This window comes from Peromyscus leucopus, chromosome 9, assembly GCF_004664715.2.
Source record: "Peromyscus leucopus breed LL Stock chromosome 9, UCI_PerLeu_2.1, whole genome shotgun sequence".
Taxonomy (NCBI): domain Eukaryota; kingdom Metazoa; phylum Chordata; class Mammalia; order Rodentia; family Cricetidae; genus Peromyscus; species Peromyscus leucopus.
The window spans coordinates 65,285,449-65,357,537 of record NC_051070.1 but is presented as its reverse complement, the minus strand read 5'-3'; the positions used below and the strand labels follow the sequence as shown (position 1 = coordinate 65,357,537).

General features: G+C 44.0%; 1 protein-coding gene across 1 annotated transcript; it reads left to right on the top strand.

Annotated features, from left to right (window-relative positions):
• The first annotated feature begins 21,099 nt into the window (after window positions 1-21,099).
• Fgf9 (fibroblast growth factor 9) lies at window positions 21,100-60,672 on the top strand. The gene is made up of 3 exons (XM_028870395.2): window positions 21,100-22,212; window positions 32,155-32,258; window positions 59,811-60,672. Exons 1-3 carry the CDS (start codon window positions 21,936-21,938, stop codon window positions 60,054-60,056), a joined length of 627 nt encoding a protein of 208 aa, XP_028726228.1. The 5' UTR covers window positions 21,100-21,935; the 3' UTR covers window positions 60,057-60,672.
• The last annotated feature ends 11,417 nt before the right edge of the window (window positions 60,673-72,089 follow it).

Sequence of the window (72,089 nt, the reverse complement as noted above, 5' to 3'; positions counted from 1 at the left end):
AATTAAAATGTCAATCTTATCCAGAAACACCCTTAAAACATATGCAGGAAAAGTGTCTGATCAACTATCTAGGCACTTCACGGCTCAGTCAAATTAATACATAAAATTCATCTTCATAGTTATGGAGAGTATCTTTAAAACTGGAAGCAGCCATAAATGTATTTAGCATAAGTAAATAGTAAGTCATTGTCTTAGTGAGATACGTGTAGACTAGCACATAGCCTTGGGTATCTAGGAAACAGATGCATGTCTCTGACTTGTAGGTTGATGAGGGGCTTAAATAGAAGAAAGTTTTTGTTGTCTGATGTTGATTTAACATTCATTGGTGATGCTGGTTCATAACTTCTAGGTATGTTGCACATGTGCACACACAAAATGTGTGTGTACTTACAATATTTTCCAGATATATAGCCAATGTGTTTTTCCAGAAGAAATGCTCTTGACTGTCCTAGTGTTATCTTTTAAAAGTTAGGCAGGTCTTGAGAGAGCAGCCACGTTGGTTAGGGAGGCACCTGGGGAGACCAGAAGCATAGGCTCACAGCACGGCTTAGAGAGGCGTTCCACCCACCTGAATCCACACTTGTCACTTTCCCCGATGATCGATACTCGCCATCCAATCTTAGAGTGAGCCAGCTGAGGGCTGCAACTCTACCCCAGGCAGCACTGAGTTCCTCTGGCAGAGCACGGAATAGCAACTCAACTGTGGGTTTATCTTTCCGTCTGAACTGAGTAGTATAAATAGGTAAGAAACGTCTCCTCATGCAGAATGAGGCCATGATCAGCCTTCATTGTCCAGGTGGCTGATTTAGAATCATCACAGACATAGACGTCTGGGTGTGTCTCCGGGGGTGTTTCCGGAAGGGTCCAGTTGAGTAGGGAAGACCTTCCTTGAATGTGAGCATCACCGTTCCATAGTATGGGTCCTAGAACGAATAACAAGGAGAATGCGAGCCAAGCAACAGCATTCCTCTTCCTTGTCCCCCGATTGTGGTCTCGGTGTGACCAGCTTCCTGTTCTCTGCCTTCCCTGTCATGAAGGACCACATCCTCAGACTGTGAGCCCAAGCAAACCCTTCTTTACTCGACTTGTTTCGCCAGGTCTTTGGTCACCAACTAGCAGTCAGGATCATAACTAACACAAATGGTAAAAACCGTAGCTTCATGCAAAGTACGATAACCCACCCCCACCCCCAGCCCCAGCCCCTTCAGCTCAGTTCCAGGCTGTACTGTTGCCTTCTCTGTGGCCTGCTACCTGCAGCCATGCAAAGGGTACTGCCTAGCGGAGGGGACAGAGCTCAGTGGAAGGTTGTTCTTTGTGGCGTCGTTCACAACAGTGAAAAGCAGTTGGTGATTGAGGAGAAAAACTGAGAAAGTATGGTGCATTTGTACCATGGGCAACAAAGTGGTCTTAACAAAGAGTGAGGCATGGCATCTTGGACAGAGAAGAGTCTTCGGGATGAAGTGCTGATTTTTTTTTTTTTTTTAAAAAAATGCTGCTTTTACTTTCTGTACTTCCGATTGCTGGAGTGTTGTACAATAAGATTGCATTGCTTTTAAAAAATATTGTGTGTGTGTTTTTGTGCATATTAATTAAAAAAAAGGGGGAGTCCCTTTCCATTATAAGAACTGTTCTGCTTCAAGTAGTCAACAGTAAAATGGTAACTATAAAGAAAAGAGCATCTCAGACATTCTTTGTGGTTTAAATATTAAATGTACCACTGTGATGAGCCTGGCCATGTTGCTCATGGGCCTTTGGACTGATTTTGCCAGCTGAATGCCGAAGAGTTTGGGGCTGCATGCTTGAGAAGTTCTAGAATAATATAAGCAGAAGCTATGAAGTTATGGGAGTTTGGAAGACTATAATGCTCAGTGAAATATGGACAGTAGTTTCAGTAAGGAAAAGAACTCTTTTTGGGAACTGGATTGGAGGCCATTTATGTTATATTCTGGCAGAAAGTCTGATTTCATTCTGCCTGTGTCCTGAGAACTTGTTTGAAGCCAAGCTAAAAGTAATAGACAAATTTGCTTGGCAGAGGATATTTCAGTATAGGATAGTGTTAATTCTGTGGCATGCTTCCTGCTCTTATCCAATGAGAGATTCTAACAGAGCAGAAATTGAGAAATATGTATCTTGGTGAAGAAAAAAACATGAACATGTTTAAAAGATTTGCAGTTGTTACAGACTAACACTTTTTAAAAAGAAATGTCTTGCTCTGATTGAAACAATGGGAAAGGTTCTTTGAAGGTAAGACCCCACCCTTGACAAATTAAGCTTGTGAAATGCATATTCACTGGAAGGGGAGAGAGCCTGAGCTGAGAATGCCACTGAAGGGGCTCTTCCTTGAAAAACACCTAGGGAAGTATTTCCCTAGGATCAAACTCAGAGGCGCACAGGGCCCTTTGCATCTGTTCCTCAGGGCTCAGGAGAACTTGTCAATGTTGGTATAGGGTACTGGTTTTTCAGTCATGAAAGCTGCAAGAGCGAATGGATCATGGAGATTTGCACCAAGGTTCTAGAGAGCTGTGAAGGACAGGCAGTGTGGCAGGGCTGGATTTTCTGAAAGGAGGGCTTGACCGGTCATTGCATGAAGAAGGGAAAGTGATGCTTAAGTTGCCATGTAGGCCCCAGAATGCTGGAAATGCCTGGACCACTAGGCATTTACTGAGGAAAGCTGCAGGCGGCAGAGAAGAGCTTTCCAAGAGAAAGTCTACTTGTGTTGCAACTGGAAGAGGCAGAGGAGTGGGGCCATGCAAGGCTGGACACAGAGCTATAGGGGTTGGTATTTGCCCTATTGGGTTCTAGTCTTGCTTGGCCCAGGGTTTCCCTGCTGTGCCTCCATTCTCCCCTTTTGGAATAGAAGAAGTGTTTACTCTGCAGCATTGTATGCTGCAAGCTTATAACTGGGGTTTTCTCCTTATTTATTTATTATTTATTTTACTTTATCAGGGACTTATGGTTGAGATATCACCTTGATCTTCAGAAAAGACTTTGGATTTAAATAGTGCTGGAACTGGTAAAAACCATCTGAAGTTGGAATGAATACAATTTGCATTATAAGGTGGCTGTGACCTTATGGGGGCCAGAAGTGGGAATGTTGTGGTTGGAGTGTGAAATCCCTCTATAGACTCATGTGTTTTAACACTTGTTTCCTACAGCCTGGTGCTACTTCTTGTCCACTTTCTGCTTCCTGACTGTACCCACAATGTGACCCGCTACCTCATACCTCTGTCACCATGTCTTTCCTCCCATGATGGACTGTATTCACTCCTAAACAGGGAGTCCAAACAAACCCTTTCTTAAAGGCATTTCTGTCACACCTGAAGAAAAGTAACAAGTACATTTATTAAATATTTAGTACCTATAAATGTATTTACTATTTATGTAGTGTTGGCTTACTAAAGCAAAGCATTTCTCATGAGTTAATTAACCCCCCCACCCCCCCGCCTTAGCAGGAAAATCACTGAAAAGTGACTGAAAGCCCATCATCGCATTCAGCTTGTATTATTCTTTGGGGGATTGTCTTAGTTAGGGTTTTATTGCTATGAATAGATGTCATGACCACGACGACTCCTATAAAGGAAAGCATTTAACTGAGGCTGGCTTGCAGTTCAGAAGTTTAGTCCGTTATTGCCATGTTGGGAAACATGGCGGCATGTAGGCAGGCATGGTACTGGAGAGGTAGTTGAGAGTTCTGCATCTGGATCCTCAGGCAGCAGGAAGTGGCAGCGACAAACTGGGCCAGACTTGAGCTCCTGAGACCTCAAAGCCCATCCCCTAGTGACACACCTCCTTCAACAAAGCCACACCTCCTCCAACAAGGCCACACCTCCTCCAACAAAGCCACACCTCCTCCAACAAGGCCACCCCTACTCCAACAAGGCCACACCTACTCCAACAAGGCCACACCTACTCCAACAAAGCCACACCTGCTCCAACAAGGCCACCCCTACTCCAACAAGGCCACACCTCCTCCAACAAAGCCACACCTACTCCAACAAGGCCACACCTACTCCAACAAAGCCACACCTGCTCCAACAAGGCCACACCTACTCCAACAAGGCCACACCTCCTCCAACAAAGCCACACCTACTCCAACAAGGCCACACCTACTCCAACAAGGCCACACCTCCTCCAACAAGGCCACACCTCCTAACAGGACCACTCCCTATGGGCTTATGGGGGCCATTTTTATTCAAACCACCATAGGGGGTAAGGCACAGTTTTCCCAAAGAGCTTCTCTGAGATCATGCACAGGATGTGGAGGCTTCAGTTCAGGACTTCCTCTGGTTAGCACTAAAGTTCTTTATCTCTATGACCTCCTTGTCCTCTGGAGTTGGAAATCTGGCCATGGGTTCCAAAGGCGGTAGTGAAGTAGCCGAGTGGGTGGGAGGCCACCTACAGTTGACTTAAACCAGTGGTCACCTGGGAAGGCGGGTTGGCCCCCAACCGGTCTACACAGTATCTTTGAGAATGGTATCTGGTTACCAGATAACTCAAGCTCGACGAAATTTGAAATCCCCTGGGCTAAGAAGAGAAGACCAACCCTGATAAGACAGCGAAACAATGAGGTAATTAGTAAAAATGTCGCCTCACACATCATTTGTGTCGGGGGCCTTCAAATTCTTCTAGTTCTTTATAAAATGTACAAGTTATTCTGAACTGGAGTCTCCCCGCGGCACTGGCAAATGTGTATTTTAATTTTTTGAGACTTTTGTTTATTTTTATTTTATGTCTATGGATATTTTCCCTTCATATATGTCTGCACCATGTGTGTGCCTGGTACCCACAGAGGCCAGAAGAGGGTGTTGGGTTCCCCAGAACTGGAGTTTCAGATAGTTGTGAGCCACCATGTGGGTGCTGGGAATTGAACCGGGGTCCTCTGGGAGAGCAGCCAGTGCTCTTATCCATGGAGCTTTTCTCTGGCCCTAGAATGTGCATTTTAAATAAAGATTCTAGGTGGGCGCCCAGAGAGCTCAGTGAGGTTCCAGAATTTCTTGCCAATGGGTAAGTGGTCCAGTAGCAGCCGCAGCACATTTACCTGGTAGTTAGTTATGGAGGCTTTTTTTTTTTTTTTGTGGTAGGAAGGGTGGTCCTTGTTCAATAATTTTAGGTTGAAGAAGAATGAATTCATTCACTTGACCCCAGAGACATGTCTTTTGGTAACTGGGTTTGCAAAACTAAACAAACAGTGATTTGTACCAGTGGTGCTGACCTCTTCCAGCTGTGGCAACACAGCGTCTTCAGGTTTTTTGGTTTGTGTTTGGTTTCTTTCTTTTTTTGTGTGTGGTGGTGGGTTGAGCCAGGGTCTCACTATTTATCCCACGATGGTCTTGAACTCTTGGTGTTTCTCCTGCCTCAAGCCCCTAAGTGCTGGGATTACCAGCGGTTTCTTTTGCCTAGGAATTTTAACCTACTTTGCAGGTGCTCCTCCTACGGCGGCTCTGTTGGAGTTTGTACTGGCCTCAGTCTTCAGACTAGAACAGGGACAGCTTCACAGTCAAAGCTCAGATGTAGCTGAATTTTCCTGTGTCCTGCCTGGTCCACAGCCGCTCAAACCCAAGTAAACACACAGAGACTTATATTAAATATAACTGCTCGGCCATTAGCTCAGGCTTATTATTGACTAGCTCTTACACTTAAACTCAGTCCATTTCTGTTAATCTATATGTCGCCATGTGTTCCTTGGCTTTACTTGTGTGCCATTACATGTTGCTCCCTGGATGGCAGGCTGGCATCTCCTGACTCAGCCTTCCTTTCCCCAGAATTCTCCTTGTCTGCTTATCCCACCTATACTTCTTTCCTACCTGGCTACTGGTCAATCAGCATTTTATTAAACCAGTGTAAAAAAGCATTATTCCACAGCACTCAAATACTGAAAATATTTAGTATTTCTTTAGACTTTGTAGCAGGTCACACATTACATGTGATACATATATGTTAAAGTATATAATGACAAAAATGCCATAAATATCAGAGAGCTAAGCTCCAATGAACCAGCACTTAAGAATGTATGTATCATTAGCAGATAGATGGATTGTAAATGCATAACCAAATTCTGAAAATTTTCTCCTAGACACTGATCAAATTAAAATTATTACTACATATTTTTGCTTGATGATTACCTTGAAAAATAACATTAGTATAAGACTTTGTTTGATCCAAAAACTTTATTTTAAAGTAAAATAAAGTTCAGAGAAAGTAGTTTTGGAAACATTGCCTCTGAAATTGTAGCATTATTATTATTATTAATTAACCATACTTTACATGTCTAGTACTTTTTTTTTTTTTTACTGTTTACTTTGGGACTGTTTAAATAAAGCAAGCCAACAGTTTGAATAAAAGTCTAGGTCAGCATTTTAACTTATTGTTTGAGAGTCTTATACACGTGCTTTGGTCAAAGCCAGCCTCTATTCCTTCTCTTCCAACTCTTCTTGTATTCTCTACCATTTCTCCTTCTCAACTCATTGCACTCTTTTCCTGACCCACTGAGTCCTTTGAGTGCTGCCAGCATGTTTATGGGGGTAAGGCCGTTCACCAGAGCGTGGGCAACCTGCCAGAGGCTGCATCCCTGAAGAAAATTGATTTCCCCTCTACTAGTAGACACCAGCTTCCAACAGCTAATCACATATGGATGGGACTTCATGATCTCTTCCCCTACTCATGCTGTAATTTTTGCGGGCTTGATTGCGCGCAGGTCTTGTGCAGTCAACCTTAGTGGAATAAGTTCATGTGCAATGGTGCTGTTACATCTGGAACACACTGTTTTGAGGTAGTCTTCTGTAAACTGGCTCTTACATTTTCTTTTATCCTCTCTTCTGGGATAATCCCTGCACCTCGAGAGGAAATAGTTAAGGAAATGAATAGTTACCCTCATTGGGAGGAAAGGATAACCAATCACTCTGATTGAATTTAAGGTCTGCTCTATAAGGCAGAACTCATGCCCAGTACTGTTAACTGGGTCAAGAGTCCATGGATGGGTAGGTAACATGCCCTTGAGGTAAACCTACTATTATTTTCTAATCAGACATGATAGCAAACTGCCCTCTAAATACTTATCTTTACACTCATAGATTAATACAGCTCTCAACTCCCATCGGAGAAGCTCTTTTCATAGTAGGTGGAGAATAATTAATTCAGAGATTCATAACTGGCCAGAGGACAGAGAATATAAGACTGTGAAGTGCTTAGCCCTAGATGAGACAGCTGGATTAGCATTTTTAACCAAAAGAGAAGGAAATTCTGGTAATAACTCTTGAGATGTAATCCCAAGCAACTCTATTATGTCAGTCAACATATAATTCTCAAGTACAGCCAGGACCAATCCCTCTTCTGAGAGCTCCATTTGATAGTGACAATAAGAACATCAATCAATCAGTCTTTCCTAAGCACTCTTGACTTTCAGTAAAAACAGCAGAAGTGGACCATCATTTCACTACCATAGGCTTGGTCTCTCTCCATTCCTTTTAGTGGTTGACGTGAAATCCTAGTTTTCTGTTTAGTTGCTCAATATTTTGAGTGTCTGAATAAAATGAAGATTTCTTCAATAAGTTGAGACAAATCTAAATCACTGTCATGTTTTTTCCTAGAGGATATATAGTTTATGATTGTGGATTTCACAAGTTGGTCCTCCCCCAACTCCATGGCCTCAAACCCATGGGCTCACGCATGTTAGGCAAACACTCTGCCACCGAGCTCCATATCCAGCCCTGTCTAAATTTTCATCTTAGGGTCTTTAGTTGTTATGGTCATGACGGTTACTTTCAAACACTTGAATTAGCTTCATGATTCTGGCAAAGAAGGGTCTAAGTGCCCTAAGTGGTTGCATATGATCTTAGAACCTTGGCCAGAAATCTTCTGTAGCATTAACTGATCTTCCAGTATAAAAATAATAATTGATGCTATGTTAGTGTGTTATCAGTCTTTTGATTCCTTACTTACTAAACATTTAGGAGAGTTGAGGCAGGTCATGCTGTACAGTCCTGGCTGACCTGGACTTGCTATGTAGCTCAGGCAGGCTCTCATCAAACGTAACCTCCTAGCTTTTTGATGTTTCCTACTGTCCTCAGGTGTGTGATGCTTAATTTTATGTTCAATTCGACCGTTCCATGAGGTGCCCAGATATTTGGTCAAATACTACTCTGGGTATTTCTGAGAGAATGTTTTGGATGAAATTAACATTTAAAACTACAGATTGAGAACAACAGATTGTTTTCTTGAATGTGAGTGAGCTTTATCCAATCAATTGAAGAGAATGAAAGGCAGCCTATCTTACAGGATCCCACCATTGTCTAATGACTTCTTACCATGGGTTCCCTTGTTTAAAAAAAAAAGATAATAAAAAGCTGACTTGAGGTATGAGAAAATTTTCCTGTCTGGTGACCTTTGCACCTGCCTGGTGACCTTTGCACCTACCTGATGATCTTTGGAGTGGGACTCGGACTCTTCCTGGCTCTACAATTGCTTCTTGCCTTACTCTTGAACTGAGACCCTGGTTCTGTAGATTTTGAATTTATCAACCTCTGTGATTTTAGGCCTGTTCCTTGTAGTAAATCTCTCTCTCTCCTCATAGTTTTGCATATATATCTAATATATATTTAATATGTATTATATATCTTATTGATTCTGTTCATGTAAAAAAAACCAATGAGTAATAAGTAAAAACCCCCATGATGCCCATTATATTTCCTCCTTTCTTCTTCTTCTCCTTCTCCTTCTCCTCCTCCTCCTTCTTCTTCTTTTTCTTTCCTTCAGAGATATAGATTTTAAGAAAGTAGATTGAAATTTGTGACAGATGTCACAGTAGCATGATCTATATCAGAGTGTCTCAGGATCAGCACTACAGACATTTTAGGGAACAGTGGCCTGTCCTGTGCACTGGGGGATGTTTGGTGTCACCGCTGGCCTCTAGCCTCGTGATGCCCCCAGTTGTATTGACCAAATGTGCCTTCTAGGCAGTGGCTGGATTTTCTTGGGGGGCAAATAACCCTGGTTAAGAACACTGGCACACAGCCTGTTGTTAGGATTCTGCCACTCCAGCTATGTGACCACACATGTACAGCTCAGTACCTAAGCAAGGGGTCTTACGTATCACGTTGTCAGTGCAAATGCATGCAGTATGGTCACGTAATCAGTGCATGCGTGGTGTAGCTCCGTAAGCCCACCTGCGCATGTGCAGGGGAATCCTTAAAAAGCCGGACACTGACTCCCTCCCGCTCGTGCCTCTTCCCAGGGCTGACCACACTCTTTGCTCTTTTCTGTCCCCCGCTCCAATAAAGCTCTGATACTGGATTTTGTTGTGACTCATGACCTTTCCTCGCACGGTAACCAGCGCCACTCACCAGCACCACTAACCAGCGTCATTAACTACACTGCTTATTTAAAACCAACACCTATGGCACAAATAAGGTCAGTTATGTAAATTAGGATGGGTTGTAGTTAAAATAACTTTAAATAAGAGATTGATTAATTGCAAGCAAGGGTTGACAAAGGGCATCAATCACAAAGGGTTTGGAATCCACAGTGTGAAAATCAAGGCCACTCTCCACACTTTACCTCCTCCCACTTGAGGTACAGTCAAGAGGATGCAAAGTTTGTCTCCATCCTCATCTTTCCTGGCATCTCTTCATTATGGATTCTATCTTTCTGAAACCAGGATTAAAGCAAAGGCCTGCTCAAATAAGAAATACTTCCCTCATTTAACGTGTTCTCTGCCAGCAGAGATTTGTGTGGTGGTGGCTGTTGTGGTTGATTTTTTTTTTTTTTTTTTAATGATAGAGCATTGTGTCAGGCTGACCCTGCGAAGGAAGAAAAGGGTGAGTAAGCATGGCATATTTCCTGAGAGGACTGTACTCAGTGTGGTCCAAAATGAGGTGAGACATCAGTGGCTTTCATTGATGTTTTCTGATCTTTCGAGTTAGGGTCTTGCTGTGCAGCCCTGGCTGAGCCCCAGTTCACCATATTCTTGCCTCAGCCTCCTGAGTACTAAGCTTAGAGGTTTATGCTACCATTTCTGACTTCAGATAAACCAGGAAACAGGAGAAAATAATGAAGAGACATTAACTATGAGGATCTATTTGATGTGTCTTCCAGCAAAATGATAGTCCCAGTGATCCAATCAAACTCATGCTTAAGTGGTTGCTATTAACATGGGTAACCAATTGGCTTTAAGTAAGGTGGATCATTCTGGATCAGTGGTTCTCAACACTCCTAAAACTTTGACCCTTTAATACAGGTCTTCATGTTGTGGTGGTCCCTGACCATAAAATTATTTTCATTACTACTTTATAACGATAATTTTGCTACTATTATGAATTGTAATACAAATATCTGTTTTTCTGATGGTCTTCGGTGACCCCTGGGAAAGGGTCATTTACCCTCCCCACAGGGCTCAAGACCCACACAGGTTGAGAACCACTGTTCTAGATAAGCTTTTGGGCATATCCACTCAGTTGAAAGATATTCTGGTTAGTTTTCTTTCATGGACATAAAACACCTAAGAAAATCAGCTCCAAGTAACAAATATTTATGACTGGCTCATGGCTTCAGACTTTTCAGTTCATGGTCATTGGGCTAACTTGTATCTGAGCCTATAGTGAGGCAGAACATGGTGGGAGAGAGCAAGCAGTCTGGTTATCTCAGGGTCAGGGAAAGGATGGGGCTTGGAATCCTGATAGCCTGCTACTCCCTTTCAAGGTCACTCAGTGACCCACTTCTTTCATCTATCCTTCTGTGGTGTTTTAGGTAAGAATGTCCCTCCACGGGCTCAGGTAGTTTGAATGCATGGCCCCTAGCTTTTGGTGGGAGGCTTAGGTGGTATGGCCTTGCTGGAGGAGTTATGTCATGGGGGGTGGTCTTCGAGAGTTAAAACCTGGGGACAACTTTCAGTTCTTTCTGTTTACTACCCTTGGTCGAGCTCTGAGCTCCTGGCATCCTGCTCTGGTTGCTATGACTCCTGCTGACTGCCATGCTTCCCTTCCATGCTGGACTCCTGACCCTCTGGACCCTTATGCTGAAAATAAACTGCCTTTTCTATATGTCCTTGCTTGTAAGTTGTCTTGGTCATGGTTTTTTATTTCAGCAACAGAAAAACAACAAATACAATTTTCATCACCTGTAATTGCGTCCCCAGCTGAGGAGCAAGACTTTAATTGATAAGTTTTTGGGGGGGTCGGGGGAGTAGTCTGCATTCAAATGGTAACAAAAAGGCTTTAAAAAGAGAGTAGAAAATTTTCTGAGGAAGGAGAGATTCCACTTGTGGCTGGTAGGATAGGTTCCTGTCTCCAGCTGCCAACCCACAGGCTGACCCCATGGATATCAGACTTACCTAGCCAGGCCTTCAGCAAATCTCTCTCACTTGCCCTCCCCTTGCCCTCTGTCCCTGCTACCCTGGTAGAAGTCCCAGTACAGTCACCCTAAATATTCAAAGGGGCTTACAATGGGAGCGCTTCTGCCATGGTTATTGTCCCAGGACATAATGAGGGCAGGACCCTCTCATTTATTTTGTTTTCCTCCTGGAGGCTGGCACATGGCTCTCCACAAACGATGAGTTGAATAAAATCATTGTTTGTGATCATTACAAGGAGCTCTAGAGGATATGAAACAGTATCTTTCCGCTAGGAAGTGGGTAAATTATTATGAAAAAAGGCACCGTTCAGCTTCAGAAAAAGCATTATCGCCCTGTTGGAAATCTAAGAGGTAGGGGACAAGTGCATCAATAAATTCATGATCCTGGTGTGTGCACGCTGATGTCCCCTTTGGGTTTGCCTCCTGAACTGTACCCCAGGCTTCAGTGGAGTCTGTGTAGTGTTATTCATGCTGCATTTAAATTATTTCTCTACTTTCTTTCTTGTTATTATTTAATCTTCATAAATATCATTCTCTCTTTTTTCTATTAAAAATAGTTTACTGTTTTGGTAAAATTAATATATGCATGTTAATAAGCTGTATCTTCACAAAGTTCTTTTTTGGAAAAAAATTGGGGCTATCCATTTTATTTTATATATATATTTTTTAAATCCTGGAAACGGCCCATTAAACTGGTGGGGAAATGGTCTGGGGACTATTTTCATTTACTTATATTTTTTTCAGTGCTGGGATGGAGGTCAGGGTTTGAGTGCATCTCTACTCTAGCCCTGGTTTCCGCATTCCTAAGGAGCTAGCTCAGTCTGCCTGATGGGAGGCTTTCTGAAGACTAGATTCTAGTTTGCTCTTCTCTTTTTACTGATTTCTCTCCCTTCCCTCCGTTATCTTCCTCTTCTTCTCCTTCTTTCTCTTCCTCCTCTTCTTCCTCCTGTACTCTTTCTTTGCGTGCTTTTCTTTTGAGACAGGATTCCACTCTGAAGCCTAGGCTATCTCAAACTGCCCTGCTTCAGCCCCGCAAGGGTTAGAGTCACAGGTGTGTCCCACCACCCCTGGCTCCAGGCTCTTTCCTTTCTTGGTGAAAGACTGTGGAAGCCATTCTATTTTATCTTGTTTTGTTGCCAGTGTTTTTCAGCTCAGCACAGTGAAGCCTGTCTTTTTTTTTTTTCCTCCTTAGGTACACCTCAATTGACATTTCACGCATGTTTAACGCCTTTTCATTGATTTCAGATGACAACAATTTTTGTTGAGGAAAAGGTCATGGAGTTCAAGGCTTTGGTCTGGCCATTGGCTACTGTACCATTTGAAATCTGCAGCTGAGCCATCATTAGGGAAATATTTAAGGACTAAGAACGCATGGAGGGTAGTCACGTTTTAGATCTCTTCTCATGGCTGACCACCATAATAAAGACCAAGTGGAACAGATAGCAACTGCCTTTCTCCAGCCAAATGGGATGTGCTAAATTATAAGAGCTATTTGGAAAAAGATACATAAAGATGTTGTGTGTTCTTAGTGGTATAGCTGCAGAGTTTCTCTCTGGGTCCCGCCAAACCCCCATAGTCCCACATCCCACTTATAAAATAAACACACAGACACTTATATTATTTAAACTGTTTAGCCTGATGGCTCAGGCTTCTTGCTATCTAGTTCTTATATCTTAAATTAATCCATATCTATTAGTCTGAAAGTTGCCACGTGGCTTGTGGCTTACCAGTACTTTCCATCTCGTTTTTCATGGCCGCGACTGGCAGCGACTCTCTGCCTCAACCTTCCACCTCCCAGACTTCTCCTCCTCCTTGTCCCGCCTACATTATCCTTCCTGCCTGGCTACTGGCCAATCAGTGTTTTATTTATCAATCAATCATAGCAACATATATTCACAGTATACAGGACATATCACACATCAATCAATCATAGCAACGTATATTCACAGTATACAGGACATCCCACAGCACAGTGGGGTGTGGTGCATGCTGGAAATTCATACCTCCCAGTAATCAGGATGCAGAGGTTTCAAGAAAGAATTCCAGGTGAGCCTGAGCTGCATAGTGAGACTTTGTGTCAAAAAAAACCCAACCCAACCCAAACAACAAACAAAAGAAAGTTGCATAGTCTTTTTAAAAGATCACCTTAATAAACTGTATAATAGTTCCATGACACCGAGAGGCCAGGACAGTTACTGAATCGAGTTTCTGCAATGGCATGATTGATAGAATTAATGTGTTCCTTTTTGCTATAATAGATAGCCTAGGAAAGTTTGAAATGCTAATTCTGATTATATGCTTTTTCTAAGCAGCCACCCAGTACAAAATGGTACATGAGGTGTTGTGAATTTGTCTTTGTCACAATCTAAAATGGTTATCCCACCGTAACTTTACATCTCAACTTGGATCCACATTCACTCATTTCTCTAAGTTCACGCTGGTGTATGCAAGTGTGCCTGTGTTATCGGGTCTGATGAATAACTTCCTATTTATTTTTATGTCTTTAAATTAGGGGAAGCGTGGAAACATATCAGGCCCTGGGAGAACTCAGAAGGGCCCTCCCAGCTCTCTGGAGCACATCATGTTCAGATGGCTTCATGTCAGGGAGTTTCTGCTGATCCAGGTGCCCCAGTTCACCCAAACCACTTGCAGGGCATGGAACAGATTCAATAGAGAACCAAGTGCAAGCCCTTTAAACACCATAGCACCACTGTAAAATGGCAGAGTATTGTAGAGGACAATACATGACACATTTGGAAAAGTTAGAAGAAAGACTTCTTTTTGTCATTATCCTGGTGATTGAACCAAGGGCCATGTGCATGCTGGGCAAACACTGTACCATAAAGATATTACCCTCTAGATTTAAGGACTGCTAAGGTTTTAGTACACAGGAATGCCGGGGTGACATCGGGTTGTGGCTGTGCATGTGTTCACAGAGCCACAGATCAGAAAGCCAAGACCAAACATAGGAATCTTTAAAGACTGGCCCTGCTAACATGCTTGTCCTACCCAGGCCCCACCTCTTCCACATTTCATGGCCTCCCCACAACAGCATTTCCAGCTGGGAAATTCGTCCCTGTGTAGAGGGGGCATTTCAGATTCCGACTGAAGTGTCATTAAGCTTAAGACTTCATTACCAATGTTAATAACACTCAGAGTTGGAAGCAAATGAAGAAAATACTATTAAATAAGTCAGTGGGTCCTGAGAGGAGATTAATGATCAGTTGTGGGGAAAGTGAGAACAGAGGAAACAGGAATGGGGGATTTTCTTTGAGAAGGGTAATTAATTACTGGAAGAAAGCATTCAGAAGGGTAAAAATCTATTATTCTAATGAGTTGCTAGAATTTCAGACAGAGGGCTCCATAGTTGTTACTAAATACTGCTCAGCATTTGCTGGGTTTGAGAAGTGAAGTAACTGTGTTGTGCGGAGTATGGGGTTTCTTTTTATGTCTTCAAAGTTATTAATCCATATTCTCTGGAAATCATTCCGTATAGGGCCTGAGTCTTGCCGTTCTCTCTGCTCTAATCCTTGTCTCGGTGGAGGTGGAAAAGCACCGTTCCAGTTTCATTTTTCTTCCTGGAATTGAACACTCGGACAACGGTTACTTAGGGGAGAAAGGTTTATTTTAGCTTGGGTACCGGGTCCCAGTCCCTCATGGCAGGACAGCCAAGGCAGCTGGCCTTGAAGCAATTACTCACACACAGAGACAGGAACAGAGAGTGAGGGCATGCACGACAGTGCCCAGCTTGCTTCTCTCTGTTTTATACAGTTGGGGACCCGAACCAGGGGAATCATGTCTTCCAATTTTAAGTTGGGTTTTCCCACATCAATTCATGTGATGAAGACAGTCCCCACAGGCCGGCCAATCTATTGGAGACAATCCTTCGTCGAGACTCCTTTCTAGGTGGATCTAGATTGTTCCAAACCAATAATTAAAACTAACCATCACAGGCGTGGAGGAGGGGTGTGTTCAATAGTACTACATTTAGGCCTGTCTGTTAACGAGCCTGATGTGGGGATTTGAGGGCAGGGGATGTTAGAGTTGGGTGTCTCCCTTCTCAGCTGAGGAAGGCTGGGGTAAAACAGTTTCCTCAGGATCAGGAAAATGGAGCTCTGGGTGTATTCTAAAATGAGCACTCTCTCCTCCAAGGCAAGTAGAAAAGATTCTTCTTCAGATCTTCACAGTGGGAACCGGAGAGAGCATCTGGAAATAAGGCGGTGGTGTGTGTGTGTGTGTGTGTGTGTGTGTGTGTGTGTGTGTGTGCTCTGAGACTATGCCCCTTACGATGTTTTAACTCTCACCCTTGTTCACACTGAGCCTTCGGGACCTATAGTTGGAAGTAGCTGTACTTACCTTGGCTCTAGGTGTAAGCTGCTTCCCCTCTCCTCTGCTTTGGATGTGTTGACTTTATGTCTGCCTGGCTCCCCAGCAGTTCCTCTCATGACCTCACTTCTCCTAAGATGACTTCTTGATTTTTAGTCTGTTCTTTTTTTTCTCTATAGATGGGGGTGATGACTTCCAGATTTACATATCAGACCAGACACCAGACCATTATTACTATTATTATTATTACCACCGCCATCATCATGACCATTACTATTATTAGTTTGGCATTTTGAGAAAGGGTCTCATCTGGCCAGCTGGTCTTGAATTGGTTATGTCCGGCCTTGAACTCCTGATTCCTCTACCTCCACTCCTGAGCGCTGGGATTCCAGGCGTGTGCCACTGTGCCTAGCAGAGGCTGTATGCTTCTTAGTCACTTCTAGGTTGTTCATAGACAGGAAAATTAGTCCTTCAGCTTGATATGCACAGTTTGTTTTCCTCTACCTTTTAAACCTTGAACGTGTTTCCTCCCATGCAGCTATATTTTGTATGTGGCTACATTTTTCAACATTCTTTTTCAGACATTGGAATTCTGCAATCCAATTAGAAAGGCTTTTCCCACTCAGAGTGTAGAGGAATTGCTCCATTGTTTCTTTTAGCACTTGTTACAATTTCAGTTTACACTTAAGTATTTGCTTCATTTGGGCACTAAGCTCGTGTCCAGTGTGAAGGAAAACTCTCCTCCCCAGTTTTTTCTTCCGTTCTCTTAGAACTAGTTATAACTAGTTTATTCTCCTCATTAATGCTCTTATATTAAATTCTAATGTGTACTCAGCTTTTTAAGAAATTTATAGACTATCGCTGCACCATCCAGTTATTTGTATGATAATGCTGTGTTTTAGTTACTGGAATTTAAAAACACTTGAAATTATTGTATGACTAGTTAACCTCAGTTAACCTCTCATCTTTGTTCTTGTCAAAATTTGTCAGTTGAGTTTTCAATATTATCTTTAGCATCAATGTGGCTGATAAAAACACTTTGTTGCTACTTTTATTGGAATCATGGTAAGCTTTTAGATTAATCTAGGAGGGATTATATATTTTCAAAATTGAGATTTTTTTTCTATTTAGAAATACCACATGCCCTTTTATTTGTTCCAGTCTTTTGTGTCCATAGGGAGATTTGAAAGCATTTATTTATATGGTTCCTGCAGGTTTTTAAAAAGTTGTTCTGGGGCTCTTCCCTCTCTTATCCCTTCCCTTCTGTAGTAACCGGTTTCTCTCTCTCTCTCTCTCTCTCTCTCTCTCTCTCTCTCTCTCTCTCTTTCCCTCTGTGTAACCCTGGCTATTCTGGAACTCACTCTAGACCAGGCTGGTCTGGAACTCGAACTCAGAGATCCGCCTGCCTCTTCCTCCCGAGTGCTGGGATTAAAGGTGTGTGCCACCACACCCAGCTGTAACTGGGTTCTTTATAATTTATCTAAGTGTGTTACATTTAATCAGAAAAACAGGTTGTTAAGTACATATATTCATTATTTATACCTGTATATTTATTTTGTAAAAGCATACTCACAAGGTTTATTTTTGGTTGTTTTTGAGATAGGTCTTGCTATACAGCACAGGGTGGCTTTGAACTTGAATGCTCTAGCCTCAGTGTCCTGAGTGCTGGGATTATAGGTATGCACCATTATGCCCAGTAAAGGTATGTTTCTTATAATACATGGTATTGTTGTGCCACGGGGCTCTGAGCTGTATAAACCTGGCTCTACCATTGGTTAACAATGGGGGGACAGATTAGGAAGGGATGCATTACTTAATCTTTGTAAGCCACAATCTCCTCATTAGAAAAAATTCGACAAAGCCAGATGTGGAGACTGGGTGGAGTGGGAGTGACACATGTCTTTAATCCCAGCACCTGGGAGGCAGAGGCAGGTGGATCTTTGTGAGTTCGAGGCTGGCCTGGTCTACTAATAGAGTTCTAGGATAGCTAGGGCTGTTACACAGAGAAACCCTGTCTCAAAAAAAAAAAAAAAAAAAAAAAAAAAAAGATGCAACAAAATAGCATTCACATCACCAGTCAATCTGGAGAGGAAAATGGCCAAAGCACAGAAGTACTTGGAGTGTCTGCCCACTGGAAGCAAGCCAGTGCTTGTTGCAATGGTTCCCTGCCCTACCAAGTTCAAACTTTTCCATGAGGTCAGCCTGGGCACCCAAACCACCTGCCTTTCACCCCATGCCATGACTAGATTGCAGGGTTGTAGGCTGGGGCTGGGGAATGGAGGAAATGGAAAAAAAAAGAGTAGGGTTGTGGCCTGGCAGTGCAGTCATGGGTACTGGAAGGGAATGGAAGGATTCTGTGCTGATTGTGTGTGTGTGTGTGTGTGTGTGTGTGTGTGTGTGTGCGCACACACAAGGATGCACACTGAACACTGAACAAAACGAGGGCAGGTGAAGAGAACAAACAGCCACTTCCAATGTGTGGAGAATTTACAGCATATAGGCCATGTCTACATGCAGGTACCTAAACCAGGCTGCACAGCAGCAGTGAGAGGAGGTGGAATGTTGGGTGCCCTGTTACAGATCTTGGACTCTTGGGGTGTTCTTTCCTTGTCGTAGTTCCCTAGACTTGCTGGTCACTTACTCCATCTGGGTCCATGCACTCCAGTGATATCAGGAAGGACATTTGTATTCTATCGTAGGATAGAATACATAAATAAGGGGAAATGACAAACGAGGGATTAGGGCAGCTGGAGGAGAGCAAGCACCTGAGAGTTTGGGGGTCAGGACTGAGGAGGACATACTGATGTGCCATTGCAGAAATGCATGGAGGGCTATGTATGAGGAACAGAATGAGGGCACCTGTCTTGAGTATTGTCTGTGCCGGCTGTATGTGCATTTTCCTTTTGTTATTAAGGTCAGTTGCCCAGGCAGGTGTTATTAAGCCAGCCACCATCTCATTGTAATGGTTGATGAGTACTGGTAAAACATTCTCGGAACGGAATGTGGGAGTCCATATGCGGTGTAACTCCGAAGCAACCTTGAAGAGGTTAGTGGGGTATTAGTGTTAGTTAGGTTAGTGGGAGTGGGGTTAGTGCCTGGAGAAAAATGTGATAAGGTCAGGGAGATTGCAAGGTCATTGTTTCTATGACTATGCAGGGAAAGGACCAAATGTAAGCAACAGAGAAACCTGATGGGCAAGCAAGGAGGCAGGGAGTCAAGAAGAAGCTTGCAGCCGGGGGAGTTAGGGATGCAGATGAAAGGCGGACCAAACTGACTGCAATGGGAATGAGAAGGGAAGAGCAGACTGCTGTTTCTATCTGCAAAAGTGCTGGCTCAGCCACTTTACTCTTTCTCAGTGCTGCATCACTTTTAAAGGGACAGGATGCTTCAGGAGCCAGAGGCGGAAATGGTCTTTGCTCATAGGATAGCAGGCTAAATTCAGACCGAAAGAAGGTGGTTGGAGACAGCTGGTGAAAAACAGCTCCAGTCCAGTCCTCGGTGGAAATGTCTGCACCCTGTTCCCCAGCTCTTTACACAGCACCTTCCTGCATTTCATTCTCTCATCTCCTTTTTTTTTTTTTTTAAATCAACCTGGCACTTTGTACCCAAGGGGTCTAGCAGCGTTCCTGCTTAACCCAAGGCTGTTGGCGATCTGGGGTGATTAATGCAAGCTACTGTGATGGTTTATGAGAAGTGTCACTTCCTCCCAGCTTCTTGTATCTGCCACCGAGCAGTTAACGTTACAGTCAGCTCTCTAACACCGGGGATGAGACTGCTTTAAATACCACACCGCAGGGTTCTTCTGCAGTGGAAACTTGAAAGCCAGACGCACGAAGCCAGTGCCTGGACTCCGGATGATCCCGGACTGCGGCAAAGAGGTGTGGGAGTGGACAGAGGGGAGGGTCACCTGGCCCCTCTCTTCTCCCTCGGGGCCGGGCGGGAGCACGCCTTCTCCCCGGGGGCAGGGGAAGGTCGCTCCAGGGACGGGCACCTCTAATACCCGCGAAATCTGCAAATTCATCGCTACCTTCGTCTTTGGGGCGAAACCCTTTGGTCTGAGTAGGGCCAGCCCCAGGGCTTCGCCGCCCTAGGCTGACTTCTCCCACAGAAAAAGCCTTTTATTTGCTTCCCTTCCGCAGGGCTCGGGTCTTTGGACTTTGCTTCTGTCTCACACGCCGTCAGGAGCTGCGCTCAAGTCTTAGCAACTTTCACCATCTTGACCTGAGAGTCTAAGACAATGTGAACAAAGAGGAGCAGGAGGGAGAAAGACCGGGCCTTTGGGCGGGCTGCGGGGGCAGTGCTTGTGTTGGGGACGCCACGCTCGCTGACCGGGGCGCTGGTGGGTGGCAGGGCGCGGACAGCGCCACCGGCGGGCGCTGCCCCTGGCCGCCCCGGGCAGTGCGTTTCTTTGTCCCTGCCTGGGGCTGGGCTCGAAGGCCGCTGGCCGCGAGCAAAAGCCCTGGCCCGGAACCAGAGCTCCGGCTTCCAAGTGCCCCGGCGGCAGCGAGCGAGCACTGAGCAGCGTGCTGCGCGGGTGCCCCGCCGGCGGCTCCCGCCCTGCTCAGGCTATGCAGAGAGCTTCAGGCCATGGAGGGAGACCCTGGAACGCGTGCCTTTCCTTTCTCCTAGGCAAAGCAGAGCTCAGGGTGTCAAAGACCGCCCTGAGTAGCTTGGCTTGGGAGCTAAAGGGAACTCAGTGGAACCTTCTCCCCGAAGACGCACACTCAGATCTGGGGCGTGAGTCGAACTCAAGGACAGAGGAGCCGCGGGTGCCCTTTGCTCCTAGCTGCGGGAACCTGGGAGGCGGAGGCAGGACCCAAACAACCCAAAGATGCAAGTCAGAAGGCTCCTAACAAACCCAAGTGTGTGTGTGCCCACCAGTGTGTGTGTGTGTGTGTGTGTGTGTGTGTGTGTGTGTGTGTGTGTGTGAGAGAGAGAGAGAGAGAGAGAGAGAGAGAGAGAGAGAGAGAGAGAGAAGAATCTGACTACATCCAACTGTCTTACCTGCAATATAGTTTGCGCTTCTCTGAGTCTGCCTGAAGAATGAAAGAGAAACTGCCCTGTCCAACCAAGCTCCCTACACCAACCCTTCCCTCCAAGGCTATTTTATAACGCGACGCAAGGTTACAGAGTCCACGCGAAAACTGCTTTCCCACTTTCCCTTTGCCCCCTGCGTCTCGAGCGAGCTAGATTTCAGGTGACCGAAGGTCTCCCGGCTGCTGCTTCCCGCCTCTGGCACCGCATCTCCGGCTTGCTCGTCTCTAAAAGCCCGGTTTCCTAGGTCGTCGGCTCCCGAGAAGTCCCGCGCTCTGGCCGCCTGTGCCCGGCCTGCGGCAGAGCGGCTCGGGCGTCAGGGCGGGCGCTAGGACCGGGCGGAGCGGGGCGGCCGCCGCGCTACCTTAAACCCGGCCCAATGCCGCCGCCTGCGCCACTCTGCGCGCCGGCGGGGGCTGCGCAGGAGGAGCGCTCCGCGGCCACGGCGCTGCGCGGCCCGCGCGGCGACACCTGTTCGCGGCAGCCCGGGCAGCACGCGAGCTCCGGGACGCGGTCCTCGCCCGCCGCTTGCCGCTCGCCTCATTGCAAGCCGCTGGACCTCCGCAGAGCCTCTGCAGCGTTCTGGATACTAGCTTTGGACGCCGAAAGTTTTTTTCTTCTTTTTGTTATATTATCCTTATTTTTTGGAGGAGGGACTGGGAGGAGAGATTTGTCGCCGCCGCCAACGTGAGATTTTTTTTTTTTTCCTCCTCCTTGAAGGATTCATGCTGATGTCTGCAGAGTCGGTTAGAGAGTAAAAACAGCGCATGCCTTTCTGGAGTCAGGATCCGTAAATTCTGACGTAGCCCGAGCATCTTAAAAATCCCTGTAATATCGCCCAAGCACTTACGTTGCTATGGTCATTCTGATCTCTAAGCAAATGGAGAAACTACGGATTTTTTTCCCTTATTACGGTCGGATGGGATGAAGACCTTCCTGCCTGCTGAGAGCGGAGGCTCCATATGTAGCGATGCATAGCTGTGTTGATCAGTGTCAGTGTGTGAGTATAAAGTGGTGGCTTCTTAGACTATCAGTGGTTTGACCTTGAACCTGTGCCAGAAAAACAGCAGATTACTTTTATTTATGCATTGGATGGATTGAAGAAAAGAACCCTTTTTTCCCCTCTCTCTGCAACTACAGCAAGGGAGGGCAGTTGGATATACCTCGCCTAGTGTCTCCTGGTTGATACCATCATTATTGTTTATTCTTGTGCTTAAAAGCCGAGTCCTCTGATGGCTCCCTTAGGTGAAGTTGGGAGCTATTTCGGTGTGCAGGACGCGGTACCGTTCGGGAACGTACCGGTGTTGCCGGTGGACAGTCCGGTGTTGCTAAGTGACCACCTGGGTCAGTCTGAAGCAGGGGGGCTGCCCCGGGGACCCGCAGTCACGGACTTGGATCATTTAAAGGGGATTCTCAGGCGGAGGCAGCTGTACTGCAGGACTGGATTTCACTTAGAAATCTTCCCCAACGGTACTATCCAGGGAACCAGGAAAGACCACAGCCGATTCGGTAGGTATGCCTTTAACCCTTCAGTGTCCACGCGGTGACATGTTCAAATTGTTAACTACCAGGAAGGCGGTGGCTAGGCGGGGATGCTGGAAGGGATATATTCTCATATCCATACCCCCTCCCCCCCCCACACCCCGGTCTCTGTGCGTGCCTTGCCAGCCCAGGGAGGGAAAAAGCCTCCGGAATTGCAGATCTGTGGCTGGCACTGGTGCAGGTCTACACTGAAAGGCCGCTCTTCTTCTTCTTCTTCTTCTTCTTCTTCTTCTTCTTCTTCTTCTTCTTCTTCTTCTTCTTCTTCTTCTTCTTCTTCTTCTTCTTCCTCTTTTTCCTCTTCTTCTTCTTTTAAGGGGGGGGATGAGTTATGAATATAACCCAAATTCCAAGTTTTTTTTTTTCATCAGATACGGGAGATTCAGGTTTAAGAAGTTTCTTTTTAATGGACCTATTTCACGAGTTTAAAGCTTTAATCACTAAGAACTTTAAAACGCACCCAGTTTGCTGTAGGTAGTCGGTATCTTGCTCCGATTAAGTTTTTCCCCTTTCCCTTTTCCTCTAATAAGTATTCTGCTTGAATTGTAAATTAAGCGTGTCTTTTTTTTTTTTTTTTTTTCCCTGGGGCCGGTCTGAAAGTCTTTTAGGCTATGGTTGCTGGCTGTTCTGTGGGGAGTACTAAAGTCGTGTTTCAGATCTGAAGCATCCAGAGCAGGAGCGCCTGGGGAAGATGACCTGGGAAGGGGCCGAAATCCCACTAGGGGTGCTGGATCTTCCAGCCATCGACTCTCTCTACCTCTGCCTTTTCATTTCCACCGTGTGCAGCCTTGTGTGGGTTTCCCGAGTGGCTTTCTGGGGTGAGTGTTTGCGTGCGCTTGCCAAAGCTGCAGGCTCATTTTAAAGGCCATCCCGAGGATTTCGTGCTCCGAGCAGAGGGACTTGTGACTCAGCATCGAAGGCTGCAGACTCAGGTGGGACTCTGCCCACTTTCATGCTTTCACACACGTGCCTGGCGGGGCACCTTCAGTGGTGCAGTGCTAAGTCAGCGAACACAGTCCTGCCTGGGGTTGGGGAGGGGGCGGGGTGTGTGGAATCTAGGTTTCCTCCGTACTTACTTAAAAATAAAAAAATCCAGTTTGGGCAAGGAGACTGTTGGAAGGAGTTAACTCCTGAGTGAACCCACCTGACGACACTTAGACTAGGTCGTAAAACCAAGTCCTGTGGTGATTTTTCTTGCTCATGCTTTAATGCCAGATGTTGGACTCAATCTAAACTACGTGTTTAGCTCTGTGGACTGTGGATGTTATCCCAAGGTGATGAGGGTTCAGGCCTGGGTGGGGATAGTTCAGATCCTCGAGGCCCAGGGCTTTCCTCTTGGCTCCCTTACAGAGGCTGGGCTCAAAACTGAACCTAGTCACTTTCTCCAACCGACTTGTGTCCCCTCGCTGCTTAAAAAACGGAAAGCGTAGCCCGTCGCCGCGATTATTCCTTTGAAACCTAACTATCTTCTCACCATCCTAGAAGTAAACGTCGCTGCTGGCTGTCGCGGAGGGAAGACTAAACTTTTCTAGAGTGCTTGTCTAGCTGGCCGCCTTAAGGGTTGCTACCGAGTCCGGCTTTCGGAGCAAGTCCGGCGGCGGGAGGCGGGCGGTGGCGCGGATTGAGTGTCCCAGGGCGCCGGGCAGTCCGCCTGATGCTCGGGGCAGCGGGAGCCGGGTCCTCCCGCGCTCGGGGCTGGCAGGTGCGGGCTCAGCCCCCGGCCCCGCGGTGCTTTCGCTCCGCGCGGTCCTAAGCGCGCTCGGGTTCTCACTCCCTTGCCACCCTGCTCCACTGCGTCCCTCGGTGCTGCGGGGACCGCTTGGGTCTAGGGGAGGGAACAGGGGCCGACACCCTTCTGGCCGCGCGGAGGGTGTCCGACTTTTCCTTTTTGCCCGTGTTCAGTCCCTTAGCTTTCTCTTTGTGTGCGAGTGCGGGTCTGGTGGTGCTGACAGCCGCCGCCCGAGGCAGCGCGGTGGTGGTGTGCGGTGTGGGAACCGCCGGAGGTGCGCACCGCAGTCGGAGAGTTGGTGGCGGGGACTGAGGACAGACTAGAGGTCGGAACTGAGCTTCGCGGTCTCACGCAGGGTCCCTCCCCCCCCCTCTTCTTTCAGAAGCGCGCAGCGGGATTTGGGAAGAGTCGTGGGGCTCCGCCGGGTCTGGGAGGTGGGTCGGGGGCCCACAGCTTGGCGAGGCCACAGCGGCAGGGGAAGGGGTGGGGGTGGGGGTGACAAAGGGCTGCGCAGGCGGTGCAGGGGGTGGCATGCTATTGTTAACTGCTGGCCCTGGAAGGGCTCCGGAGCTGGCCTCGCAGTAGCAGAAGGCTGGCTGCAGTCAGAGCGCAGGGCTGCAGGGGCGCTGCGGCCAGCCAGGGCCACCTTCATTGTGTGAATTTCCCGGTCCCAAGCCTGGGTGCTCCACAACTGGGCCCAGGTCACTGGATGGCCCTCACATTCCGGGCCCTTTCACGTACCTCCCCCCCCCCTCCACCTCCCCACGGCGTTCTTTCTTTCTTTTTAAAAAATGCAGTCACCTTTAAGATAGGACGTTTGCCACGCGCACTTGAGAGAGACATCAGATATCTGTGCTAGGATGCAGGGCCAGGGAGCGCGCGCGTTCAGGGGTCAGCGGACAAGGACTGCAGGTACAGCGGCTGAACCGAGATTATCAAACAAAAAGCCCCATCTCCTCACCCCGCCTCGATCCTAGAGGTTGGAGAAGGTGTCGCCAAGGAAGTGACATCTCTACTCTCTGGTTCCGCACTGTGTGTGTGCGCGTGTGTGTGTGTCTGTGTGTGTGTGTGTGTGTGCGCGCGCTTGTGTGTGAGGGGGTGTTGATAGGAGGGAAGCGGAAGACCCGGCCCTTGCTGGGGACCCCGGGTGCGAGTATCGCAGGTCGGCCGGGTGTACCGCGGGGGGTGGGGGGGTGGGGGGGAAGGGCGCGCTTGGCTCTTGCCGGTGCCACTCACCCTCTTTCGGATGGAGCTGAGTGGGCGGTTGTGCGCAGTGGGGGTGGGGAAGGAGGGTTATTTAAGTCTTTCATCCGGTTGCAGTGAGAAGCAGGCCCCCGGGGTGACAGCAGTGCCGCGGTCTCCCGCTGCTGCTGCTGCGGCAGGTCCCAATATTAGCAACCTCTGCAGCGCCGTGCGTGTGCCGGGAGCCTCGGCGCCCTGCCTCCCCAGCCCCGCCCGCTGGGAGTCGCATCGGCGCTAGGACCCGGCGGCGCGGGCCCGGGCGGGGCGGAGGGGCTGCGGGGCGCACCTGGCGTCCGGGCCACCGCGGCTTCACCTTCCACCCCCCACCCCGCAGCCGAGGCCTCCGCGCCTCCTTGGCTCCTCCCAGGGGACTTCATCTTCTCCCTGGGTTTCAGAGTAGCTGTAGGTGGGGTGGGTTTACACCTCGATTAAAATAGAAGGTGCCTTTTCTACCTGGAAAAGAACGGCAGGCAGAAGGAAACGTGCTGGGCAAATGCTTTCTGCCACCCCCGAGCCGCCGCAGGTGACTGCAGCTGCTGGCCAGCTCGGTGGGAGCAAGGCCCGGGCAGTGCAGGGGACGTGGGGGTGCGGGAGTCTCAGCGCGGCAGGGGCTGCGGCCCGGCCAGGGAGTTGAAGGTGGGACCTTAAGGAGCCCTTTGTTTTTTCCATAGGGGTGATGGGAGCTGGGAGGAGGGGAGCTGGGGGTCGGGTCTTTGAGTGATGGGCTAGGAATCAAGAGTGTTTCCCCCCCCCCCACTTGGAAGGGCTTTCTGGTCTTGCTAGACAATGAGCAAAAAATTAAGTAGGCAAACGAAAAAGTGAACGCTGGGCCCGTGGAGGCTGAAGCTGGCCTACCTCCTGGCGTGGGGTAGTGACCCCCATGTGATTAGAACCTTAGATGGATACCCCTACTGGTGAGCCATTTGAGGGGCAGGGCCTGCTCTGTTAAAGGGAGTCCTGTCAGAAGGTGGTGGTACTAGGTGGGAGAAAGATAATAATGTGATAAAAAAAATTAATAAGACCAAGTTCAAAACTTATTTGTAGGGTTTTGCAGAAAAAGCAAAATTCTTTGTGCCTTGCTTTTCGGTACCTTCTAGGGTAAAGCCTTCCTAAGGGCTGCCTTGTGGCTTGCTGCGGCCGAAAGCTTGGATATCCACTCAGCTGCCATTTCCTAAGGGAACTCAGTTTTGTTCACGCTGGTGCAGGGATGCCGGGATTCAGGCTCTGTGATCCTCTGGAACCTCATGTGGCTACTGCGCATGATCAGGAAAGAGAAGGGGCTTCACCACCCCCTTCACCCACTTTTGAGGCAGGGTCTTAAGCAGTACAGGCTGGCCTTGAACTGCTGATCTTCCTGCCCACACCTCCCAAGTGCTGGGGTGACAGGCCTCTGTCACCATGGCCAGTTTAACCTTTGTCACGTTTCTCTGTAAAATCTGAACCATTTCTTTTCTCCCTCACACCCTCCTTATTTTCTTTCGTTTTCTCTTCACTGGCCTTCCTCCCCAGTCTCCTCTTCCACCTCTTTCTTCTTTAACACAGTCACCAGGGTCACCAGGGTCACTATGATGCTCAGGCTGGCCAGGAATTCTTGGGCTCAAGCAATCCTTCTGCCTCAGTTTCTGGAGTAGTTGGGGCCACTGGCTACTCCACTGTCTGTTGTATATTATAGTCTTGGAGAACTGCAATTATTTATACAATGAATCCTGATCTTATCTGCCCCTTATTTCCCCCCTCCAATTGCCCCTGGACACCTCCCTCCCACAGCTTCCCTAACTTCATAGCTGCTGTTTCCTCCCCCTTTTACTACACCACTGAGGCCAGTTAGTGCTGGTCCATATATGCATACGGGTGTGGGGCTATCTACCAGAGCGTGGCTATCTATCAGTAGCCACACCCCCAAAGAAAAAGGGCTCTTCCTCCCAGCTCCTCAGCTAGGGTTGGGAGCTGCTTCCCATCCGTGCTGGAATGTTGACCAGATTGATCTTGTTTGGGTCTTGTGCAGGTGACCCCAGTTGTTATGAATTGATGAGTGTGCCAGCCAAGCCATGTCTGGAAGACAGCATTTCCTAACACTCCTCCCTGTCTTCCGACTCTTCATATTCTTTCTACCCTCTCTTCCCAGGTGTTCTCTGAGCCTGGGAAAGGGTGGTGGTGATGCAGATGTCCCAGTTAGGGCCGAGGACTCTCTGTTACTTATTGTAAGCACTTTAACTAATTAGGAGTCTTAGCATTAACAGCTGCCCATTGCAAAATGAAACTCTGGTTAGAAAAACAAAGTTGGGAGAAGCATAGATCTTTGAGTATAAACATAAATATTTAGAAGGCAGCTTGACAAATATTTAGAAGGCAACATGATCGTTTAGCAAAATCACAATGGCAGATTCTACACTCGGGCCTGGGAGATTGCCAGCCACAGGCTTTTGACTGGGTGTGCAGTATGAATTCTCCCCTATGGATTATGCCTCACCTCCAATCAGAAAGTGGTTGGTTACCCATGTAACAGCCATACCGCTCTATCACCAGTGCGCACATCTCCCCTGGCCGGTCTGTAGTGTAGCGTACAGAGTCATACCATTGATAGCTCTTCTCCAGCGGTCTGCCTTCCACCTGCTGGCCCTGGGAAAACTAGCCAGCAGAGAGGAAGTCTCCTGGTTAGTTTGAGATTGAGGTCTCTAAGTCCTGCAGCCACATTGTGTGACAGAAGGGTTTTATCGTCTTATGGTGGTCAACGACGCTGACGAATCCTGGTTTCATAGGTTTTTGTTGTCTGAAGAGGGCAAGAGGTGAAGGCGTGACGGCCTCTGTCTGGCAGTCCTCTCGTTGCCTGTGGCTGGCTTTAGAGGTGAGGCAGAGCAAGTGGGACTCTAGGAGGGTGGGCTGTCGTGGGGTGAGTGACACACAACGGAACACAACTCCAGTCACTGGTAGTCAGTGAGACTGGGGAGAGGAAGCTCGTCTGGGACTAGTCTGGAAGTAGGTGACCAGATCTTCGGCCTTATCAGCCTCTGTGAGGCTCCAAGTGGGTCCTTATAGAAATGGTTGTCTGTGGTGGAGAGAGTTGACGAATGTCACTGGTCTGCTTGCTGCCCAGTTACCGGTCCCCACTGTGGCCTTTCTGAACCGATGTTAGCTAGGTGGTGTGTGCTAGGAGAGCTAGGTCACAATGTCAGTTTTAGGCCAACGCATTGTTCTCTCTTTCCTCTTCTTTCCTTTTTATTCTCCCCCTTTCTTCTTCCCTTGATCACAAGACATCCCATCGTAGAACCGTCTCCTCCTGGATTGTCACTGACTGGTATCTTCTGGGCTGTCCATGTTGGTTACCCAGCTCTGCTCAGGGAAACAGATTGGTGTGAGGCGGGCGGGCTCTGTCCTCCAGGAAGACAGCTGGAGGCACTCTCTTGGCACCGGCCCTGGCCCACAGAGGGCTTGGTGGATCTGGTGGAGGCTGTAGAGTTCCCCGTGGACAAGGTAGTACCAGGAATGAGAAAGATCCTGGTCTACATGGGGTGGTGTCTGGTTACTGTGTTGCTGGGTCTCCCTGACCTTAGCACTTTGGTGTTTCCAGGGTGTGAGTGAAGGGCTGTGACTCACACATTTGGGTGTTTTGCTTACCCTTGGGTCATGGGGAGGCCTCATAAAAATCTGGGCTGGTTTTTTTTTTTTTTTTTTTTTTTTTTTTTTTTTTTTTTTTTTTTTTTGAGGTCTCTACTCTTAAGGAATTTCTGGGATATGGATGAGGGTTTGAGGTGATGAAATATTTCCACCTGGGGTCACTGGGTCCTGCTTCTTGCTGGGAGAGCTCCCCAGACTCATCTCAGATTTGTTTTGTTTTTCTATGCTGCTCCCCTGACTTGCTTTTCTGTAACTGAACAAACGACCCATCTTTGGATACACTTGTCCCCTACACATCTATGTGTGCCACACTGCTGTCATAGCTCTCTGTTTATTTGTCCTTCCTATTGCAGTAGCCCCTTGCCCTGGTGGCTTCACTTTTTACTGTGTCTGAAAATGTTGAATGGCATGTTCCAGAAATAATTCACAAGTTTCACACATTTAGTATTTGCACTATTCTATACTAGCTCCAGTTTGTTATTAGTTATTATTAACCTATTAGGGAGCCTAATTTGTAAATTCAATTTTGTCATGAGTATATAAAACAATATGAATAGGGCTTGGGGTGCTGTGGCTTCAGGCATGGAAGGAAGGTCTCTCCATAGATAACGAAGGACTACTGCTGAGCCGGAGGTGGGGCCCAGGCTGTATATTTCTGTCATATTTTTATATTTAATAAGTGGTGTGGTGCTTGGTTAATGTAGTCCCTCAATAGTAGTTCATTGATGGAATAAGTGAATGTATATAAATGTTAGATATTTTACTAATCACTAGCTAAAACAAGATAAATATATTAATACTTTCATTCCCATATTATATAACAATAGTCTCAGAAGTTAAGTGTATTAAGTGGCAAGAAATTACAGATACAAAACCCAAAAAGTTAGAGCCAGCTGCTCAGCGTGTGGAATATTCAAGGAGGCAGGCCTTACATTCTGATTGACTTGAACAATTAAAATTTCAGTTGCTCTGTTATACACTGGGGCTGAAGACTGCAGTGCCTAGGACTGTCTTGTAGACTGGAGAAGAGAAGGCCTCGAATGCTTAAGTATTCTGGCTGTTCCATAATCCTTGTGGTCATTACTATTATTCCTGCAATTCTTGAGAGCAGCCTGTCAGGTAGTTTTGTGAACTCATACTCTCTTGGATTAGGAAGAACTGTAGGTGGTTGGTAGTTCTCAGAGCTGCCCCACAGATAGAGGAAATAGATCATCAGGTGGCCTCTCAGAGGACATGAGTGGATATTAGTTTTATGGTTAACCCTTTCCTCATTGACCTGGTAAATTAAATGACACAGACTTCAAGGTGGGTGAGGTGTTTCCTGTTTTTCATTTTATAGTGAAAGTAGACTCAAAGAAAGTCCTTATGCTAATTTCAGGATTTCTATGACTTTGGTTAGGGTGTACTTTCTTGGTACCAAGAAGAGAGTCTTGTATAGGTAGGTGGCCCCTAATAAGGATAAAGTGTTCCAATTTTGATTATTTTGAGTCATAGGGTTAGAAATGGTACCATGAAATAAAATGACTGCATGGAAAAGGAGGTATATCTCCTCTGCAGTGAATCTCGAGGAGATACGGCCTCTCTGATCTCCTCATTGGCTTTGTGAAGGAGGGCAGCCTAGCCACACACTGGCTTGTGTCAAGTGGATGGTCTGTGAAAGTTACAGGTTGGTAGCTCAGATGTCATCTGTGATTTTGCCTCTTATCATTTATGATCTCACATTCTGTTAGAATAAGTTTTTGTATGTGGGCAGATATTCTGTGAGACATAAACATGAGGATCTTTGTGACATTTCGTGAGTCTACAAGAATGAGTGAAACTGTCTATGAGAGTGAGTGATCACCTCGCAACTGAGTTTCCTTCTGACTTAATCCTTTACTTTATTAGATTTATGGAGTCAGGGTCTGCATTTGATGGCAGCCCGGTCTAGTCCATAAGAGATGGAAAATTAATTGTTTAAAAATCCATATAAGTGCTTTTTCATTAGTCACAGGAGACTAACTTTAGCTCTCTCTCTCTCTCTCTCTCTCTCTCTCTCTCTCTCTCTCTCCATATATACAGATACAGATACACACACACACACACACACACACACACACACACACACACACACAATTACTGTTTCCATGGGCTTTTTTCTCCTTCCTTCTACACTCCTAGACGTAAGTACACTTTGTCAATAATTGAAGATATTTTCAAAATAAGAGCTCATTATTTGGTATGTACCGATACAAGACCTACACAAAGTGTAGTACTTTAATTTATAACCAAAGTGGGAGCATGGCCAAGCACAGAGATGATTAGCAGCATCTGTGTATCCTGTGGGATGAGCGTCTTAAAGCAACAGTAGACTCAGGGAGACTGAAGCTGCTGCTGTGTGGCTGTAAAACTCTGGACGGATGCCCAGCTTAGGTGTTGTTATTTTTAGTGAGGTAAGCAAGGTGAAAGAAGGAAGTGAACGAGATCATTATATTGATTTACTTTGGGGATAGAGTATTCCATGCCTATTTTAATCAGGAGCAATTTTTTTTTTTTTAAATCAGCATGTTTCCTTCCAGAATATTAGGCTATTTTAATTGTTGAACTATTTCTTTGAGGTTTAGACAACAACAGAAAAAGAATCAATACTCTGTTTAGGCAAAGGCTTTTGAGGTGTATGTGTGTGTGTGTGTGTGTGTGTATGATCCTTTAGTTTCTCAAATGGAGCTTAATAAGGTTATACAGTTGAGAGATAGATCATTCTCTGCATAAGCCAGTGAAGGCTTACTTAGCACCCCACACTATTATTTTTAGTGATATAAGACAGTTCTCTGAATAGAATTAAAAAAATGCGCATATATATGTTTACATGTACATATTCTCTCTCTCACACACACATACTGACATATACAATATACATATTGTATATGTGTTTCTTTCTCCCAGGCCCAGAGGATGGTAAGTACAAATTCAAGATAAGCATACATAAATACTTAATTTCCCATATATAAAATGGAAATATGTCACTTCCCCTCCAAATATACCCTTAGCTCATTTCATTGTTTTCATCAGACCTGTCATTTAGAATGTTTATGTCGTTATTAATTCTAAAATTTTTCAATTATGTCAGTAATTATGTAAGTCATGTCCCGCTATGATAATTTAGTATCTGAAGATGATAAGATAGAATTTAGTTGGAACATCAGTTCTTTAGGGCAGAAGTCTTGTATGAAGTGCTCCAAGTCGGAAGCTGGGCCCAGTTTCCTCTCTGGAGCCCCTGGGAATGCTGTGGCTCTGGGGACACTCTCTGGGCTCTAACTCTCCTCTGTTTTCTGTTTATCTCACAGGCATTCTGGAATTTATCAGTATAGCAGTTGGCCTGGTCAGCATCCGTGGCGTGGACAGTGGACTCTACCTCGGCATGAACGAGAAGGGGGAACTGTATGGATCAGTAAGTAGCAGCAGGCACTTTGCTAATCCCCATGACCCACCTTTGATGTGAGCTGTATGCTTGCTAGGCTGAATAAGAAGAGAAACTGAGTCTGGAAGTCAAATGGGAGTTTTTACTCTCTGAGGCAGGCTGTTTCATTACAATTCTGCATCTTCACTAGACCAAATTTGCCAAGAAAACACTTTATTTATATGCCAAGCCATCTTCATTATCAAGTAAATAAAAATTCACAAGTGTGAAAAATCCATCTTCTTTTATTGAATGGGGAGTTATTTTTGAAATGAATTGAAATGATCCCCAAGCTTTGCCAAGCATTGTAATTAAAACTAGAAATAGGCCGTGCAGTGAGAGTCTAAACCCTTTCTCTGAATAACATAAGATTTTCATTGTGCAGGGTAGATGGAGGTGGAAATTATTGTCAGATCGTCTTGTATGTGAATAGGATCCAGCGGCGTTGTCATTATTTACAAGCATTATGAATTTCTTTCTCCCCAGTCTCACTCTCCATCCTCACTGGCTGGAAGGTCCTGGTGGTGATGGAGCATTTGTTGTGATGTGCCAGTTGTTGGGAATGGTGTCTGGTCCTGGGTAGGGCTGGAGGGTCTGCTCTGCAGGAGGGTGTCTGGTGTTACCCCTTGCTCTCTTCAGTTCTCCTAGCCCAGGAGCACATCACAGTGTACCGAACACCGTCGGGGTTTAGTATTCTCTGCTGAACATGTGAATGTGGTGAATGGGTTGTAGCTACAGTGTGGAACTATAGTTCAACAGTAAAGTTTTGAACAAAATAACCTTGAGTTTTTTTTATTATAGTTGTTGGTGGTCAAATGATCATTTAATCCAAGTTACTTGAGCTATGAAAACCTGGATTAGTGCTTACAAAAAGTTGAGACTTAGAGGAAACTCAGAGTAGGAAAAGTTCTGAAATTCTCAGCTGATACCATTGAAAGACAACTTTTCCTAGATATACTTCTTGACTGTCTATATCCTACTTCTGTTTCTTAGATATTTTTTACTTTCTTGTATAAGTGTTTTGTCTGCATGTGTGTATATATACCATGCACAGGTATGCAGTGACTCAGAGGTCTGAAAAGGGCATCAGATCCCCTGGAACTGAAGTTACAGGTAGTTGTGAAGCACCATGTGGATGTCGGGGGACAAAACCAGCAAGTGTTCTTAACTTCTGAGCCATCTCTCCAGCCCCCATAGCCTGTTTTTAAAATGTGTATACACACATGTAGTGCAAAGTTTTACCCCACTATTACAAATGACGAGATTATATCCTGCATAATCTGAATATATTACACATGTAAATGGTTTTTTAAATTAATTTTTTAGTGTACAAAAGAATGTCTCCTTATTATATTTTTATACATGTGTTGAACTTTGCTTATATTTTCCCCTTCATTACTCTTCCTTGTCTCTCCCCTTCCTTCTCATTTCCTCTCTTCCCTTATGTAGTTCTCTTGTTCTACACATATGTGTGTATCATAAACCTTAAATTTGTAATAAATGTTAACTCTAGATTCTGTATGTGAGAGAAAGCATGCACTATTTGTCCTTGTTCCTCTACATTATCTCTTTCCCTTTAGATCGCTTTTAGTTTCATGACAGACATCATACACACACACACACACACACACACACTCAAACACACACCTCACACACACATTCACATACACACACACTCACACTCATATCCATGTATGTATGCATACACACACATATACACACAGGCTCATGCATGCACATAATACATACACATGCATGCACACACATGCACACATGCACATGCATGCATATACACATGCACACATGCAAGCATACACACAACAAACATATACATACACACACATGCATGCATGTACACAACACATACACACACATGCACTCATGCACACATACATTGTATTCTGCATATAAGAAAATATGATCTTTGTCTAAGTTTGGCTTATTTTGTTTAGCATGATTTTCAGGTCCAGCTATTTTCCTGCAAATGATACATCAATTCTTCTTTATAGCTAAATAAAACTCCATTGTGAGTATGTGCCTCATTTTCTTTGTCCATGCATGTGTTGGTGAGGCTGGTTCCATATCTTGGCTGCTGGTAACACACTATTATTAATGTCATAGGATGTGATTTTTCTATTTTGGAAGAATTTTCCACTACAGGTTAATTAGTTTAGATATTTGAATACCTTTTAGAAGTGCTTCTTGAGAAAGAAACTAAATTATTTAAAAATGTTTGTTAGATATAGAATTTAAGTTAGCTTTTGAAATCCAGATCTTGGTATAGGTAAATTTACTTATTTTCTAAATGAGTTTTGCTAGTACTTTTAAGTGCAAAGATATATATGTAAGATATAGATATAAAAAGTTTTAAAAGTTATAAAATGGCGTTCTTTATTTGACATACTCTTATTTTTTTTCATTTTAGAGATGTAAGTGGATTTAATTAAGTCAATTCCAGTTGAATACAACACAATGCATTTTTTTTTGTATATAGCACAGAAATTCTGCCCTTAAGTGGGTTGAGAGAACTGTAAGTTTATTTCTTTCTTTATTGTTATTTATTTATTTAGAGACAGGGTCTCATTATGTAGTCCAGGATAGCCTCAGACACATGACAGTCCTGTATGTCTTGAGTGCTGAGATTATAGGCTGAAGCAGAACACCTGGTAGGGACTGTGTTATCACAACCGTCTCCAAACTTCCGGGCACAAATTCCTACCTAAAAAGGTAGCTTTGTTTTTTCCAATAAGTATTTATTTCAAGATATGAATTTTAAGTTATTTTAGGTTATATATAGAAATTATAGTTCATATATACCCTGACATATATGTATCCAAGTAAGTGTTTCTGTGGAATGTAGTGATTGAATCAACTCACGTCTAGGCTGTACCATTTGATCTTTGCTGCAAGGATTGCCTTGCATGCCCCTCTGGAATCTTCTCCCCAGCTGACCAATGACTAGGCTGTCAGATGACATGGCCGGTTTGATTCTCACTCCTGAGGTTTATTGGCTGACAAGGAGAGCACATCCAACTCCATGTTCAGCAATGTTGTCTGCAGGATTTTCCACTGGCTCGAGCTTTTCTCATCTGGATGTTTTCAGTGGCTTCCGCAGTCATTTCTCTTTCTCTGGAGTCATCTCTCTGTCATGATGGTTGTCTCCTTGCTTGCATGCATCCCAGTGCCAGCACATGCCTGGAACAGGGTGGAAAGTACACCGAATGTTGATCCCAAAAAATGCCTGGGACAATATTGCAGGAAGTTGAACCCAAACTGTATTAACATTAGCTCTGTCAAATCCCAACTACCTCCTGTAGGGCTTTTCGCAGACATATAGTTTGTGGTTAGAAGTAGATTTGTTGGATGTGGTAGCATGTGCCTAGAATCCCAACACTCAGAAGGGTGAGGCAGGAGGGTTGCTGCCAATTGGAGGCCAACCTGGTCTACATAGACAGGTTGTGTTGCTTGAGTTGTGAATTCTCAGCTGTTCCTGCTCAGATACCTTTGGTCCAACATCATGGACTCCAGCCTTCTGGAGCTGTAAGCACAATTAAACACTTCCTTTATTAAAAACAAACAAACAGTCCCCCAAAACATAAAACCAAAAAACCAAAACCAACCAAAACCAACCCCAATCACTAGCTGGGTGTGATGGCACATGCCTTTAATCCCAGCACTCAGGCTGTGAGTTTGAGGTTTGCGGTTCCAGGCTAGACAGGTCTACACAGTGAGACTCTGTCTCAAAACAACAAGAACCCCAACCAGAATCTAAACAAACGAAATGGTAGACTTCTACTCACCTTCCCAGTGAGGGAAAAGCAAGGGACACACACCATCTCCTGGGTCAAGTATCTTCAGGGCTGGAGATTTCTCTTAGGACAGAGTGCTACAGAGACACACATGTGCTGTGATCTCCCTGCAGACACATGCTTTCAGACGTTCCCCTGTCCCAGCCACTTCTCCACAGTGATGGCAGAATTACCTTCAGCACCTTCATCTGAGGGTGACTTCACTGAGATCTCTCCAGTGCTTGCCCGGAGGCCTGTGCCCTTGGCTGTGTAACTTTCTGCACTTTTCACTGAGTACTCTGCCCCAGTCTGCATCTCTGGTGCCATCTTTTGTATCAATTTCTGCCTGTCATTTGAATCTATCCACTGTTCCCCAAATGGGTCAGGAAGTGTCACTTGTGCACGTGGGCAGGTTAATTCCTCTCTAGGGTACCTTTCACACTCACCTCCTCTACTTGATGAAATAGCACTCTTTAATGAAGGTCCAATAGAAATATTACTTCTTATGTAGAGCCTTCCTTACACTCCCAAGTGTAGTTCTGCTTGTTGAATGTCTTTTTTTTTTTTCATGAAGCCTCAACAATACTAGTTTATAATTCCATCATTACCCAAGCAACAGTACAACCTGTGGGATGGTTCAGTGTGCTTCCTACAGTGGATCCAAAGAGCCTAAACAACCCACGTTTGACTTCCTGGTGTTACCTAGTGCATAGCAGTGGCCCTTCAGGTGGGAGGTGCCCAGGAAATGCTTCTCAGGGTGAAGTGAGCAGCCTCCTCGGGATTGGTTTCTGTCTCTTCTACAAGCTGTACAGGTAGAGATCTTGATGTTTCTCCAAGTGTAGTATGGCCAGCATCTGACCTGCGTGGCCAGCATGCACTCAGGAGTCTCGCTGTAGGAGGAAGCTTTCCCTCCTTCCCAGGCCTCACCGGAATGTGCCTGTGTTGTCCCTGGAGTGTGTAGCCCAAAGGGGATGCAGCTGCGGCTGGAGCAGAGCTAGAGCACAGCCATGGCTAGGCTCCTTTTCTGCCTCTGCTCCTGAGCAGGACCGGCCCTTGTTTACCTCTTCTCTAAGAAGAAGAACAACGTGAGCTTGACACCTGGGCTGAGGCTTGCTGTCTAGGTGGACCACCAGAATCGTGGAGTTTGTACTTCCCAGGCCTTCTCTGTCTTGCCTCTGATGCTTTCCTTCCCCCCACAAAATGTTTACGCAGTAAGATCTTTTCTCCTCCACTGGGCAGAGCTGGGAGGGAACCTCCTTGGGCAGCAGGGTTTTCCCTTTGTACCTCAGATGGGAGATGTGGAGAGTGGGGATGAGAGGCCTGCTCCCTGTGGGCCCTCCCATGGATTCCATGAGGTTTTGTGGTTACTCTGACCTCTGTGTCCATGGGAATGAAGAGGGACCAAAATAGCTTATTCAGATTGGCAGAAGATTGAAGGAAGGAAAGAAAAGAAACAGGTAATGATGCTGTTAGAAAATCTTTGAAAAGGTGGGTATCATTGTGAAAGATGGTAAATGGGTTTGGGAAACAGGAGTCACTTTTGTTAAACAAATTACCGTGATATGGAGTGATGTACTTTTGTATTTGGGGGTTAATTGCCCTTTTCCTCTCTCTCTCTCTTTCTGGTTTTAGGCTCACCCTAGGGCTAGATTAAAGGAGACAGACGTGAAAGGGTGAAACTTCTTAGAAAAATAGAAAGGATGCTATTATGCTAATTTAGAAACCAGAACAAACCAGAAAACCTGTATTGCTAATGTGTCACAATTTAATTAAAAGGAGAATTTAAATAATTCTCATTCTGGGTATGGTTTGGATATTGTACTTGAGTCTCCATTTATGTGTGCCTTTCATTCATGTCTTCATAGCCCTGTGATAAAGTGCACAACCATGAAACAGCTCTCAGAATCTGGCCAGACAGACACCTTCGTGAATAGTTTGGTGCAATGTGAGATTTGCTGTAATTGAAGAATACTCAAATGTCTTGGGAGTCACAGAGGAGTGTTTAAAGAACTACTTTGGAAATGTGTATTGTAGCATTTAAAGTGGATTTTGAGGGATGGATAGAAGTCTCAACAAAGGGTGGGAAGACAGGTTAGGGCATGTGACACTTGAGATCAGAAAATCCTGTCTGGTTGAAATTTAGAGAGAACATTAGATTTCATGCATGTGCATGCATGTGCCCCCATATGACTAGACAGCTAGGAGTATTAGTTTGCATTTGTCACTTTTATTTATCTCAAAGAGACTAAATCTATGGTTCACATAGTTACTTTTGGTAGTTTAATATAAATTAATTATTATCAAGGTGCTTTAAACATCAAGAATATGGAGTCTATTTAAAAAGAATGCTCTGGAAAAAAAATGGGTCTGCTTCAAGGAGCCTGTAAGTGTCCGATCTTCTCATGTAGGAAAAGGTAGCACTCCCTAAACTACAGATGTAGGAACTTAAGAGCGTGGGCGTGAGATGATGAACCAGGGGACAGCACCAGACTGAGAAGTGCTGGCATTTCTGGGTTATATCTGGCCTCGCTTTTCGTTCTCATTGGTCTTTTACTAGAAGAGGATTTTGGAGTCAGAGTCTCTCTGTGAGCATTCTGTTTCCCAGAGGCTCAGCCACGCACAGTGTGTGCAGTTGGCATGTGGTGAATGTTCACTGACCCAGTTTCTCAGCCTGCTCCAGCCTCAGACACAGAGCCTAGTGTGCTGGGGCATCAGGCGGGGATTGCGCTCCGTGCTGTGGGCCGTGCATGTATAATAGCCAGGTTTTCCATGGCAGCCGTCTCTTTTAAGCACCAAACTAAAATCAAGAGAATATACCTCACTTGCTCTGAGGTCCAGAATTCGTAGGTGCAGTGAGGACTCAGGACTACCTTTTGCAGCCTCAGGCCAGCACCTGGAGGCCATTCTTACAGCATCCTGACACAGGAGCTTGTTGAGACAGGTGTTTGCTAGTGCCTTTGGTTATATTTCCAGGGATACAGTTGGACCTTGGTTACTTAGAATCTGTATAATCTGTAACCAAGGGATGATGGATTTCAATGAACATAAATGTTCTTTTAATTGAATACATTCCAGGTTGTGGGGGGCGTGAAGGGGGGGTTGTTGATTCTGAATAGGTGTGGGCCAGATAATTTGTTGCGTGATATTTCATATTGTAGGGTCATTGTAGGGAACCCTGTGGTCACATCTGTCCCAGAACTGAGGAATATATTAATCTCTTTAAAAAGGGAACAACAGAAACACACCACAAAAGGCCATGAAGTACGTTGTTTCATGTGGAGGAACTGTTTCCAGGACACCCACAGATAATGGTATCTTTATATGTTCAAGTCTCTGTATATAAAATAGCATAATACCTGCCTTGAACCTGTGCGCATGCTCCTGTAGACTTTCAGTCATTTTAAGATGACTTATGGTACTTGATACAGTATACACAAGTACAACTGTTCATAATAATTAACACGGTGGAAAATTCTATGGAAATAATTTTTGTATTGTATTTAGTGAACAATGACAAGAAAAAAATGTTTGTGTATATTTGGTACAGATACAGACTTAAAAAAACTGATCTGTGGTTGCTCGACTATAGATATGAAGCTTACATACTGAGGAATGACTATATCCCAGATCCTAACAAACCCATATTGACTTTATTTTTACTATGTGTATACATACAATCATGAAACTAGGTAGGAATCCCTTATATTGACACTTCTTTGACAGCTGAAATCTAAGATATCTTTGTTGAAATAGACTGTAAGAACAGTAGGGCCCAAACTGGTATGGTTGGTTTAATGTGATGGCTGATATTACTTCAGTGACATCCTCTCACTGTGACTAAGTCCTTGTCAGCCCTGGTTCAGCCTAGCCTTGCTGTTTCACTTGAGGTTATGGAGATGGGAGATATCTTGGTTTTCCTCCCAGCATCTTCCCATTTGAATTATTGTGAGACCCCATGATGTTCTCTAGTGTTCACTGGATGCAAACCCATCATGGTGCACCAAGTAGGCCTTTTTCTTTTCTTATTTGTCCTGACATGGGAAACAACATCACTTAGTACTAAAGGCCATTTTGGACCCAAATATAGTCTTCCATCCCTTTCGTGGGGGATTTGTTCCAGGACCCTCCTTGGATTCCAGAATCCTTGGATGTTCAGGTCCTTTATATACAATGGCATAGTATCTGAACAGGACCTACATGCATTGTAATTTTAAGCAATCTCTAGATGAATTGTGACAAACACTGCAGTGTACATACTATGGAAATATTTGCTGTGCTATTGTTGTTTAAGGAATAATGGCAAGAAAAATGACTGCATGAGGTCAGTGCACAGAATGTTTTCCCTGCATGTTTTTGTTCTGTGGTTGATTAAATGAACAGATGCAGGACCCACAGGAGTGGAAGGAGGTCTGTCTATGTTCATGGATGGTTATGAGGGTAGCTCAGGGATGCTGAGTGTTCTCTTTCCTGTCTCTTCATTTTTTACTGAAATGAAGAAGCCCTTCTAGAGATTGTCTCTTGAAATCTTTCCATGCCTATGTGGCTGCAGATATGAAGGGCTGGCCAGAGGAAGGGTCAGGTTAGGTTGGACTTTGCTCTCTGCCCTGACACTTGATATACTGGGGCAACTTTTGAATAAGCAAGTCAGTCTTGTGTCTATGCTTGGAATAGTATAGCCTAGCAAATGGCAAGGTGCCATTGAATCTATTGATTCGTTTTTCTGGTGGTTTGTTCCAAATTCCGTTGATGGGAAGTGTTCAGACATGTTCCATTCAGAATCTCCAAAGACTGCAGTTCAGAGGAAGGAAATGAAGAGGTTCATTGGTTGAATGATCAACGAATATCAGGCATGCTCTGGGAATGGTTGGCTTCCAGCCGATGTTTTGAGTGATAAAGCGTTATCTCATGGTTCCTAAGTGTGTGGTCAGTTTTCAAAAGATTTAGTAATAATTCTTAGCCGATCAAGGGCACTCACTGCTTTGGAAGATCATCTGAGTTCACAGTATTCTTATTTCAGAAGCCAGGAGTAAGGTTTTAACAGATTGCTGACTTAAGATCACACAAGGTAGCAAGCGACAGATCAGGTAAATCAGGAAATCTGATCTCACACATATACATTAGGAGTGTCTATTCATGGGGATGTAGCTCAGTTGGTGGAATAATCGCTAGATATGTACAAGGCCCTGGGTTCGACCCCCAGCACCCGATAAATGGGGTGTGGTAGTACCTGCTTGTTATCCCAGTATATAGAAGGGAGGAGTCCTAAGTCACCTTCAGTGGCTAAGCAGAGGTAAAGGATGGCCCAAAAATATGGCCATTGTTTTTGTGAACCAAAACTATTTTAACTTGAGTTAGCCACATGGTAGAGAAAGATTGTAGTACTCCTTCCATAGGTAGGACTTGGGAAGAACGTTTTTCTAGTACCTAGTTTTTATTTCATGACTTCATATTTTTCGTTTGTAACCAGACTTCTGGCCTTTAAGTGCAAATCATCGTTTGAGCTTGTAGTTTGGGGATTTAGTTTTAGTTAGGGTGGCTTCACTGAGCAGGGTAGAGTAGCAACTTGACTGAGGTACATTTATGAGGTACATGTCAAGTTGCTGCTGAGTCGGTGCACTTGAGCTGGGGTTTCCCCAAGTGTTGTGAAGGGGTTTCTTCCTGTTTGTGCTGCTGAAGACTGAACGCGGGCTTCACCCATGCTGGGCAAGTGTTCTGCCACCAAGCCACATCCCAGCTGGAGACAGACTTAATCATGAGCTGCTTCTGAAAGGCTGGAGGACAGAGGCTCTGGGTCCAGGGAGCAGGCTAAGGAATGGCTTTTCTACAGGTTCAGGAGCCTTCCAGGGACAGGTGCTCTTTCATATGGGCTTGACTGCTGCTGCTACCTACCTTGTATTTCGCTGGCATTTCCTGTTCTGTATTAGTCCCATCCTCAAAGTTCCTCTGCTCCATGCCCTGTCAGATGCTAGATGGGGAAGGCCTGAGAGAGTGGTTTTGGGAAGCTTGATAAAGCCGTCCCTGCCTAAACCGAAATTCTGGGAAGTCAGTCACTCAGTTACTTTAGTGTCCCAAGTTGCTGCCAATATTTAAAACAAAGCTTGAATGTAGTTGGTACCTAGTTAAATATTAGATGAATGTATTTCCAATGAGATTCCAAATCTCTCTTTTTCTTTTTTGTTTATAGTAGTTTTTATTCATAATTTTTTTATACTTGGAAGCAATGAAGATATACTTCAGCAGATAAATAGATTAAGTAAGCTTTGGGATGGCCTGAGAATGTTCTGGTACATCTAGATAATGGAATATTATTCAGCAATAAAAATAGATGTGCTTTTAAGCTATGAAAAGAAATGCAGAAAACTTAGGCTCATATTACTGAACACTTTTCTCTCTTTCTTCTCCCTACCTTCCTGCACTTCCCCCCGTCCTTCTGACATTTAATTTCTAAGTAGCTATTGGAGCTAAAAGAGTTGATACAACATTTGAATGCAAGAGTCTCTTCTGGATAGTTCCTGTTAGGGAACTTTATAGTGAGTATATTTGTAAGTGATGTTTGATTGAAAGACGACATTTGATGACAACCCCTAGGAATTAAAAATGAACTGGTTGCTGGGCAGTGGCACATGCCTTTAATCCCAGCACTCAGGAGGCAGAGGCAGGTGGATCCCTCTGTGAGTTCGAGGCCAGCCTGGACTGCAGAGCAAGTTCCAGGACAGCCAGGGCTACACAGAGAAACCCTGTCTCCAAAAAAAAAAACAAAAAAAAAAACCAAAAAACAAAAAGCAAAAAAAAAAAACAAAATCCAAACAAACAAACAAACAAACAAACAAACTGATTCCTGAGTAGTTCCTGTACACATTTGAAAAGCGCAGTGGGTCTCCATCCTGGGTGTTTCATTCCTGCACTTTAGCGGCTGCTTCCTGCTTCCCGCCCAGTCCAGAGTCTTGGTGTATATAAAGGAAGTCCAATTAGTGCGTGAGTTGGGGTGGTCAAGCAGGTGACAGCAGGGTTAGGGACAGTAGCAGCACAGGCCTGTGGCCTTCATGTCCTTCTGCTTCCCCCACCCTGCTTTCCTTACAAAGCCAGACACTCCTTGTCGTTCTTCATCAGACCAAACTACCCTTCGGTTGGAGCCGGTTTCTTAAATTGCTTTGAACCACAGAACATCCTTCGTAGTTCTTAATGCAGTAGATAGTGTGGTTCAGAGTTAGGGCTCGGTCTGCTGCTCACTTGTGCACTCTGTCGATAAACACGTGTTCCTAAGTGGGCAAGTGAGTAAGCAGCACATTGCATTAGAAGTCTGCACATTCCTTCTCCTATTCACATACTCACTCACTCACTCACTCACTCACTCACTCACTCACTCACTCACTCACTCACTCACTCCCACGCTCTTTCTTCCATTCACACGCTTCCTTTTGCTCATACACATTCGCACACATTCGGACACACTGTCTCACGCTCACTCCTGGCTTTCTTTCAAAACCCCGTAAACATTATTGACTGCCGACCATCGACTGATGCATGCATGCCTGCTACTTCAGTGGAATTTGCATAATTGCTAAATTTTGCTTATAACCCCCACTCAAATCTACATTTGTGTCACTTTCGTGCCTGTTTGCAGACATGCGCAGAAAAGAAGGAAAAACAGCCAGTCTCCTCCAGCCTCACATTCCCAGCTGAGGTCAAAGGTTGAGCCCTGCCTTCTTGTCACAGGCCTCTCTCTTCAGGGCATCTGTTTAGTGTTGTGCATTTTTTATTCTGTGCCTTTTGTTGATGATTTTGCCTCATTAAAATGTCCTTAGCAAGTGCTGAAGGGCTGTCTAGGGCGCATAAAAGCCCCCAAGGTTGTGTGTATGATATGTTCTGTGAAGCCAACTTGTGTTTTAGAGACGCTTCCTTGAGGCTTGATTTTGGTGACATTGGCCGTGGGTCAGGTGGTCACGAAGCTACAGTGCATATTGAGTAAGTGTCTTTAAATAGAAACACACATAAAATGTGCTGGTACATTCACAAGAATGCTGTGGCAGCAAGCTCACAGGAGCCTCACCCCGTGTCCAGTGTTCTGGGAAACCCCACAGACGCAAACTCCGGTGAGGAATCATCGTTGGCCGGATACACAAGTGTGGCCATATTTGCTTTGTCGTGTGGGTGATAGGAGGAGCCTACAGCTTTTGCTCAGGCATCAGACATGTAGACCAAGAGTTACCTGGCAGGTGAAAGGAAAAGCACTTGCTGCCAAGCCTTGCAGATTGCATTTGAGCCCTGGAGCCCACGGGGCAGGAGATAACTGATTCCCGTAAGTTGTTCTCTGACTTCCACATCCATGCCACGGCACTTGTATGTCTCTCAGGCCCTGGCTCACAAAAATAACTAAATAAAACTGTAACAAAAAGAATAGTTTTTTCTTTCTTTTTTTTTTTTTTTTTGGTATAATAAATGACCTACTACAGTTAGGTGTAAAAGCTCTTTCGATTTTGCAGGAGGAAGCTTAGCTGTAGGGGATGTGGTCGAGGAGGTTGAGAGAAAGAGGCAGGCGTTCCTAGCAGAGGCTAAGGGACTTAGCTGTAGTTCTTGGAGACAGTGGCTGCCAACTTCACCCTGAGCTGATGTCAGGCTTCCAGGTTGACTTTTGGAGGGTCCTCCCCTGTCAGCACCATAGCTACTTGAAGGATGCTGCCTCTGCAGGATCCTGTGACCCATCTAGGAGACCCCTTCAAGCCTCACAAAAAGCTAACTCCACTGGAGTTAAGTGGGAGCCATTGCCCTGGGGCGGCCTCTGAAGTGCTGAGCCACGTGTTCCTGCTGTGCCTCCACGAGGAGCCACCTTGAAGTTGTGAGGAAACATCATTTGTCAGCCTGCTGGCCTGGTGAGCCTCAGAGGCACTGTGACAACCAACTGAGAAAAAAAAAAAAAAAAAAAGCCTGCGCTCTTGACAAGCCGGTGCTGCAGAGGGCTTCCCCGGGATTGCAAGGTTATGGCGTTAACTGGAAGGGGCACACTCAGAGCTCTCATCTGTCTTACTTTCTATAAATGCTTAAAATCCAGACAGCCGTGGAGTCCCTCTGAACCAGTTTGTAGAAAGTTATTCATTGAACTATGCATCGAAGTGTGTGTGTCCTTTGCAAGAAAGTGCTGGAAACTCAATACAGTATTCAAAGAACTGGCTGGCCAAGGTCATTCCAAGGACGTCGCTCTCCTCGTGGTACATAATGTGATTGCCTTGGGAGTGCCAGGTGACTGTAGCCTGGCTGGCTGGCCTGTGGCATTGGCCTGCCTCATGTCACCCCCAAGCCACCTGAAGGAAGCTCTGGGTTTCTCTTCTCACTCCCACCTTCCTTGTCTTCCTTCCGGTTCCCACTATTCATTCTTTCATTTCCCCCTTACAGTGGTGCAGATACTGTATCCCAGTTGGGGGAAGTGGGCTTGTTTGTATCTCTTTTCTTTCTGTCTTTGGAACTGATTTCTGTTCACCGAGCTTTATGGGAGATTCTGGTCTTTGCTTTCCTTTATGAGCATCTAGAACGTGGATGTTAAGCATGGGGGAGTGGGACTCTAAGGCTTGGAGTCTTAGTTCTGCTGCTCGCCAGCTGTGCAAACATGGGTCCTATTCTATCACTCACTCACTCACTCATTCATTCATTCACTCCTCCATCCATTCACTCTTTGACAGTTTCATGCATGCACATAACATATTTGATCATATTCACCCCATCGTCCTCTCTTGTTCCCCTTCCGCTCTCCTGAACCCTTTCTTTTCCCCAACAAGTCTCCTTCTTACACCCATATTTTATGTGACCTCCTGAGTTTAGTAGAGTTAGCTGTATGAGCATGGATGGAGCATTATTTACTGGAGCATGGCCTCTTCCCAGTGGCTGTACCCCTGGAGAAAATGACACCCCCCCCCCCCCCCGGCCCAGCAACTGTTAACTGCCCGTTAACTCCAAATGTTCTTAACCTTCTGAGCTGAGGCCTCGGACACGGGATGACGATGGCGGCTGTCTAGCATTTTGACCACGGGGGGAGACACTGTCTGGGATGTGGCCAGCTTAGCACTTGTTCCCTGGTGTTTGCCATATCCTCAAGAACCCATGTGTCTGTGCTGTGTCTGTGCCCTCTGGTGCTTCTCGATGCATGGGAGACATGGTGCCTGGTGTTTTTCCCAAGTTGAATTCTGAAGTTAAGATTCACGACTTAGTCAAATCATTCTTTAAATGTCAGCCATAATGCCAATGTTTAAAGATTTTCTGAAGATCCATTTTTAAAGAATAATGTTAGTTTATTAATGTGAACACACACACACACACACACACACACACACACACACACACACACACACTCCAGAACTGGACATCTGGTGTCTTCTTCTATTGATTCCCATTTTAGCTTTTTAGACGGGGTCTCTCATTGACCTTGTACGTCACTGATTTGGCTAGACCAGCTACCCAGCAATCCTCAGGGATCCTTCTGCTTCTGACTTTTCAGTGCTAGAGTTAGAGGCATGTGTCATGTCTGGCTGTGATGTGATGCTGGGGACTGAACTCAAGTCCTTACGTGGCAAGTACATTTACCAACTGAGTCATCTCCCCTGCTCAATAGTTACTCTCATATGTCGCTATTATTATTTTATCTACTTAAATAAAGGAAATTTCTTTTATTTGGAATTTCATTTACTTTGAATTTTTTTTTTTGCCAGGTTTAAAAAAATATTTACATGTTGATGAATTTGCCAGGTTCCCACAGTAACCAGAATAACTACCAGAATAATTTTTTTGGGGGGCGGGCAGTTAAAGTACTTTTTAATTTATGTGAAAATTTTATTTGTTTATTTGCTTGCTTGTTTGTTTTGAGACAGGTTAGCTTCAAACACATGACAGTCTCCCTGCCTCTCAAGTGCTGGAATTATAGGCATGAGCTACCTTTCTCAGTAGATGAGCTTTTTTTTTGGGCCACCAGCTCACAAAAATTGACACAGAGACTTATTATTAATTATGAAAGCTCGGCCAATAGCTTAGGCTTGTTTCTAGCTAGGTCTTATAACTTAAATTAACCCATATCTTTTAATCTACATTCTTTTACATGGCTCAGTTGCCTTTTCTCTGCATTGTCCATGCTGCTTCCTCTGTGTCTCTGCCCTTCTTCCCAGTGTCCTCTGTGCCTGGAAATTCTGCCTAGCTATTGGCCATTCAGCTTTTTAATTGAACCAATCAGAGCGACATGTCTTTACACAGTGTAATCAAATATCTCACAACATTGCTCAGCACAGCACATTTAAGAAAGGCCTCCGTGAATTCCTAATAGTGGGAGTGAGGCTGTTCCTGACTCTTTGGCCTGGTATCAGGACCCCTTTCCTCCTACTGGGTTGCCTTGTCCAGCATTAATATGAGAGTTTGTGCCTAGTCTTATTGTAACTTGTTATGCTGTGTTTGGTTGAAATCCCTGGGAGACCTGCTCTTTTCTGAAGGGAAACAGAGGAGTGGATCTGGGAGAGAGGTGAGATGTGTGGTGGGGGAATTGGGAGGAGTGGAGGGAGGGGAAACTGTGGTTGGGATATAGTCTATGAGAGAAGAATAAATTTAAAAAAAGAAGAAGAAAAGAAAAGAAAAGAAAGCAGTCTGAGAAAGCCGAGGCGTGAGCCAGTGACCAGCACTCCTTCCTCCATGGCCTCTGCATCAGTTCCTCTCTCCAGGTTCCTGCCTCGCTTGAGTTCCTGTCCTGCCTGCGTTTGATGATGAATTGTGATATGGAACTGTAAGGGAATAAATCTTGCCCTGTCTCCCCCCCCCAAAAAAAGGTCCCTATTAGATCTGGAAGTAAGTTTAGTTATACTGTCGAAGACAGAGGGGTCCCATGAGAATCAGACAGAGTTCTGCAAGTGTGGAGATGAGGACAGTCATTTATATACTACAAAACAAGGCTAGGTGGAAGGATTTGGTTCCAAAGTAAACAAACTGACTGACCTGAGCACCGTGGAAACCAGGAGTTGGGGATTCAAGGAACAGAGAGAATGCCAGGGACAGGCTCCCTTCCCTCCCAGTCTGAGGAGGATTCTCTGTGGGTATGGGCCAGAGGTGCCCAATCTCTGCTTAGAGGAGCTGGAAGATCCAAGAGTCCTGTGGGGATAGTGCAGAACACATGGGGTCCTTGGCATCATCAGACCTCCTTGGTGGTGTCTTTTCTATGTCTTGGGCACACATCCCACATTTACACATTGCTAACCTTTTACTCTGTCGTGGGTTTACATTCTTTTAGGCAGCAGTTCATGTTACAGGGAGATTCACTGGTCCTTACGGGAGCCATGTTCCTTGAGTGTGGGGAGAGGATGGAAAATGTGAGGGAAGTCCCAACAGTCACAAGGTGCTTATCCTCCAAGGAGCTTCCCAGGGAGAAATCTGGGATGTTCCTTGTGACAAAGTGGCTGCTTCCTTCTCTGCCCTTGGCTCATCTCTGAAGTAGCAGCCCCATTCTCCAGGCTACTATCAGCCAGCACTTCTGGGCTGCACCCCCCCCCCTCCAATGGACACCCAAGACAGCACATTTCATTTGGTTTGTCTATTTTTCCAGCCCCTTGGACATTTCTCTTCATTTCCTATTCTTTATGTCCTTTCTGGGTTATTGTGAAAGCATTCTGATGGTCCTAAGTCTCAATCATTAGAGTCTTAGACTCAGAGGGGTCTTTCAGGGCTGGGGTGTAATGTGGCTTGTAGACCTTGCACCTATAATTCTGGGAGGCACTGGCCTCCATTCCTCGCATCCCCCCCCCCCCCCCCGTACTGGGCCTTAGAACTCTCTCTGTACAATGCCCTCCTTCTACTGAGAAATAAATTGAAGCCTCATTGGTCACGATGGCGTGTTTCTGGAAGGTGCATGCCTCTACTGGGGGAAATTCTGTGTATTTTTTAGATCTTCAGAATTTATCTTTGGGCTTACGTTGTCATTAAATCTGCTGATCTTTCAAGCCCTTTCTTTTTATTTCTGCAAACTGTGTGCTGAGTTTAAACGGCTTTGTTTATCTTGGAAAGCCTCTTCATTTTTCATTTTTGGAGTCCACCCCCCAGCAAACTATCTGATGGTTATCACAGAAACCCACGTGGTTGTTGGGTTCCTCTGTCTTTGTTGGGTGTCCTCCTTGAATCTTTCTTTCTTTCACTGACCTCACAGTCTCTTAGCTTGGTTTCTCTTCATTGTCCATCACCCTGGCCCTTCCAGGGCACCTGTGCTCAGTTCTCACCAAAGAACATTTCACGGATGTGTTTATAGCTTTCACGTAGCTTTTGTGTGTGTTTTAAGTGGTCATTGAATGATGTCATTCCTCATACCAGGTGTAGTCTCCAGTGAAAAATGTGCCCCATGATTTGTTTTTCAACTTAGTGTTCTAAGATCTTAAAAAGAACGTTATCAACTTTTTTTTTCTCTAGGTGTGTTTATAGAAGAATTAGAATCACATCCGCTGGGCCTTAGCACAAGTCTAAATGCTCCTGAGAGCAAAAACTAGGCTTTCTAAATGCATATTCTTTTCTGCATGGAGCAAGGCTTTCTCTGTGCGAACACCTCTTTGAGAATGTGCAGGAAGTTTATGAGCTGTGTGATTTGCTAAACAAAGATTCATTTTTATAAGCAGCTTCTAAGGAAGGCCCCTGAACCGTCTCACTCGTCCTATTTGGCAGAGCAGATCTGTCCTTGGCAGCTTATTTATTGCCACATGGCGAGCGAGCCCGACACATGGAAGATGTGTGTGTGTGTGTGTGTGTGTGTGTGTGTGTGTGTGTGTTTGTGTGTGTATGTGCGTTCAGTGTCTCTGTATACATGTGTGCTTGTATCCAGATTCAGACTAGGTCCTTGATTGCTTCCTACATACTTAAGTAACTTGATTCTGAGGAGAAGGTATTTTTTTTTAAAATTACATTTTAAAAATTATTTTTAGAAAATTTCATAAAATATATTTTGTTCATATTCTTTCCTCTCCCCCAAATCTTTCTAGATTCTACAGACCTTACCTCTTTCTTTCTCTCTCAATTCCTCCCAGGAAAAAAAAAAAAACAAAAAAACAAAACAGAAAGCAAAGCAAAACAAACCCCACAAGACAAAAATACACCAAACCATAGCAAAAAAAAAAAAAATGTGCACAAAAATCATGGAGTCTGTTTTGTGTTGAAAAACTACTCATGGTCATGGGACCTGCCCTGGAGTGTGTTGAGATATCCAGTGTCACTCCATTGGGGAAACTGATTTTCCCTCTCCCAGCAGTACCAGTTACAAATAACTTCTTGGTCAGGGGTGGGACTTTGTACTTGATTTTCTGGAAAGTTTTAAACTGGGGAGTGCAAGTTTTGGTTTCCTTTCTTTCATGTTTTTTTTTAGCTATGGGAAGAATGCAAAGATTATAGTAATTCTTAATTTTCTATGTATCTTATAAAATTAAAAATACATGAAAACACTTAAAAGTTTTATTTAAATTTATTACTTAATTACACATTAATTAATTAAACATTTTTTTTGAGATGGGAATCTCATTGTGTTGTCCAGGCTGATCTAGAACTCTTAGACATAAGCCATGCTTTTACCTCAGTTGTTTTCCAAGTGGTTGTCATTGTAGGTATAGACCACAGTGCCTGGCTTAAATTAATGTTTTAATCAACACATAAGAACATAAAATTTGTACATATTTAGGGAGTACCATGAATGTATTGTGTGCTATCTATTTTATTATTTTTGGGTGTGTAATTGAGGTTAAACCCAGGGCTTTGTACATGCTAAGTAAGCACTCTCCCGTTGTGTTTTCTATGTAGACCATTGTGCAATGTTTAAGTCAGGTAAAACAAACATGTATCTCAAGCGTGCATCATTGCTGATGGTAAAGCATCAAGATCCTTGCTTCTTGCTTTTTGAAATCGACAGTGTGTTCTGACTATGTAATCACCTGACTGTACAGAGCCTTCCTCCTACCTATCTATGACTTATACTCATTGGTCAACCATCTCCCCATTCTTCCCCCTTCTCATGCATTTCTGATACATTTTGATAAGGCAAAAGGCTGTTTGCGTTGACTTGCATGCAAACAACTCCATTGTTCCCATAATTCCAGAGGTAATAGAGATGGCCAGGAATATGGAATCCAGGCAGGTCCATCCAGAATGGTGGGGATTTAAAGAGGTTTTGAGAAACAGGACTTAAGGTGAGGCATGTTGTGGGCACAGGGCTGGATCTGAGTTGGAGCATCTAACAACATAAGAGGAGGTGCCCTCCCACTCCTCTTGCTGTGTTGCTTTCTGTCTAGTTGGGGACTTCTCCCAGGAGAGGACAGTTAAAAGACCTGGCTTCTTATTAATGGTCCTTTTGTCATTATATTTAATCACCCTGGTCCTTGCAACAGCTCCCATTAAGGCTTTACTGCTGTATTATTAATGAGGAAGAGTCATTGTGGTTAAGGGAGGTTTAAATACCTCGACTGTAACAAACAGTAGATATGAGAATGAATGACTACAGCAAAGTCATTAACTCCGGAAACGTTCAGGAGCTTTGCAATTAAGTCATTGTCATGCATTTCCCTGCTCTGGTGGTTTATATTGTAGTAGCCAGCTGTTTAAGGGACCATCCAGTTGAGTAAATGCAGTCATTTACATAGCGTGGTTAAAGCTGTGCCATACATTCATGTGGAAATCATGTTTTAAAATAGCACAAGGCAAGGCTGTATGTTTGCAACCAGAACTATTATTCTGTTTGAAACATTGTAACCTCTTTCTCTCTCTCTCTAAAGCAGCATAGATTCAAATTGAGCACAATAATGCCTGTGTGGATCACCTAGTTTCGTGCTGTCTAATTTTTTAAATTGGTGTCTAGATAAGCCTGTGTCTGAGAGGAGGCTTGGGCATTCTCTACGCTGCACTATACTTTTCACTACATTATCTCATACTTTGCTTTAAACAGCAATGGTAAAAGTTTTGAAGTTTTAATTTTAGTTTTTCCCATTGCTCAGAATTTGATGACATAAAATGAAAAGAGGTTTCCATAGCTGCTAACATTCACCAGATTTTGTTCCAAAGCATGGACTTTAGTAGACTTTTGAATTAAATCCACATTCTCCACCCAAGTCTAGTGATAAAATCCAATAGTTCAAAGATAGGTATGCCATAAACAGCTATAGTTAAATAATCTAAAAAAAATTTAAAACATGGAAATACAATAAAACAAGAATTGATCACTTTATAGTGGAATACTCTATAAACTGTCTGCATTGGAAACATGTGGTGAGTTTTAAAACATCTGCGTTCTATAATTCTAAAAAGTGTACAGTTTATTTGAAGGCCCACGCTCCCCTTCTGCACACAAGTAAAAAGACAGGTTAATACATTTTTTCTAGTGTCCCAATTTGCATTTGTTTATCTATTTTTAATTAAAGATAATTTTGGAATAGAAACACATAACTTAAAATATTTACCTCAACTAAGTATTCATCACTTAGAACTGAAGTGTGCTCATAAAGAAACGGACTAATAAATCTTGGTAGCCGGTCTAAAGCAAAGATCGCACATTGACCACAATCCCCAGTGAGAGGGAGAAGTCATTTGTGATATGTACCTGGCATAGGGAAGTACCGGGGTCTTTTACTTTCAATAAAAATCTTAATTTTGATGGAAGGCTGCGTATCAGAGCGGTATAGCAGGTGTGACTACGGAAGCCGTGGTGCGCCGCTGGACTGGTGCCGCTGCTTTTACAGGCCAGCGTCAGCATAACCTCTGTCACTTACCTGACGTTACAGAGTCCTCTGCTGTATGACACCAGGACATGTCTGAGGGTTAGGCTGTTTTAAAGTTGAACAATCACCATGTTTTCTGGGCTGCCCAGAAAGTCTGTGTGCCTTTAAACAATGCTAAACAGCCTGTGGGGGAGAGAGCCCCGCCATCGTGAGCTGTGCAAACGGAAGTTCTACTTCTTAGCTTTTCTTCTATGTTTAAGGACTTTTTCATAGCTTGAAGAAATGTGCAGTGAGACTCTTCTGGCCATGTAGAAATTTGTTCATGCGCTCTGTTTTCTTCTCTCCCTCTTTCTCCTGCAAAACTAATGGTGTGTGTTTAAAGTTACACACGGCGGTGGGGCCAAGGGGAAGCACATGCAGCTCTGCCTGCTGCCACCCTAGTGGTTGGTGGCCCTTTGGGAAATGGCAGCCCATGTCCCACAGGTGAACAAAGCTTCAGGGCTGTCAGTCAGAAGCAGAGTCAGGTCCTGAGGGGGCAGTGGCTGAGTAGGGCTTCTAGAAATGTCCTGCATCCATGCCTTCATTGCTGTGGTGATGAGAGACCATGGTCCTGAAGGGGTGTATCACCTCACCTTTGGACTTCCTGCTCCCACATATTTAACTGGAAAATGACGCAAGCTTCATTCCATTGCTCCATTTCTGAGAGGTTCTGGTGAGAGGTCCCTCATAGCATCAGGGACCCTGTTGGTCTCAAGGGTCCTTACTACAGATCGAGCATCGGTAATAAGTGTTGGAAATTCTTGAGGGTCAAAAGTTTTTGGAATATTTGTAGAGATGTGACCAGTTGAGCTTTTCTCTCCCTCGCCCCCAGCCCTTTTTTGGTTTCTTCCTTTTCTTTCTTTTTTTTTGTCATCAAGACAGGGTTTCTCTGTGTAGCCCTAGCTGTCCTGGAACTCACCCTGTAGACCAGCCTGGCCTTGAACTCACAGAGATCTGCCTGCATCTGCCTCCTTCATTGCTGGGATTAAAGGCTCATGTCACCACACCTAGCCAGCTGAGCATTCCTAATGAAAAAGTATGAACCACTCTGAAATATGAAACTTCATGAGGGCCAACACCATGTCCCCAAAATTCAGACACTAGAAACTTTTTAGATTTTTTTGATTTTCAGTTAGGGCTGCCTGTCTTGACCTAACCTTTTAAAGATAAGGCTGTTGAGACTTGGGGAAGGACATAAATGGCTACCAGTGTTTTCTTAGTGAGTGAGGGGTGAAGCCGAGGTGTGAGACAAGCCTTCTCCCAGGGTGTGAACAGTTCTCAGCAGCTGACCCATCTCTGCCATAAGAAAGGAAGGCCTCCGTGCAGCCTGTGTGCCCAAGGGGCAAAGGGAGGGGGAACTTCTCCGGAATCCTGGCTCCCCACAAGGAGAAATCACCCTATACTTTTAAAATAAGGATTTATTTTCGCAATATTTGTCTGATGATATAATTTCCAGTGGAGAGAAAGAACCCTTCGTCTGAATCTGTACTTCCCATCTCCCTGCCGCATCCTTTCTACAACCAGAGTCTTAACACCCATTCTGGATTTTTTTTTTTCAATTCCATTTCATCAACAGGAAAAAATATTTTCACATAATTGCTTAGAAAATTTCCTGAATTTTTTTATTTTTTTAGCCAGGAATTAACTTGCTCGTGAGGACACTGTCACACAGATGGGAAGTGAGGCCTGAAATATGGACTGATGGCTTGATCACACCCTTTTGTTTGTCTCAAGGACTTCCATAGAGATGGCGGGGGGGGGGGGGGGGGGCAATCATCAGGCTCAGGCCGTCTCCTCAGTGCAGGAGAGGGACTGCATTTTTCCAGAAGCCCCTTCTAGATTCACTGGCAGAGAGAGTGGAGGATTGCCTTTTGCTGTGCCCTCCCCACCCCGCTCCCTCAGCTTCACTAGTGGGAGCAGTCCAACTACAAGCGGCACTATGGGTGGCGGATGGTGGCTCACGTCCCCGCGTCCATTTTGTCCCTCTGAATCCGGTGTGAGTGGGCTGACCTTTTCCTTGTTTCAACTCACACAGGGCATGTTTGTCTGATGAGGTGATACTTGGTTAAAAACCTCAGGGCTGGGTGGGGCTCAGCGGGAGCACCCTGGTCTACGGTGTGCAAGGCCCGGCATTTGATCTCCAACGTCATGAAACCCATTAACCAAACCAAAACAACACCAAAAACCCTGCTCATGCTCTTTTGGCCATTCGGAAGAGTACTATGAAGAAGCCGGTAGAAGCTAGTCGAGGATGTTTCAGGCCTTTGGGTTAAGAAAGAGATGAGGGAGGGGCCAGTAAGATGGGCTCAGAGGGGAAAGGCACTTGATCCCAAGGCTGACTGCCTGAGTTAGTCTCCGGGACCCACAAGGTGAGTGAGAATGCAAATTGTTTTCTGACCTCTACACATGGCCCAGGACGTGAGCCCCGCCCCCTAAAGAAATGTAAATAAAAAAAATAAGAAGATGAGGCAAAGCATGACTTACGGTGAACTGTCGGTTGATTTTGTAAAATTCTGTCCTTTTCTCTTCAGCCCCCTTGACTTTTTGACAATGGGAGAAGGTGAATCTATCCAGCTGGCTTTTCCTAAACTTAGTGTATTAAGTCATATGCTTAATGTATGACTATCAGGGGCATCGGTGTTTTGGTGATAATATGGAAAGTATATTGTGTGGCCTCGGTTCTGAATGACAGGAACAGAAGTATATATGGCCTTATTGTTTCTGATGACAGTTGTCCCTCAGTATCTGTAAGGGATTAGCTGTAGGACCCCCTTGATATACCCAGATCCGCCCATGCTCTTCTCATTTGTAAAAGGCCATAGTACTGCATAGAAGCTACACATACTTCCTGCACATCATCTCTGCATAACTCAGAATCCTGAAATCAGTGTCCATGCTCTAGAAACACCTGTTGCAATGTGTTTTGGAAACAGTGACAAGAAAGACAGTACATGTTTGGTCCTCATGCAACCAACACTCCAAATAACTTCAGTCTGTCACTGGTTAGATCTGTGGCAGCAGAGTCTATGGGCCCGACTTACTTCTTTTCTCACTTATCCAAGGTGTCGAGTGGATAAGAACAAAGCAATTATTTTTTAAAAGTCACTTTTCCCTATTTTTAATGATGGAAACAAAAATACACCTAAAATTTAAGCTTCTAGAAGAGCCAATTGTTCCCGCCCATCTTGTGTCATGTCTCAGAGTTGACCCTGGCCTCCTGTCTGGTCTTGAGTTTCAGAGCTGGTCTCTGAAGACATCCTTATGATGAGAATTTTGTCCAAGGAGATATTCACGCGGTACTTTGGGGGAGGTATGAGGTGATTGTGGTTATACACTTGGATGAAAGGCTTGATCTTTAGCCTATTGGCAATTTCCGTCTTGCCTATGTACCTGTGAATTTGATGAGGGTAGCCGTTAGTTCCAGTTATGGTTATAGGGAGAGTCCAAGGTGCCGTCACCTGTGTTCTTCATGAGGATAGTGTTGCCTCTGGAGTAGCATCCAGCCAGGACCAGCACCAGCACCACTTTCCCTGGTTTCATGAACTTTCCTATTTGGACAACAACAAGCAGAAAGGATATAAGAGCACTCTTGCCGGGCGGTGGTGGCGCACGCCTTTAATCCCAGCACTTGGGAGGCAGAGCCAGGTGGATCTCTGTGAGTTTGAGGCCAGCCTGGTCTCCAAAGCGAGTTCCAGGAAAGGTGCAAAGCTACACAGAGAAACCCTGTCTCGAAAAACCAAAAAAAAAAAAAAAAAAAAAAAAAAAAATAATACTCTTAATTTTAAAATAACTAACTAGAAAGGTATTGATTTTAAAGGTTCCAGTTGTGTGGTGACAGGAGCCAGAGGTGGGAAGTCCCTTTTCCTCCCTCCCCTAGGAGCAGCCTCAGTACACACACTTCAGCCCAGAGTGTGGTCATGATGTAGGTAGGGTGTGATGGATGTTTCATTTCTGATCATGGATGACATGACGGCATGATCTCCACACTGTAAGGTCAGAGAGCTCAGGGAGAGAGGAAGGGGAAGACATTTAAGAAGGCAGAGAGATTTTCTTGCAGTGGGAGTGGAAAACGGAGACTAGCTTTCATCTTGGCATCTTTGCACCCGATTTGTTTTTACTCTGCTATGTTTGGAAATATTCTGTCAGTCGAGAAAGAAAGCATTATGGCTATCCCTCCTGACACCGCCCCCCCCCAACTTCTGCAGATGCAACTACCGTGGACTGAAAGCACTCCACACATTTCTGTTGTCTTTATTCCCTGAACCAGGGCTTTAAACTGTCCCCACTCATGAATGCTTTGTGCTCCCGAGTGTATAGATATATATAATAGGCACACAAACCAAACACTTGCTAATAATAAATCACAAAGAAATTTTGAAACACTTCTTTGGCCTATATGTAAAGATGAAATCCATTTGTGTGTTAGTGAAGTGGATGTGCTTATTTGTGTTTACACAAAGACTTAAATTTTGGCCGAATATTTGTGCAGACACAGAGGACTTTTAGTGCTTTTCAGAGCTGACCAAGATTTTGGTTTTCTAATCGTCTACACTGAGAATTCTGCTTTGCATAAATACATAGTACAAAATGTCAGAAGTATGTTTAGAGCATTTCACAAATTGTTGGAAATTCTATTCTAATCTCAAGCCAAAATTTATTTTTTAATAAGACTTAAGTCATCGACTCAGGTTTTATGAAACTCACACAATTTTTAAAATCAAATGTTCTAATATAATACAATCCAAAGATGTTCTAATTTGAAGAACTTAACACGTTAAGGTGGAAAATATGAAAAGTCTTTGTTTCTCATGATTAAATGGTGTTGTTTTTACAAGAGCAGAAAAGTTTTTATGTATGGTGAAGACATTACAATTTATCGTACTTAACAGCCTCAAGGCTGAGCCAAGGTACTCCAGGCCATTGCTGGTTGGCCCTGTGTGGCCCACAGCACGGGCAGTACAGAGCATGCGTGATGTGTTGTTCAGAACGAGGCTGCAGTGAAGTCCCGCGATGCGGCGGGAGAGCGCTGGCAGAAGCGAGCAGATTTATTTTAAACTTGAGTTTCCATTAGTTTTGGTTGTTACACATTTGGAGATCTTGTCTGATTGCCAGTTCTTTTTGTGACCCCCATGTTCAGTTCCACAATCCCAAGGGGGCCACACCCTGAAGTTTAAGAAGCTGTGTCTTCAAAGACACCATGCAACTACTTACACAGCATTTACTCTGTATTAGGTATCAGTAGTTATCTAGAGATAGTGTCAAGTCAGCGAGGATGTGGTAGCTTCTAGGCGAGCACACCATTTTTATGGAAAAGGACTTGAACAACCACAGATTTTTGTGAGACATCTTGAAGCCAATCCTTTGTGTGTATCAAGGTACAGTGGATATCTTAAAATATGGACTGAGAATGGTCTGCCTTAGAATTCTCACAGGGAGCCCGGTCGGAAGGCAGAGCCAGGTGGATCTCTGTGAGTTCGAGTCCAGCCTGGTCTACAGAGCAAGATCCAGGACAGGCACCAAAGCTACACAGAGAAACTCTGTCTCAAACAAACAAACAAACAAAAAAACAAACAAAAATTCTCCCAGGGATTTATTTGTTTGTTCATTTTTGAGACAGGGTTTCTCTGTGTCACCCTGGCTCTTCTGGAACTCACTCTGTAGACCAGGCTGGACTTGAACTCAGAAATTCACTTGCTTCTCCCTACAGAGTCTGGGATTAAAGGCATATGCCACCACCCCCTGGCTCTCCCAGAGATTTTAAAAACAGCCATTTTGTAAATTTTGAGATCAGAATTTTAAGGGGTAGAGGCTTCCATAACCCACAGGTTGAAGACAGGCCTTGGGCAAAAATGTACTGCCCACTGGAGCTGCAGTGTGAGGAAAGGCTTTGGAGAGTAATCCATGTAACAGGATGCTCCAAGAGGCCACTCACTGTTAATACTGCAGACATCAGTGTTCTAACAAGTACTTTATAAAAATATGTTGACAATGAGGTGGTTTTTAGAGTCTCCACTTGGGCAAATCCCTCCCAGGGAAGTTACTAGCCAAATGCTGTGGTAAAAATGAGAGTGGCCAGTGGGTCAGTTGTCCTTTGAATATAGTGATTGACATGTGGAAGAGACCCACGAGACCGTGTCTAGGCCTTGTCAGCAGATTGAATATTTTTATGGTCATCAAGGTGCTGCCTCTTTCTTGACTTTGTTCTTGACATTTCTACATCGAATTTTGAAAAACTAATGTGAATATTGTCTAAAAAAATTCAGTATTATGATTTTCTTCCATTCCCCAAAATGTTCAGAATTTTTTGTGCTTTAGCCATTTTGAATAAGAAATTCAAATGTCATTAACTTGATAGAGTTAAACAGTTTTTGAAAAAATGCATGGACGTATTTAAAAATGGATTTTTCATTTTTGGTGGTGGATAAGCATGTAAAATTTACTTGATAGTGAAAGTGCAAAACCCAATGTGAAGCCTCCCAGCTCCCGTTCCGACAGGGAGCCTTCCTGTCTAGACAGTCACCGAATTGTGCAGTTTTTGAGTTGTTAATTTCCATGTGTGTTTTTTTTCTTATTTGCAACTTTTTTTTAATAATGAAGTTTAAAATAAAAAATGATTTTCTTATTAGGCTTATTTGGTTCACGCATCCTTGATTTGGAAGTAAGTTTGAACTCTGAAATGTCCCCACATTTAAACATTTTTTTTCAACACTAACATGATGTCACAAGTGGAAAATTCCATATTATGAGAATTTTAATGAAAACATATGATGTAAGATTACCTTCAGGCTATGCATAGAAGGTGTATTTGAAACATAAGTGAATTTTGTGTTTAGATATGGGTCCCATAGCCTAGATATCTCATTATGCATATGCAAATATTTCAAAATTAAAAAAAGTTTTAAAGTATTCTAGTCTAAAGCTTTTAGGATAAAGGGGACTCAATGTGTGTATAATTGCTTTTTAATGAGGCAGCTATATTTTGCAATGTATTTATTTCCTCTCTCTTTTTTTTTTGACAGGAAAAATTAACACAAGAGTGTGTATTCAGAGAACAGTTTGAAGAGAATTGGTACAACACCTACTCGTCCAACCTGTATAAACACGTGGACACCGGACGGAGATATTATGTTGCATTAAATAAGGATGGGACTCCAAGAGAAGGGACCAGGACTAAACGGCACCAGAAATTTACACATTTTTTACCTAGACCAGTGGACCCTGACAAAGTACCTGAACTATATAAGGATATTCTAAGCCAAAGTTGACAAAGACAGTGTCTTCACTTGAGCCCTTAAAACATAACCACTATCAATGCTTTCATGCGGTGGGTTCTTAACGATTAGCAGGGCCATCACCTCAGCTCCACCGCTGCCTAACTTTGTCGCATGCATATGTATGATGGAAGCTTGGATGGGGACTTGCTGATTTGCTCTGCACTTACTGGCTGGTCCTCCTGGAGGGCTGCCTGGGGCCACTTGCTTGATTTATTGTGACAGTGGGGGAGCGAGGCTGTGAGAGAAGGTGCGAGTGCATGAGTGGGTGCGTGGAGGGGGAGAGCGGCGCGCCAAGAGGACAACGGCCTGATGCATGCTGGGAAATAGACACGCTTTTACATTTTTGATCAGTTGAACTTCATCTTATATCAGCACAGCTGCCATACTTCAACTCATCAGGATTTTTGGCTGGTGGCCTGCTCAAGGGAACACTGCCTTTCCACAGCCGTGGAGGGTGCAGTCTCACTTAAAAGACGGTCAGTTCATTCTCACTGGTATCATAGCCCAGTGAACTTAAAGCAAAGACCTCTTAGTTTAAAAGGAAAAAAATAAAAATAAAAAAAAAGAAAGAAGAAAAAAGAAAAAAAGAAAAAAAAGGAAAAAAAAGAAAAAAGGTTAAATTTATTTATAGAAATTCCAAAGGCAACATTTTATTTATTTTATATATTTATTTATTATATAGAGTTTATTTTTAATGAAATATGTACAGGCCAGATAGGCATTTTGGAAGCTTTAGGCTCTGTAGGCATTAAATGGCAGCGTCTGCTATGAACCTGTGGTAACTTCATGCAAGTAGGTATACAAGAGATTCTAATGGCCCTAATGTACTAAAGGCGACAATCTATTTTGTGCCCATATTATTGTAAACTTCTGCACATCGCTCATGACACTGAGTATTCACTCTTCAGACTGCTTGTTTCATAGCTTACCCCAGAGGATTAAAGATAAACTGGGTCTCAACCCTTCATTCCGTGTCTGTAATTTTCCTCTCTCGTAACTTAGTGTAACTGGGTGGCTGGAACGTATGAGGGTCGGTGTATGTCTTACTTGTTTTAATCTATTGCAGAGTGTACCAAAGCTAAGTAATAACTATGCCTTTTAATTTCAGACCACTTCCATGACAACAAGACTAACATCAAATATGGTACTGATTTAAAATTACCAAGGGAGAGGAAAAAACATTTATGTAGTACAGATTTTCTCCTTCTTCTTCTTCTTCTTCTTCTTCTTCTTCTTCTTCTTCTTCTTCTTCTTCTTCTTCTTCTTCTTCTTCTTCTCATCTCCTCCTCCTCCTTATCCTCCTCCTCCTCCTCTCCCTCCTCCTCTTCTTCCCCTCTCTCTTTTTGAGGCAAAAATCAGATGAACAGGATCATCCTTGTAAACTTTTTATTTGTGTCTTGGCTATTGAATATGGAATTATACAAGGACCCTAGGGCTCATTACAACATCTTTTATGGAGATTGCATTTGGTGTGAAGAACTGTCATAATTACATGGGGCTAGTACCCTTCAAGTAAAACTTGCAACATGAAACCAATAAATCTTTATCAGTAATGACATTAGAGGGGTACTGTACTCATTGCCTGAGCTTTCTTTTCTGAATCCGTCTTTAAGAGTGCTCAGAGAGGAGGTAACTGTGTAGAACACTGTTTACAAAATCTTTTATAACATTCTATACTGAAAAGCTTAAGAATACATATTTATTTGAGAGCAAAAATTCTAGAACTTGCTGTTGGGCAAGGGAGACCACTTCTCACTATATAATAAGGTGAAATGAGCCAAATTCTTAAAGCAATATTTAAGAAAAAGGAATCTATAACATTCTCACTTTCTAGCCAGTTAACATTGGGGAATTGAAAGTGACAGTTAAAGAATGTGTTTGAATTTACGCAGCTAATTTTAAGATGCAATATTCTGGCTTTGTTTTGCTTGGATGCACATTCTTGATGGGAAATGAAAGCATGTCACTGGCAAGCTAAAGCTGTTGTGAACGTGAAGTGCCTGACTTCCTGTCGTGAGCAAATCCAGCCCTCTATGGTCCAAGATGGAACACGTGGTGATGTACCCTGCTGATGAACGTTAGGGAGGAGCTGAAGGCTCATATTTAGAATTGAAAGATGTCTTAGAGAGAGGAACCAGAAGCTCTGTGAAATAGTTGATAGGATAAAGATCAGAATGTCCTCCTTATGGACGGTCTTTGGATCCTTCCCTTCCATTTTCTAAACAGGCGCTGTGTTGAATTTTGAACAGTGTTCCTATTTGTTATTTAACTCTTTGCTGCTAAGATGTAGACATATTTAGACTTCCATTTCCCCAAAAGCATTTATTTTATTTTTACTGAAAAAGATTCAGCATTTGACCACAGGAAAGAATTGGGTTCGTATGATATCATAGCTGTATTATCTGAAGGCATCGATTTTAAAAGACAGCCATTAATAGTCACAAAGTAGCGAGTGTTCCAGAAAATTAGCCCAGAAGAAAAACAATTGTGCAAAAACTAAACATTTTCCATACATTCCCAGAAAATGCTACTTTAATGTCTATTTTTGGACTTTGTTTTGGTACTTTTTTTTTTTTTTTTAAGCAAAATGTGTGCTTTTGGTAACCAGTACAATAAACTGTAATGGTCTGTAAATAAATAAATATTGATGTATGCAATTTATGTAAACAGGCACTCTGGGAGAGAAGATGGCTCAGGGTTTCTGTGTGAGTACCACCCTGGGAAGTAGACAAATCATCCCCCGTCCTGGGTTTGCATCCGGTTCGGTTCCTGCTGTCAGAGGGGCAAGGCCTGTTGGATGGCAGCCCTAAGCCACTGTGGGCTGGGTGGCTCCAGCCCACAAACAGATGCTCAGATAGCCAAACGACTCTCTCGTTGGTGCCAACACTGGCATCATGGTCAAAGACTTAGCCAGGGTGGACTGAACCACCTTCCCATCTGTCATGCAAATGTCCCTAAGCAGTACTGAAGGACATGCCAGGTCAGCATTGGGGAACCTGTCCTGCCAGGTCCTGTTTTGTAGATAAAAGAATGGCTGCGGTTGGTGGTATTTTCACTATTTCATCTCATTAACACTGCAATATTGTGTTATTTACTTGATAATCTGTAATTGTATGTAAATACATACAGGATTCTGTACTCTGTGTAAATACATAATTACAGACTTTGGAAAACTGGTAGTTTTTACTTGATGTCCGTTTTGGAGGTGCTTCAGATTCTTTGCCTACGTGAACCAGCGGAAATTTCAGAACAGTCTCTTTGCCTTAGTAGCTGGCCCATGTAGTGAAAATGAACTGAGGGGCTGGGGAGTGTGGAGGATGGGGAGGAACAAGCATCTTCATTCCTCTCCACCCCCGTGTGAGCATTTGATGAAGAAGCCAGCGATTTTCTGGGATGAAGATTTATGAACTTGGAGTGAGCCAGGCAGCATGCTTGCCCGGTGTTTCCTGGACAGATGAACGGACAATGGCGTTTGGTGGAGGTCAGATTCTGTTTGCTGCATCACTTGACCTTGAAATGTGCCAAATTTAGACGCACTGTCTGTGGTCACATGCACAGAAGAGCACTGAAGTGGTGGTGGTGGGGGCAAAATGCCAGCTGAATCCCCAGGACGTGTGAGCCGCCAAGGCCCCTCCAGTGTGTGTGTGTGCCTGTGCAGTTCCCATGCCTGTAGAGACGGATAGTGTATTCTTGAAAGAGGAAGGGGGAAGCATGATAACAACACACTCACTGTCTCTGCCTTCTTCAGGAGACAACCCAGAATTCAGTGATTCAGGATTGTTAGAATAGACCCCGATCACGGAAAGGTTGGTTAAAAACCTGTGACCAGAATCTCAAAACGGATTTTTACATTACATTAAAACAACAAACTTCCTAGTGTACTTCTGTGTTTGCCCTTAGATCTTTAGAAAAATGTTTGATGATGCAACCTAATCTTCATGAGAAATGAAGCTACAGAAACAAAAATATAGATCCTGCCATGTTTTTCCTTGGGAAGAAAGTGGCAATAAGCCATCCTCACGAGTTATCATCGTCCACTGTCATGGCTGTCAGGTCATGGGACAGCTGTGCCGCTCTCAGGTCAAGCAAGTGTTGGCGAGCCTTCTTGGCTATTTTGGTTAATAGTAAGGGCATTCTAAGAATTCCCTTTGTTCTCCAGATACATCTCAGTTTGCATTGTGAAAAAAATTATTAAGATTTAAATTAGGAATACTTACAGGTTTACTGAATACCTGAAAAAGGCAGTGGCACATTGTGGTTGGGATTGGCCTTTGTCCCTTGTACTCCCCTGAAATCCTTTAAGTCATATTTGTGGTTATGGTTGGTTCCCATTGCTAGATGTGAACGTAGGCAGGAAAATTAGCTGGCAGGAGCTGAGGAGCTAAAACATTAGGTCGTATAATGAGAGTATCTAGAACTCAAGGACCGATTTTTCCTCCTCACACAGGGAAGGGCAGCTTTATTGATAAGGCTCATGGCTTAAGTAGGGGAGACCTATCTTTTTTGAGTATTTATGCAGGATTTTTCATAACCATTTTTCTGGGATGTTGCAAAACATTCTGTAGACTCCACCTGGCCACTGCCTCTGGCTTCTAGCCCAGACATATGTACAGGGCTGTAAATGAAAGCTTTGTGTGATTTCTGTTGCTTACCACTAGGGGCGTTTTCCTAGTCTGGGAGGCTGGTGTACTGCTCTTTCAGAGGCAAGCAATACTCCAAATGTTCCTGTACTCCCCAGCTGATAACGCTTTCTCCCAGTATTTTTCTTCCCTTCCGTTTCCCCCTCACTCCTATCTGTCCATTTGGTGGAGTGGCTCTGGTGACAAGACACAGTCACTGATGGAGTCCACAGATAATAAGGAGAGATCATGGTGCAGTGTTTGTTCTGAATCCAGGAACAAGGGAGAGTCAGGACTGGAACTGTAAAGTGCACATGATCCGACTTAGAGGCCTCTAGGGTGGTAAGGTCAAAAGTGAAATGTGAGGGCTGAGCGGGAGTCACAGAAGAAGTAGCTGCATGTTCTCTGTGGCTTGCGTTACAAAGGTGCCTTGTCTGTTGGGAATAGGGGCTGGTCACATCTCTTCCTGATATACAGGGGCTGGACTGGAGACTCTCACAGGGTTTCATCAACCTTGTGGAGAACCGTGGGTTCCTGGAGGTCAAGGGGACCCCAGTCTTGGCCTCTGACCACCCCTACCTCTGGGACTTACCTGTGTCTCCCATTCCTGGTGTTAATTTGCTACTCTGGTTTCTATCCAGACAAAGGTGGTCCTTCCAACTGTACTGATCAATTCTGCTCATTTAAAATTTCCTGTCACGTTGACTTAATATCACAGGAAGTATTGTAATACAGCAAAAACTGAAAACAAAAGAGGTGAAAATATAGCACAGTCTTTCAGATACTCAGTTCATTCTTTAAGTAAATATTCATCGAGTAATAGCTGAATGACATTATATGGTACAGGGGATGAAATAATAAGAACAAACTGGCTGTTGTGGCTGGATTTTTATCCATGATTTCAGTGTCCTCCAGGCTGCAGCAAGAGGATTTCTGTGAATTAGAGGCCAGCCTGGGCTACATGGTGAGTTCCAGGATAGTCTTGGCTGTATCATGAGACTCTGTCTCAAAATCCTCAAACTAAAAAGCAAATCCACAAAATATCTATTAAAAAAAAAAAAAGCAAACCAAATAATAAAGAGAAAAAAAGCTGAAAACTTCAAGGGTCAGTGAAAAGGCTTGGTGGGGAAAGTCAGTTACCGCAAAGCCTGGAATCCGGAGGTGGATGCCTGGGACTGCAGTGAGGAAAGAGAGAACCAATTCCCACCAGCTGTCATCTGACCTCCACACGTATGCCATGGCATGTGCATGACCACACACACACACACACACACACACACACACACACACACAAACTAAAAAATGTAATTAAAAAATTCCCAAGGGCTGGAGAATTGGCTCAGTGCTTAAGAGTCTTTGCCCGTCTTCCAGAGGACCCCGGTTAGGTTCCCAGGACCCTTGTTGGGTGGCTCACAGCTATCTGTAACTCCATCTCCAGGAGATATGACATTGTCTTTGGCCTCTGTAGGCAACTGCACACACACACACACACACACACACACACACACACACACACACACACGGTGGGGGGCAGAATCAGAGAGACAGAGGCAGAAATAGAGACATACATAAAAATAAAAATAAAAATAAAAACCTAATACATTCCCCAACAACAAAACAGCCTAACAGCATTCTGAGCAGATACATAAGTGCCAAGCTGGACTCTACTTTGTGATTAGACACATGGCGCCTACTTAAGGCATTGTCAGATTGGGATGCTCTCATGATGAGGCAATTGCAACATCAGGAATTTTCAAAAACTCATTCTCTTCAACGATGTATTTAATTTACATTGACACATGGCGACTCAGGAACAGCCCCATCCAAGCACTGCTGCTTTAACCTGAACATTTGAAGAGGCTGTCCTCAAATGGAATGATCTAGATTGTTGGGTAGATGGATTCTTTCTTAGAGGATAGTTCCTTTAGAAATCAGCAGAACAGAGGCTATCCTGTTCCCCATCCTTCCCTCCTTGGAAGACTCAAATGGAAAAGGCAATGGACTTCCAGAATTTTCTTAAGTGTAGATTTATGATGCTCTCTGAGGATGTTAGAGCCCCATCACTTATTGACCTGAAATGGTAAAGCTTGAACAGGCTTCATCTCACTAGAACACAAATGGGTAGATACATGATGCTAATACTGGGGAGATGAAATTGTACATCTTGGTTTCAGGAACAAAACCATTAATTTTGTCTGCCTTCAGAATTACAAATCTGTAGTTAATCAGCTTTTTCTTTTCTTTCCTAGTTAAAGGGGTACCATGAATTCCTACACTCTTAGGGCTCTTTTCCTTCTATCCCACTTTGAAAGGCAAACATGTTTGGGTGTTTATTATAGAATTAGCAGAATGGGCATAGTCTGATGGATAATTTCTGTAATTCCTGCAGGAGAGTTTTAGAATCTTGAATTTGGCTGAGGAGATGTGAGCTAATTGAATTAGAACAGTGGTCAAGGAAGGGCATACTGGCAAGAAAAGAAACTTTTTGTGTCTTTCATGACAGAACCTGATTGGGCAACTCTCTCTCTCTCTCTCTCTCTCTCTCTCTCTCTCTCTCTCTCTCTCTCTCTCTCTCTCTCTCTCTCTGTAAAATACTCATGAAACCATGCACACTATAATCTGAAGTGCCATTCGAGGATGGATAAGGACTATGGTGACCCTTTGGTAAGTGGGTATAAATTTAGAAGCCAGGCCACTATTGGTGATTGGCTTTAAAGACACAATCATATTTTGTGTAATGTGTTTCTTTCTCTTGATATATTTCCCACACAAGCAGGCTGAATTCTACTGTTCTCATTTCAGTGCCTTTCTTCTTGTTGCACATGTAAAGTGCTTATTCTTGCTGAGATAGATTTGCTATATCTGCAATGCTATCTGTTGAAGTGCATGAACAGATATGCCTGTAGCTACAGTCCAATCCCATCTATTCCATATCTAGATGCCCACAAAGACATTTCAGTGTTTGATCCTACTTTGTATTCCATGTGGTTCTAAATGTGTTTCAAGTGGGTCACAAGACATGGCCAGAATGGACTTCGGGTTTTTGTTGTTGTTGTTATTTGTGTCCTAAGGAGCTGGTTTTAGCAGACCATATATGAAAAAATCAAACAAAAGTATCTCAGATTATAAAAAAATTAAAAATAAAATACCGAGTGGTGAGCTGGCTCAGCGGGTAAGGATGCTCGTTCCACGAGCTTGGTGACCTGAGTTCAATCTCTGGAACCCATGTTTCCTAGTTACTTCTTTATTGCTGTGATAAAACACCGTGACCAAGGTGTCTTATAAAAGAAAGTGTTTAGTTGGGAGGTTGGAGTCCATGATGGCTGAGCAATGGTTATGAGTATAGAATAGCTGAGAGCTCACATCTTGATCTACAAGTAGGAGGCAGAGAGAGCACACTGAAAATGACTGAAGTCTATTGAAACCTCAGATCTCATCACCAGTGATACACCTCCTCCAACAAGGACACACCTCCTAATCCTCCCCAAACAGTTCCACCAACTGGGGACCAAGCATTCAAGCTAACAACTATGGGGGCCATTCTCATTCAGACCGCCACACCATCTAAAGTTGGAAGGAGAGAACCAACTACACACAGTTTTCCTCTGACCTTTACATTTGTACCGTGGCACACCCACTCCCTCCATCTCTCCCTCTTTCTTTCTCTCCCCTGTCTCTCTCTCACACACACTAATAATAATTAATAAATATATTACAAACAACATTTTACTGAAGCTCGGGTAATAAAAATAATTATTTGTAGTCATTGATTACATTTGACACATTACATGGAAATTCACCAATAACTGAGTCTTAAGTTTTAGATCATTACCCAACATGTATATTATATTCAATATGTGACTTATATTCAGATCAAAAATCAAGTACAGAGAAGTTTTTGTTAAAATTTATTATTTTGTTCAGCAAGAAATACACATACATACACATTTTACACTCCAGGATTATGAAAGTAGAAAAAGCTATTAAATTTATTTTCAATGCAATGTAAATATCTGCTTACCCACTTGGCTTGTGCCGACCTCCCGTGGAAGTGTCATGAACTAAACATCATGAGTTTCTTGTCTCTTTTATGCTAAATACCACTTCTCTCCTGGGCAGAGGCCTGGCCTGGAATATAGTTTAAAGTCTAGCAATCCCATTCAGCCAACTATTGTGAATGATGGTCTGGGCCCTTTGGGAGTCTTCTTTGGATTGCCATTCAACTGAGCATGCACTGTTGCCTCCAAGGAATTACTTCTTGGTTGGACTTTGAGTTGTAATGTTTTCTGAAAAAGGAAGCATCCATGAAGTCAACATGGTGCACTTTACATTTTGGATATTTGTAATGATTAGCTCTGTATTTTTAATTCAGAACAGCAGTTAAGTTTCAGAATTCCTGTGTGACCGTTTTTATCCCAGAAACATGTGACAGCTTGTCATGAGGCTGTCTTATTCGGGAACCACACCCAATAGCCCTAAGCGTACTCAAAGAGCTATATTAGGGAACATGTGACAAATGTCTGGCAACTTATAAATATGTTTGATTAGTTTACTACTTTCTCGAAAGGGGCTGCGTACTGATTAGTGTATGGATATTAGAAAAGTGTCTGAGGATTGAGACAGACCGCCATCCAGGAATAGTTCATGTTCTTACCAGACAGGCTGGAAAACTTCAAAAGTCACAGCGTACTAGAGGAGGGGAGGTCACGCCTCAGCTGTGGGGTGTCATCAGCCCTAGACTAAGCCCTGTGACAGTCTCACCTAAGGTATTTTTAAAGCAATACTAAAAAAGATCAAACTATTTTGAAGTCACTTATATTCATCTTCAAACAAAGCTCAATAATATTTATAGAAATAAAAAAAAATACGCAGCACCCAGGAGGCACACACAAACACACAGTCTGGCATCCAGTAAAAAGTCACCAGCCATTCAAAGAGACAAGAAAATACAAGCCACAATGAAGAGCAGACAGAAAATCAGAAGTTAATCCAACCTGACTTACAACTACAAAGACATTCAAATAAGTAGAAAAAAAAAGCATAAAAACAGGATTTCACATTTCTAAAGTATCAGAGATACAAAAGTATGGGAAAAGATGCAAATTAGATTTCCAGAGATGAAAACAACAGTGTGTGTGTGTGTGTGTGTGTGTGTGTGTGTGTGACAATAGAAGAGATTACCAGCAAATTACATATAGTAAAAGAAAGCAGAATGTTCTCAAAATTCCAATAAAGGACTATGTAAAATGAAAGGCACAGAGAAAAGGAATTTCCATAGGATGGGACAGAACTCAGAAAGCAATGTCAACTTCAAGTGGCTTGATGTAGATGTAATTTGAGCCTCTGGGGAAAAGAAAGAAGAGAGAGGGAGAGAATGAGAGAGGAGAGAGAGAGGTGACAAGAGATGACACTTCAAATATAAACACACTGATAGTTCCAGAGTAAAAACCACGTTAATATCATCAAAGGAGAACAGCTGTGGCTATATTAATACAAAACATGGTTGATTTTATGGTGAAAAATATTACTAGGGATGAGTAAGGTGATTTTATGATGGTAATGGTTTTGTTCAGCAGATTTAACGATCTAAAACGTGCACCTAATAGACAGAGCTTTCACGTGTGTGAGTTGAATGTGATAAAACTCAAGAAGAAACAGATAAGTTTTGAGAATCCATAACCTTCCAGTAATTGCTAGAATGAGGAGATAATAACAAATCATTAAGAACACAGGAGGCTTGCACAGCACTGTTAAAGACATCACTCAAGTGAAGGCAAAACGTTTGCCAACGTACTGGGAGCCATAACACACCTTGCAACACATTTAAAGGGATTCATGTCTTGACAACAGAATTCAATTATCAGAAAGGTAGATGGGTTATTCCCATACACTGATTAGGAAAACAAGAAAGAAGAGATATTACAAATACAAAATAAAGCCAGAGCTGAAGTAAGATGCTCGTCACCTCTGAATAAAGGGATATTAAGGATAGTTGATGCCAATGTAACATATTCAGCACATTCAACAAGTTGTACAAATGGAGAATTCTTCAAAACTCACAGACTACCAAATACCAAAGCTCATTCAAAGAGAAATATGTAATATAAATATCAAAGTATTTTTATTACAGAATCAAATTTTAATGAAAATAATCCCCCCAACTCCTCTAAGTTTAGAAGTCAACATTGGTAACATTTTCTAAAGGTTTAAAGAAAAGAAATGGTTGGCTGGAGAGATGGCTCAGTGGTTAGGAGCAATGGCTGCTCTTTTAGAGGATCTGGGTTCCATTCTCAGCACCCACATAGCAGCTGTAATTCCAGCTCCAGGGGAGCTGACATCATTTTCTGGACTCTTCAGGCACCAGGCACGTACATGGTGCACAGATACAAGTTCTGGCATAACTATCCATACACATAAAATAAAATAGAAGTAAAAAAAATAAAAATAAATATCACTCAGGAAATCGGAGAGAATACCTTTTAAATTAAATGAGACACTATACAAACCAGAAAACCACATTCCACCATAGTTCAAACTCATATATACAGAGATTCTCTACATAATTTTAGCAAGTTAAGTCCAACAACATTTACAAAGGAGAAACTATATTCGAATGGGGTTTATCTTCAAATGGGTTTATATTAAGAATTTACTATTGACTTAGTAAAACAAATCAATGCAATTTGCTTTGTTATCAAATACCATATTATCATCACAACAAAGATGTAAAAAGCATTTGACATAATCTAACTAATTTCTGATAAAACTCCCACAAATTAGGAATAGAAAGAAACTTCTGTCACCCACAAAGGGCCTCCGAGGGCAGACTATGGCAACATTATAATTAGGAAATGCTGAGTGCACTAGTCTCAGGAACAAGACAAGATGGCTATTCTCAATACTTGTGCTTAGCTGGAGAAGTTAACACCCCCATCCGTCTAGTGGGATAGGGACACTGGCAAAGGAAACTGCAGAAAGTCTGAAGAGGAGCTGTCCTAGCAAATGACTACAGAAAACATGAATCTACAGAGAGGCTACTATAATTAAAAAAATGAGTCCATCAAGGTTGCAGTGTGCAAAAGCAATGTGCAGAACTATTGAGTTAATAAGATTCACTTCTACATCTTATTATCACATATTGACGTAAGAACATCATTTAGAAAGATGAAAATTGTGACGTACCTAGGGACAAGAGTGACAAGATATTCAAGACCAATGTCTGCATACACTACACTCGTAGGTGGCTGTAATATTAACTTCCCACAAACCAAGACCCAAGGCAAGCCCGGGCTAATGCTCACAAGGATTTTTCAGCTTATTCCATTTTCACCCCATCCCCTCCTCTCTTCTCCCACCCCATCTCATTCTACCTCCCTCCTCTTCCACCCCATCCACCCCATCCCCT

What these genes read in the sequence shown, in the direction of transcription:
- Fgf9 (XM_028870395.2), top strand. Translation starts at nt 21,936, where the DNA reads ATGGCTCCCTTAGGTGAAGTTGGGAGCTATTTCGGTGTGCAGGACGCG. An exon ending in GAAAGACCACAGCCGATTCG is followed by an intron (nt 22,213 to 32,154) that starts GTAGGTATGCCT and finishes TTTATCTCACAG; the next exon opens with GCATTCTGGAATTTATCAGT. An exon ending in AGGGGGAACTGTATGGATCA is followed by an intron (nt 32,259 to 59,810) that starts GTAAGTAGCAGC and finishes TTTTTTTGACAG; the next exon opens with GAAAAATTAACACAAGAGTG.